The sequence below is a fragment of the Eptesicus fuscus genome, chromosome 15 (genome assembly GCF_027574615.1).
Source record: "Eptesicus fuscus isolate TK198812 chromosome 15, DD_ASM_mEF_20220401, whole genome shotgun sequence".
NCBI lineage: Eukaryota > Metazoa > Chordata > Mammalia > Chiroptera > Vespertilionidae > Eptesicus > Eptesicus fuscus.
Window position 1 is genome coordinate 16,774,301 of NC_072487.1, and position 72,089 is coordinate 16,846,389.

The window sequence follows — 72,089 nt, forward strand, 5'->3', positions numbered from 1 at the left end:
ATGGAATCACTGCCTAACCAGCCAGCAGAAAGATGACTGGGGCCCCAATATTGCTAGCAGCAGCACTCAGTGTAGAACCTCCTTGGTGGCTAGGCAGAAGAGAAACCCCACCTCTCACCTACACTTGACCGTAACAGCTTCAGGAACAGGTGGGAGCAGGGTGAGAAACACTGACATCCTGGGTGAGAAACACTGACAGCCCTCCCACGGGGAGCTGAGGAGGTGGGGCCCTGTGTCCTTGGCTGCACCAGTCTGGTTCCCATCTTTGCCGAGTTGGGAGAAGTGATTTCAGTTCAAATTCCACGGACTCTCACTGTTCTTATAAAATGTTAATAAATTTTCTTGAATATGTGTTTCTTTAGTTGCCATACATCCTTCAACCATATTGAGATTTTAAGTGATTGTTTTAAAATAATATTCAGGAGTTTTGCTGGTGAGTCGAGTTCCTCATGCTGTCATGCTGAAGTCGGTCACATCCCCCATTTTCTTTACTTCCTCTTTCTGGAACACATATTCCCTTTAATAAGATTTGTTAGAACTTGTGCTCTATTTTACATTCCCAGCTATCATATTTTCATCTCTATTTCTCGATACATCTTGTTTGTTTTTTTTCTCGAGTTCCTAATCCAACTGTTATGTTCTGAATAATTCTAGATTTCTAATTTTATTGATATTTTAAATTCAAATTTTCATCAGTAGTATTTAATTTAACATTAAAAAATCTTTTTTTTTTGAGAAGGGAGAGTGAGAGAAACATCAATGTGAGAATGTAACAACCATTGGCTACCTCCTGCACACCCCCTACCAGGAATCAAGTCGGCAACCTTTTCAACGGGCAACCTTTCAGTGCTCAGGATGACTCACCCAGCTGAGCCACACTGGCTAGGGCCCATTTAGTTCTTTCAAAAATCCACCTAGTCCTGGCCAGTAGCTCAGTGGTTAGAGCATCAGCCCAAGCACCTAAGGGTTGCAGGTTCAATTACTGGCCAAGGGCATGTACGTGGGTTGCAGGTTTAATCCTGGGCCCTCGTCGGGGTGCATTCAGGAGGCAACCAATCAATGTGTCTCTCTCACATTGATGTTTCTCTCTCTGCCCCTTCTCTAATAATCAATGGAAAAAATATCCTTGCATGAGGATTAACAACAAAAAATCTGCCTAGTATTTTAAGGTAGTCTCATTGTTTATTTTTTCTTCCTGTGGCTTTGTTCTGAATCATTTCTCAAATATGTGTTTTATAGTATATATCTGATCCATTTTTAAATTCTACAGGATTTTGATTGTTTGCTATTAATGACTTAAATTGTATGAAATGCTCTTTCTGTGTATATTGTTTTTAATCTTAATTCAAACAGGGAGGCTGTCACCTTACTTTTCAGGGGTTACATGAAGGTAACTTTGAACTGGAATAATTTTTTGCAACTCATTCAATTAATGGATAAAGGCATCCAAAGCTGATGGCTGCTAATATCCAAGAGATGAGACATTATGTCCCTCCTATGGAAGAACATGCCACCTCCTCTAAAGTAGTCTTAAAAAAGGTCTAGATTCAATTTATCAAGTTAGAAGAAATACAGAGGACAGAGGATTGTTAAATTACACTATGGGGATGCAGTTACAAGAATCCAGTTTGTCCTTGAGAGTTAAATATAACTCTCAAGGACAAACTGGATTTAACTCTCAAGGACAAACTGGATTTCTTTCACCAAATAAACTGTTAGAAGAAGAGACAGAACGTGAAAGGTAAAAGGTAAGGAGGAGGAGGAGAAAGGGAAAGTCAGTAAGAGGGTGAGGGAACAGAGATGAAAAGAAAATACATATCAACCACTTGCAATGTATGACCTGTAAGTGAATCCTGTTTCAAATAAACAATGTGTAAAAAATGTCATTTATGAAACATCTTAACTTCTGAATATCTACTACATATTTGGTGACATTAAGGAATTTTTATTCATTTTTTTAATAATGGTTTTGTGATTATCTTAAAAATATCGTTTAGAATTAACACTGAAATACTCATGGATTGAATTATGTGATATGAGAAATGCTTCAAAATAACATGGGAGGAGGCTAGGGGGTGGGAGTTTAGAGGACACATTGGCTGAGATAATTCTTGAAGCTGGGTAATTTGTATATATTTAGAAATGGCTTTCCTATTACTACTTTAGCCTTGTAATCTTGATTCTTATTGGGGGGGAGGGGACATTTGTAAACTAGAGTGAGGTCAAAAGGGGCAGTTTATGAATGCGTCATCACATTCCAATGTGTGGACTTTTTAAGCCTGAATCATCTATAAAACTGAGGGCATAGTTTGAAAACACTGACAATTTCCTTTTAATCTTCCCTAACTGAAATCATCAAATGCTTTTGTTTTTTTTATTTTATAAAAATGTGCTCTCCAACAAATACCTATGAAATCAGGCACATTTTTCAGTTGCCTAGTATAAACAACTCCAGGAAATACTGAGGCTAATTTGCAAAACATTCTTAGGTCTCAAATGTAACCTTGCAATACCAGCCTTCTCCACTCTTTTGGTTAACACCATGCATAAACTATTCTGATGGTCCATCCTCAAAATCAGGAAAAGAATAAGTAGCTCATAATACCAATACAGATTTGTAAGTAAATGTAAATATACGGATCAGTAACTGGTCACTCTTCCAAGGACTTAAGTCACTAAGCTAGAACTTTTCTATTATGCCCACAATCCACTAGGGCAGTGGTCAGCAAACTCATTAGTCAACAGAGCCAAATATCAACAGTACAACGACTGAAATTTCTTTTGAGAGCCAAATTTTTTAAACTTAAACTATATAGGTAGGTACATTGTTATTAACTTAATTAGGGTACTCCTAAGCTGGCCTTTGCTAAAAACTCAAGGGGCCAAAGAGCCACATGTGGCTCGCGAGCTGCAGTTTGCCGACCATTGCACTAGGGAAACTTCCAAATGCTCAAACTGATCACAATGTTAATTTTGTAAAAAAAAAAAAAAAAAGTGAGGAGCATACCAAGAATAAATGGTCAAAGTTCTCAAAAATGAGGTCTAAGGAAAACTAGATTGGCCCTGTATAAGCAATGAATGATGGGTAACAGAAAACAAGTACAGTCCATTTGTGAAGTCTGGAAATGAGGTTGCTAGAAAAGGCTACTGGATTAACCCTTTGCACTCGCTTGCTTTTTTCTCGATTCCTTTATTCTAATGCTAACCGTGTTGAGCGACATCCGAGTGCAAAAGGTTAAGAAAAGTTTCTAAAAGTGGGGGAGAACAGTACTTTCTGGAGGCAGCAAGAAAAATGCCCACAGGTTTTTACCTTCACACCTTTAGACATCTAAGAATGAAGGAAAGTAAGGGGTGGTATATTTTACAGGGGAGTGAAAACAATTACTGGCTGGAGCCAGAGAATCCTGGGTTCAGATCCACTAGGTCCTTTGTGGGTCTCTAATGTGCAAGTAGAGTTAAAACCACTGCATTAGAGAATCCGAGACATAATCACATGTAACCCAGACAGCTCAATATTAATGCTGGAGGGTAACTGGTTTATTTCACTGTTTACAGTCAGTAGCTTATAATCTTGAAGGCAGTCTCACAGACACAAACACACTGACTGTACATACTCTCTGAATGGACAAAAGCTACATCATTCAAGGACCCTGTATAATAGACCACAGTGAAAATTAATGATCCTGAGGAAGAAAGATCTGCCTGTGATAGAAAAGAAAACCCATTCCTTTAAAGTTAATAATAAAATGTTAATTTAAAAAATACCTGGCACACTATAATGTGTGTATGTAGTCTCTTCGATAGTTAAGATATCTCAGTGTTAACTGCCCAGCTCTTTTCAAGATGTTTGCAAACCCAAGTATCTTGATGACTGTTCAAGTCATTAATCATCTTTTTTTTTTTTTTTTACAAAATAAAGATGGAACTCAAAAAGAACTCATTACCATCTTAATTTTTGCTTCATTAGCAGAAACAATGTGTTTAACAGCTGGATTTTTCTCAGTAACTTTTTATTTTTAAAACAACTATACTCTTTGATTATATTCATGTAGAAAAAAATGTGAAGACAGAAAATAAAGGAAATTAAAGTGGCCCAATATACGCCCAAAGTATAATAAAAGATTATATGTCTTCCTAGTCTTTTTTGCACATTTATGTAGAATTCTAAAACAAAATCAGTACTGTAAAATGCTCACATGTCCTTTTCCCCCCATTTTATATTATACAGCAACCAATTCTTTAGGACATTAAATATTATATAAAAACATGGTCTTCAGTTGGCTCCTTCATAATCTAATTAGAGCTAAACCATAATTTATCTTTAATTTTTGGATATTCAGATGGTTTTGAATCTTTGCTATTAAAACTGACACTATATAAAACATCCTTCTTTACACATAATTCTTTGCAGTTATCATTCACTACCATATTTCTAATTTTTTAAAGATAAATTTTTAAAGATAAAAGGAGCAGAGTAACCAGCAAAAAGGGTGTTAAGTATTTTTAAGCCTTTTGGTACATTTACCAAACCGCTCTCCAGAAAGACTGTACACATTCACAGTGCCACCAACAAACAGTCCGAGTCCCATTCTGTCTTCATATTCGTTGGCAACATAAGAAACTGCACCTCCCACTCATTACTGTTATGAATTTAATGGGGGAAGGGCGAATGGTATCTTCTTGTCTTTTTTCCTAAAGGGTAGGAATTTCCCACATGTTTCCTGGCCATTTGCTTCCCTGTTTTTTGGAGCAGTCCATGTCTTTCGGAAGGCATCGCTCACACTGGCATGGTCTTAGCACATGTTCTTCCTCAGCGGGCAAGGGCACGAAAGCTTTTCCACATTTCAAATTGAGCAGGAATTCCCCCAAGTGACTAGAATTAGAAAGCCTTATCTTCTGGGAAGCCATGCTGTATTTTAATGTCTTGGTAATAAAACAGAGAACTGGGCCATATTCTGAAAGGAAAAAAGTAGGCACAGATTATAATTAACCAAGCACTTACTGGTTTTTATGCATGATTTTACTGGAATGCTGTAAAAAACGGTATTTTGATTTTAGAGAGCAAACTCATGAGACATACACTTTTAATAAACTCTCCAGGAAATTTGCATGTTCACCCAAGGAGCTCCTAACCAATTCCTTACGCTCCCTTCCTGTGAGGTTCATGATGCTTTACCTCAGAGGACTGCTCGGATTCTCACTATCTCCACCCCTTACGTATGCACTAGGACACATTTACACATCAGCCCCAGCCTGGATTTTTGTTTATGCAACCTCCATTTTGCATCTTATCCCACTGAAAAAAATCATTCAAATTTTAATATTTTACTATCTCCAAAGAGAGTAGGCTCTTCTTCATGAGAGCAAGTCTAATTGTATCTTTGCAAACCACGATTTGACATACAGCGGGCGCTCAGTATTTCTGAAACGAATTAGTGAATGATACACATTTCAGTGCTAAGAGAGCTGAGAAGAAGGAATTATTGTACGGTGATCCTTAGAGCTATAGAATGAAGGCCACGATTCTTCACTTTATAACTCTTTAGGTTACATATCCCTTTGAGAATCTGATGAAAGCTACACACAGCCTCTTTAACCCTTTGCACTCGCTTGCTTTTTTCTCGATTCCTTTATTCTACTCGGGATTTAATTTTTTAAATACCCCCGATTTTACAAAGCGCGGCAGTAGAATAAAAAACTGGAGTTTCTTTTCATACAAACTTATTTATTTGGATTTTTTTCATATTTCAAATTATTGATACACTCAAAGAGTAATTTTAATCTCTAACCGTGTCGAAGGGGGTGTGTAAGAGGCAGCTGATCAATGATTCTCTCTCATCATTGTTATTTCTCTCTTTCTCCCTCTCCCTTCCTCTCTTGAAATCACTAAAAATAAATAAAAAAATAAAAAGTTACCAACCTGCAACCCACCCGATGTTTATCACTAATGACTCTTAGATACAACACGAAGAGTAAGCAGATACTCCCCGGCACCATCTTGTTACTGCTCTGTCACTTTTAGCTTTAAAGGCTGCAACCACTCTGCATGGATCTGCCAAAGAAAAAACAGCTTCCTTGGCTACGTAGGCCACGTGCAGAGCAAGTGCCATCCGTCTTCTGAAGTGGGACTTAAGAGATACGCTGCAGGGCAGAACCGTGTCCAGAATCTGGCACAGTAGATGATAAAACTCTCCCCACCTCAACTTCCAATGGTCTCGCATTACCAGCCAGCTCTAACTACCCAGTATCACAAATGGTTACTATGGAAGGAAACGGAATGAAAACTTGCAGAAAACGTCTAGGCTAATATAAAACACAGGAGGGGATGCCCCAAGGGTGAGATGCACGTAAGAGGAAAGGCAGCTGAGGATGTGAAAGTGTCTGCTTGCAGATGGCTCGGGATACTTACCTTCAGGTTATGGAGGGTTTCTGACCATTCCATGGAACCTATCTGTGGTATGGTCGTGAGAAGCAAACTTTTGGCTTTATTGGCATTTTCTTTCAGGGTCTTTAAAACCCGGTCCACCGAAACCTAGAGAAACAACAGCACAGGATGTTTCCAGCAATTAAAAAAAAAATCACACTGCCTTCTGTGGAACATTTCCCTAAGTTCCTTCCTGATCTGTGAAGTCAGTTGATTCTAGTTTCAACCCCGAGGCGCCCCACCACCCCCAAGCCCAAGTTTTGCATTTATCGAGATGGTCTTGGTCCCACGGGGGAGGTCTTGGAGAAAACAAACACCTCCGAAAAGTGCCGTGTGCAACGTGAGTGCTAAGAAACTCTCTCCAGAGGTGCAATGTGTTAGCAGCTCTGGAAAGCTGTGGCTTTCTCCCCAGGTCCACAGAACGGGTCCCAGTCACAAAACTGCTGCTACACTGGATAACCAACGAGTCCGAAAAGAAACATTTCTCTTGAGAGAAGTCTTCCAGCTAATAAAGAAAAATGATGAAATCAGAGTGTCATTATTTTAATAGCTCCCAATGAATTAATGGATGGGCTGCTAACCTCTCTCTCTCTCTCTCTCTCTCTCTCTCTCTCTCTCACACACACACACACACACACACACAAAACCCAAACCACAAAAAAAACCCAAACCAAATAAACAACCCACTCTTCTGATGGAAAACTAAACGCTACGTAGGATACCTGAATCTGAGTAAGTCTAGATCCAGCTACCGATTTACATAAAATACAGAGGACAGAGAATCTGGTTAAACTACCCTGAGGAGATGATTTCAACAATTCAGACTGTGGGAAAGTACAGATCAAAAATCACTTGGTTTCTTTTTAGAAAACTTGGAAGAGAGCATCTGAAATAGATGAGATAGCTGGAAACACGAACTCTGCCTGGGAACGGTAAGGCATTCTGGTTGGAATGTGACAAGGACAAGGTGGCTACGTTAGGTATCCCCTCACATGCTGATGGACAGAGCTATGGATCAGGGTAAGATGAAATACGAGTGGCTAGAAGTTGGTATGATAATGGTTGACATCGGATTCACAGAAACCCATAGGATTGTCTGCTTTTGTCTGTCACTAAAATTGCTTCATAAGGAAAGGGCGGAAAAAGCTGTGACTATACACTGGCTGGTTAGAGGAACAGTACTTGTCACACTTCACTCCACTTAGAAGAAACCCAAGATTCAGGGCACAGCGATTCCAGCTTTCAGTTGGTTTCCCGGAGTATGAAGTCCAGACCCCTCCCACAAACACCAGGATGTGGTTAGACAGGACGATCAGTCCCACAGCAGAGGGAGTCCCATTACTGTGGGAACCCAGAGCGGTGACCGGCTGGGTGCCCGTCAGGCCCGCGTACGGGCACAGTTATCGTGGATCCTTGAAATGCAGGGTCATAAAGCGTGCAAGAGCTTTACCTTACGTTTACTCGTGTCCTCACACTTCCTGTGACTGGTATTTCTATGTAGACTGACTTCTGTTCTCTTTGTTCCTGCTGGTGGGCTCCACCCAAAATGCCTCCCTATTAACCTCCTCATGTTCAACTCTAACCCTCTGTTGGAGGACCAGCTCAATTCTCAAGTTTCCTTCACAAATTTGTTGTAGTCTTTCTACCCCCACCCCCATCACTGCTACTACCTGGTGACCAACCTCCTGGGAGCCAGCATTAAACTAGTTGCTCTACACATTCCATTTGGCTTAATTCTCCCAGTCGTCTAGCCAGATCAGAAGTGTAACTGAACAACTCACGCCCCGCACCCCGAAGCCCTGGCTCCATCCCACAGAAGAGTAACTTGTTAAGTAACAGGCCAGGTATCACAAGTAATTAGAGGAACAGAAACCTGAAGGTGACTTGGCAACCTAAAACCGTTTGATCATGCCAGGCTGGTACACTTGGTTTGAAGCACAGCACACACGGCTGGCTGGCCGAGATGATGCTGTGTCACGTCTTCGTGTGGCACTTAACATTATTTGCCTTCGTGACTTAGCACTCACAGAAACCTAGTTTCATTACTTTTAACTGAAGTAGTTCCAACTGACTGCTTTCCAAACCTCACGGGGTTGACTGAAGGAAAGCACCGTTAGCGCCGCAGACAGATACGTTCCTAGATCAAGCAGAAAGCCACCGGCAGGCCATAATGCGTCCTCAGCAGTGGCAGACACTGAAGTCTTCTATTCAATGGGAGCAGCTTCCTAACACCGCGAGGCCGAGCAGTTCCCTTCGAAGAGCAAAGCTGCCAAGTCAGGGATTGTGCCGCAGCAGGATGTACAAATCTCTTACATTAAAGAGCATCCTCGTAGTTAATTACACTGAAGGGTCAGGGTAAGGCATCACGCAAAGCACAGAACCTGTGTTCATCTGTGGCCGAAAACCCATGTAAATGAACAGACAGCAAGAATATCCCTGTTTTACATGAAACGGGGTGGTGAAACAAGCAGCTCTGAGGTGGGGGGAAGGCCCCCCTGCAGAAGACGTCACCTGTCCTAAATGTGCTCAGAGCAGCCACCCCTACACTTTTTTCTTACTTCATAATTCCTTGACTGGCTTGGTCAGTGTGGCTCACAGGGTTAGCATCAACCCATGAACCAGGAGGACATGGTTCAATTCCCGGTCAGGGCACGTGCCAGGGTTGCAGGCCTGATCCCCAGTGGGGTGCGTGCAAGGAGGCAGCTGATCGATGATTCTCTCTCATCATTGATGCTTCTGTCTCTCCCTCTCCCTTCATCTTTGAAATCAATAAACACACATGACTGTAGTTCTGTCCCTTTCTCTATTTTATTTTTATTTTTAAAAATATATATTTTATTGATTTTTTACAGAGGGGAAGGAAGAGAGATAGAGAGTCAGAAACATCGATCAGCTGCCTCCTGGGGATGTGCCCTCAACCAAGGTACATGCCCTTGACCGGAATCGAACCTGGGACCCTTCAGTCCGCAGGCTGACGCTCTCTATCCACCGAGCCAAACTGGTTTCGGCCCTTTCTCTATTTTAAATTAAACAAATGATCCAGTTTCTTCAAGAGAAATGCAAGGGATGAAAAGAGAGAGGAAAATAGTAGGTTAAAAGAGACCCTGAATAGTTGAAAATTATGAGACAAGAGGGAAAAAGTGAACAATCTAAATATTTGAGTATATTAAGAAATTAATATCAATATTTTTTGTACAATAATGGTCCTGTTGTCTTTTTACTATTTTATTTTTTATAAAAGAGGCCTCAGCCAGGCTGGTATGGCTTAGTGGTTGAGTGTTGACCCATGAACCAAGAGGTCACTGGTTTAATTCCTGGACAGGGCACATGCCTAGGTTGTGGGTTTGATCCCTGAGGTGGGGGGACATGCAAGAGGCAACCAATCAATGTTTCTCTCTCTCTATCCCTCCCCCTTCCTCTCTCTAAAATCAATATATACACATAAATATCACTCCACCATGTACTACACACACACACACACACACACACACACACACCAGGGGTGGGGGTGGGGTGTGTCCCTCAGCCCAGCCTGCACCCTCTCCAATCTGGGACCTCTCGAGGATCGGGCCTCAACGGGCAGTCGGAAATCCCTCTCACAATCCAGGACTGCTGGCTCCCGACCACTTGCCTGCCTACCTGCCTGATTGCCCCTAACCACTTCTGCTGGCCAGCCTGATCACCCCCTAACCACTTCCCTGCCAGCCTGATTGAGGCCTAACTGCTCCCCTGCCGGCCTGATTGCCCCAACTGTCCTCCTCTGCTGGCCTGGTCACCCCCAACTGCCCTCCCCTGCAGGCCTGGGTCCCCCTCAACTGCCCTCCCCATGCAGGCCTGGTCATCCACAACTGCCCTCCTCTGCCAGCCTGGTCACCCCTAACTGCTCTCCCCTGCTGGCCATCTTTTGTCCACATGGTTCAGCCATCTTGTGTTGGAGTGATGGTCAATTTGCCTATTACCTCTTTATTATATAGGATATATTTTAAAAGGCCGTTATAAAAACTATTTACTTATGAAGGCAGGGAAGAGAGAAGTGGGTAGGGGCATATGTATGACACAAAGTGGGCCATGGCCGATAGCTGGAAGGCTGGGTGACGGCTCACTGGGGTTTATTAAACTAGACTCTCTACTTTCGAAGATGTTCAAAGTTTTCCACAATGAAAGTATTTGTCCTGGAAGCCTGACCTCAACAGTCCGGCTGGACCATGCCATTTTTATTACCTAAAACCCCTCACTGACTTCCCATCTGAAACACAGTCTCCACGGCCCTGCTTCCGTCTTGCTCCCTCCCCTCCTCTCCACCGAAGCATGCCCACCTTTCCCATTACATAAGGAAGCTTCCCCGACTGCAACTATTTGGCTGAGTCAACCAGATTCACACGTCTGTATCTCACCTGAGCTTTCTCACATCCGTTTGCTTAATCTCTAACCACCGCCTCCCCGCTCCGTGAAAAACCCAATGCTGGCTCCTTACCAACCATTTTTGTTTGCTGCCCTAGTCCCACACCAAGCACGGTATCCAGTCTGGGTCAGGTAAACAGACAGCTATGAATAGAGCCCACTTACCAGAAAGATATTAAGCAACAGTAAGTTTTTTCCCTTTGAAAAAAAAGAGAGCACAAACAGCACAGCACAAGGAAATTACAACCAAGACCTTTATCCTTAAAACAAGGCCCAAATCTCAGGATGATTCCCACCATGTACTGTTCACTGCTAATCCTTGGGTAAAAGTGTGTTTTTTCTTTGCTATGAAGATTTTGGTCCTTACTTTCCAAAGAAAACTATAGAAAATATCCGGCAATACTTAACCGGCAATGTATTAAAAGTTGACTTTAAAACCTGGCAGAAAGGTACTTTCTGGAATGAATGCAATAGAAACACACAGTTGAGATCCTTTCTTACTGGGGCTCATGGCACCTGGCAAGTCAGGCCATACGTGCTCTGGAGAGAATTCCACTTACCACTTCCTCGTGCTCCTTCCAGCAATCATAATCTGTTGCCATGGCGATACTTGCATAGCAAAGTCCAGCCTCCTTAGCAAGAACCACCTCTGGAACTGTGGTCATGTTGATAACATCCGCCCCCCAGGTGCGAAACATGATGCTTTCTGCCCGTGAACTGAAACGCGGTCCCTCGATCGTGAGCACGGTCCCTTTTGAGTGGTACCGGAGTCCTAGCTTCTTAGCGGTCTCTATCAGGACCTAGAAGAGAAGGAACCACAAACGCAAAACATGCAAACCCAAGTCCAGCTTACTATTTTATTCTCCCCTGAAATGTAAAACGCTGATTCATTAAAGATCTTTATTATATAAAAGCCTAGTAGCTGCAGACCCTCAGAGAGAACAGTTTCCCAGACCCTCAACCACGCACACATCCTGTGTCCCCGGCCCCTGCACATACAGCTCACAGCTACGAGAGAGAACAGTGAGCTTTTCCTAAGCACCAGGAATGTGTGCCCATGTTTTAATCGCACGTACTTCTTCACAGCTCGAAGAGGCTAAGCTGGGCTGTGAGCAAGGACTTGAGACTGAGCTTTTATAACCTCCAGGCTCAGCACAGGCGGCTCCTCATCACATCTCCTCAGAGAGATGTGCGGACAACCGTTTCCAAGCTCCTGAGAAATTCATTCTCTCTGCTCTTTTGTGAAAAGTCTGAAGACTTCTGTAAAAGCTTTTTTTGGGGGGTTAGAAAGTAATGACCCCATAATCTCTTCTGCCTGTTGCCTCTCCTGGGACACACAGTAAAAACAGAATGGGCCCATGCTGGTTATTTGCTGTCCAGATAGACTTATCTTAGCCTGTGCTTCAACATTCCTTTTTAATAATAATAATAAAAAAAAAATTAGTCTTTTAAACTTAACTGTTAATTAAGGGCTGCTGAAAATTCACTTAACCTTTGCCGTAGTTTTCTCAGCTGTAGAATGGGATAATAATACTGTATATAACTCAAGAGATAGTGTGAGGATTAAATTAAGGCTATAATACAGCACAGAACTGTGTCAGAGACATTGTAAACATATAAATGCTAACTGGTCTTCTTTCTATCAGAAGCACAGCAGGTCCTTGAACAACGTTGTTTCATTGTAACATTGAAGAGGAAAAATGATCGATTCCCAACGGGCCACTGTCTGTGTGGAGTTTGTTTGCTCTCTCCCTCTCTGCGTGAGTTTTCTCTAGGGACTCAGGTTTCCTCCTACAGCCCAAGGATGTGAGGTAAGGTTTTATCTACATCGTCCCAGTGTGAGTGTGAGTGCCTGTGAGTGCACCCTGCAGTAAAAGGGCATCCAGTCCAGGGTGGGCCCCGCCTGGTGCCCTGAGCTGCCCAGATAAGCTCCAGCCACCTATGATCCTGATCGAGAATAAATTTGTTGGAAAATAACTATCTTACTTGTTTTTATTCACCTTCCTTAAATGTATGTATAGCTCACATTTATTTCATTGTTTAATATTAGAAGGGTTTTAGGATCTTTATATTTAGACTAGAGGCCTGGTGCATGAAAATTCATGCACTGGAGTGGGAGTCCCTCAGCCCGGCCTGCCCCCTCTCACAGTCCGGAAGCTCTCAGGGGCGGGAGGCGACCCGGCGATCAGGGGAAGGCGATGCCCCCATCACACCTCTGCTGCTGCCACTGCTGGCAGCACAAGCCTTGGCCGGCCCTGGTTACCTGAGCCTCGGGCAGCTGGGGACTGAGGGACTCCGGAGGCAGGAGCGTGGAGCAGCCGCGCGCCTGCCACCCTGGTGGGGCTGAGAGGACTGAGCGCCACCATCTTGTGGCTGTGAGCGCCGCCACCATTGAGGGCATGGCAGTCAATCAGCATATTCCCTCCTTATTGGCTGTGGGCACCACCATCTTTGTGATGGCATGATGGTCAATTAGCATATTCCCTCTTTATTAGTAGGAAGTTTGGTGATGTTTCTGTCACTAGAAATATGCCACAAGGACTTAACTCTTGTCTATCTCAGCCTAAGGTAAAATTGGTTTTGTTATATATCATTTTGCATAAAGTCACAGCTTCCAAGAACCTATGGACAAGGTTAAGTGAGGATTTATTGTACTGGCAGCTTCTATAGGTTCACCAAATAATTGGCAAAGGTTCCTGAGATACCATCCTATATAATAAAAAGCTAATATGCAAACTGTCCCCTCGACCAGGAATTCCGCCCAGGGGCAGGGCCGGCCTGCCAACCGCCCACAGCCCCTAACCCTGGGCTGGTCCGGCCTGATCCCACCTGTGCACGAATTTGTGCACTGGGCCTCGTGTGTGTGTGTGTGTGTGTGTGTGTGTGTGTGTGTATCAGTGACTCAAGGTCAATAGAAGGCTCCAATCTAGGGAAAATCTTGCCTGCTCATGTCTGAACCACATAAGTAAATTAATCTATTTCCTTGAAAAACAACTCATGCTATGCTATAACAATGGGAGAAAAAATTTTAACAAGAGCCTTGGTAATTCCAAATTTAGAACCATGACAAGCTACAGACAATGAATAGTTGATGCTACCTCATGTTTAGTTATTCTATACGTGCTAAAAATAAGACTATGCGTAACCAAACCTTTTCCCCAAAGAGTAAAGGTTATAAATGCAAGGGCCTAAATCATGCCTCCCCTCCTTTTTTCAAATTTAATATATAACCAGCCCTGGCCAGGTGGCTCAGTTGGCTGGAGTGTCATCTCATACATGAATAAGGCTGTGGGTTCAATCCCCAGTCCAGGCACGTATGGGAGGGAACTAATCAATGTTTCTCTGTCACATTGATGTCTCTCTCTCTGTCTCTCCTTCCCCCTCTCCCTCTCTAATCAATAAAAACATATCCTTGGGTGAGGATTTAAAAAAGTTATATAACAAGCACTGTCCTGTCTTCATTAAATGTCTTTTAAAATCCCAAATAACTGAGCTGTCGGTCTCTGCCAACCTAGAGTGCTTCTAGAGATCAGTGAAGGAAGATCATAGCTACCAACGGCTGAGGCAACAGGTCCTCCCATCACCCTGGGAGGTGGGGGCCATGATGGGAGGAGGAGGAAGCAGCGGCTCCTGGATGTGGACTGGGGCCTCTCTGCTTGAACCACCACTTTGCACCAACACCTTTAAGGTGTCAGAAACACAAAAGACAAGCTGAGAGATTTCTGGGTCTGAGGCTAAGCTGCTCTCATTTCCATGTTTCGAGTTATCATAACGGAACTTCTGAATCAATCATCTTTGACTGTAAATATTAGCAATATCAGATCACCAGCCAAAATACATTTCATGAGTCAATACTCTCAGAGTGTATATCAGATCACCTCCTAAAATGATTAGAAGTGACACCAATTTTGGAATAGGTAAAATTTGCAGAGAACAAAATGATATTATTCTTCCACCCATGCCCCATGACACAGTTCACCTTTCCAAGGGAAACACTCTATTTGCACATAAATATTCTCATATTCATCTCTCTACATATTTATACACATTTTAACACAAATGGGAGGATTATGTCCAACAAGGGAGGCCACGTTCTATTACTGGCAAATTTCACCCGCCACCACATTTACATGTGCTCTGTACGCATCACTAGCACTTCCGCTGCCCACTTCTACCCCTAATACCGTATGTTACTATTTTCTGCCTGGGGAAAGATCTTCAATCTCCTACACTCTCTCCCTAGTCTACCATATTTCTTCCCAAACTGCCCCCATTTTGACATTGTCAAGAATTTTATACACATCTAGTTTCTGCTGGAGAGCAAATTTATTGTGTGGGCAGATCCATGTTTCAGAGGGAAGACTGGCAGCCTTCTGATATATTCTGCTGATAACTACCCAGAAACATATACATCTAAATACATCATACATACACACTGAACCTGCCACTTTTTTAAACAAGTAAAACATGTATTTTCACAGAACTCAGAGAGAATGCACACGGGTACACCTCAAATGGCTCCCCGCAACCCCTTACCGTGAATTTTAGATTCTGTTGTTTGTGGGTTTTTTTAGAGTGGGGTGAGGTTAAGATGCTGTTGCTGATGACTACACGGAAACTGGTTTTACAATATAAAAGCTATGACAATCTCTCCCTTCCTCTCTGCTATGACAACTCTGCTTTCCATATGCAGGTGTTAAAATTAGCTGAATGACTAACATGTGTAGGTATTTATACTCTGTATATCAATTTAAAAGTTGATCTCACTAGCTAGTACATCACTGGCAATGCTTCTAATCTGTTGTGTTGCACCTGACTTCCAAACTTGGATTATATGAAAAATACCATGCGTGGAGCAAGAGACGGACTTTTGAATTATGGTAGCCATTTTTGTTCTCTGAGGGCTAAGGCCTCATGCCGACTTCTGTGGGGCTGCCCGCTCTGTTCTGAGATTTTACTCTAATCTCAGAGAGAAGGCTGGAGAGTAAAGCCAAACTCAGCTCAAACGTAAATGATGACAACGTGAAAATGTATAGAACAGCAATAATAATAATTTAATTCATAAATGCAGTTACCAGTCATTGGACATTTTTATACTAATACTAGAGGCCCGTGCATGGGATTCGTGCACTGGGGGGGGGCATGTCCTGTGGGGACCGGTCAGCCGAGCAGTGCTTCCACTGTGGAGTGCATTGATCACCAGGGGGAAGCTCCTGCATTGAGCCTCTTCCCCCTGGTGGTCAGTGCGTGTCATAGTGACTGGTTGACTGGTCATTCTGCTGTTTGGTTGCTGGGCTTTTATTATATAGGATACATTTCTAGGTATTAACTCTTTTATCCCTCACACAGTCCTACAACGTATATGTAATCATTACCTTCATTTTACAAATGAGGAAACTGAAGCTCAGAGGTGTTCAGTAACTTTTCCAATGACACGCAGCTATTACGCTGAAGAGCAGAGACTGAATCCCAAGTAAACCGGTTCCAGACTATATACTCTTAACTAATATGCTAGTCTACACTAAATTATTTAAAAAGTATCCTGACAGCAAAATCAAAACTTATAAAAAAGGTAGATTGCTACTTTGAGTGATTCAGCTTACAAATGACTGACAGTAGTGAAAGCATTATTAGCAAAGGGAAACAACTTTCACAAAACCTCGCATAGGACGTAAACTTGAGAGGAAGAGGGACCATGTGCTTATTAGCCAACTAGAGACCCAGGTGAATTTTGTGCGGGGCGGGGAAGGGGTAAGGGGAGGGACGGGGTGTCCCCTCAGCCCGGCCTGCACCCTCTCCAAACTGGAACCCCTCGGCGGATGTCCGGATTGCCCCTCGCAACCTGGGACTGCTGGCTCCTAACCACTAGCCTGCCTGATCGCCCCTAACCCCTCTGCCTGCCTGCCTGATCACCCCTGACTGCTCCCCTGCCGGCCTCATCACCCTAACCGCCTCTGCCTTGGCCTTGCACCTGGGACCTGGGCTTCCCTCCCTCTGGCCAGCTGCAGGGGCAGGCAACTTTTCTCCCTCTCCCGGGCCACAGCTGTTGGCGCTGGCACCCGGGACCGCGGGGCGGGCGGCTTTTTCCCCTCTCCCGGGCCACAGCTGCTGGTGCTGGAGGGTGGGCGGCTTCACTTGGGCCCGGCTTTGTCAAGAAGGACGTCCGGATGGTTAACTCTAGATGCCAACCCAAGCCCTTACAATTTATTTTGGTGTACTTTCCAGACAGATTACAAACCTCTCTCGTTTTGGGGCAGAACGGCTCAGCCATTGGGATATGGCACACTCCTCTGGCACAGGAGTGATTCCCATCATAGAAGGTCTGAGGCCTCATGGCGGTCCTACAAAACAAAGTGAGAAGGTTTTGTTTCAAAGAAGGCCAACTTTCCTTGGCCAGGTGGCTCCGTTGGTTGAGTGTCCTCCCCTGCACCAAAAAGTTTTGGATTCCATTCCCCAGTCAGGGTGCATATGGGAGGCAAACAATCGATGTTTCTCTGTCACAGCGATGTGTTTCTTTTCTCTCTCTCCTTTCCTCTCTAAAATCAATAAAAACAGTGGATTCCAAAATCAGTGGCGACGTAAGTGGAAGCTACACTGACACACTCCCAGGACGAAACAGGAATTACAACAAAAATACAGAAAATCTGGAGAGAACCCTGATAATCAAGGACAGAAAGTGGAGACTGGCCCTCACTGGTTTGGCTCAGTAGATGGAGCACTGGCCTGCGGCTTGAAGGGTCCCAGGTTTGATTCCGGTCAAGGGCACATTCCTGGGTTGTGGGCTCAATCCCTAGTGTGGGGCATGAGGGAGGCAGCCAATCAATGATTCTATCTCATCTTTGATGTTTCTGACTCTCTCTCCCTCTCCCTTCCTCTCTGAAATCAATAAAAATCTATTTAAAAAAGAAAGAAAGCAGAGACCACAGAGAGACTGATAGGAAGTGCAGAGGCACAAAAGGAGGGCTGGCCGGGCTCCCATAGACAGCAGCTAAAGTTCTAGAGGGTTATCACAGCTGTGGGGGATTCCCGAGAACTCTGGGGCCTAAAGCCCAAGCTGGGCTCCCTTTCACAGAGCACTAGAACTGAGAAAGGTGCTCACATAACATTTGGCTATGAAAAGAAGCAGGACTGCTGTCTGCCAGCAAGAGATGACTGGAAATGCCAGCATACTCATAAAGGGTCAACGCACAAAATTTTGGGGGCACCCACTCACCTTGGCAGAGTGGACTGGAGTTATGTGAGCAGAAGCCAGGGTTGGGGGCTCTAGGGTTAGACCTCAGAAGATAGACACCCTGGTTTCCTGTGCTGAGTCATTCCCTCACGCTGCAGAGGACATCTTTCTCCAGTGTACCTTTGGGATCCAGGTGGTTTTTGCCTGGGAAAGGCAGTTGCCCCACCCTATCGGAAAACCCCTTACCCCTTCCTGTGGAGTTTCCAAGACCCATTAAGAGACTAAGAATAACAATCAACCTTCAGGCAGAAGTAACTGCCCCACCCTGTTGGAAAACCTCTCACCCCACAGTATGGTCTATAGCCAGAGGCTAACCAAGACTGAATACAATCAGAATGCAGGCAGACGTGGGAGTCTGGAGGCTTTGAGTCTTTGCCTAATCTAATTTGGGGCCCAGGGCTAGGAAAAGCAGACCTTGGTGCACATCTTGGTCCTTTCCAAAGGCCCCCAGCCCCAGCATAGGGAGCCACAAGTTGTGGATTGCTGATAGCTGCAAACAGGGTTCTCAGGGGCAGTTAGAAACAGTGTCTGACACTGTCTTGCATTACAGATTCGGAGGCATAGCAGATCTATCTAATACACAGACACAAACCCAAATAGGCAGCCAAAATGGGGAGACAAAAAAACACACACACACACACACACACACACACACACACACACACACACACACACAAACAAGCCCCAAATGAAAAAACAAGAGAATTCTCCAGAAGAAAAGCTAAATGAAATAGAAATAAGACATTTATCAGACATAAGTTCAGAATAATGATGGCAAAGATGCTCAACAGCATGAGAAAAAATATAGTAACTATGAAGAATAACATAACACTAATAAAGAACACAGTGGGAGGAACACGCAGCAGATTACGGGAACTGAGGATCAGATCAGTGAATTAGAAGACAGGAAGACAGGATAGAAAAAAATCACTCAATCAAAGAACCAAAAAAACAAAACAAAACAAACAAAACAAAACAAAACAAAACAAAAAAACAGGACAGCTGGGAGTAGAGGGATCATACCTCAACATCTTACCTTATAATAGACAAGTATGCAAATTGACCGCACCTTCGCTACGCCCAAGCCACGCCCACCAACCACGCCCACCAGGAAACCATTGCAGGGACGCTGGGTGTGGCGGAGCCCAAGGCCGGGAAAGCCGCCTGAGGCTTTCCCGGCCTTGGGCGCCAGCGGGGTGCCTGCGCCAATCGCAGGAGACCACTGGGGGTCGGCTCCAGCGATTGGTAGCAGGGACGTTGGGTGCGGCCGAGCCCAAGGCCACTGCCCAGGGCCAAGCCCCGACCCTGAAAGAAGGCAGAAGGTGGTGGCCACAGCCAAGGCCTGGGTCCCTGGTGCCGGCAGAAAACTGGTGCAGGCAGCCAGGTGAATGAAGGTCTATTGCACGAATCTTTGTGCAAACGGGCTACTAGTAATAAATAAAGGCCATATATGACAAACCTACAGCCAACATCATACTCAATGGGCAAAAATTAAAACCATTTCCACTAAGAACAGGAACAAGATAGGGGTATCCCCCTTTCACCACTCTTATTCAACATAACACAAGAAGTGCTAGAGAAAGTGATCAGACAAGAAGAAAACATAAATGGCATCCAAATTAGACAGAAGAAATTAAAACCCTCATTATTTGTAGATGACATGATATTATACATAGAAAATCCTAAAAGCTCCACTAAAAAAATACTAGATTTAATCAATGATTTTGGCAATGTAGCAGGATACAAAGTTAACACTCAGAAATCAATGGCATTTTTATACATCAATAATGAATTCTCAGGAAGAGAAAGAAAACAAACTATCCTATTTACTATAGAAACCAAAAAGACTTGTACTCCAAAAACTACAGGACATTGAAAAAAAGAGATAGAGGAAGATATAAAGAAATGGAAGATTATACCATGTTTATGGATTGATAGAATTAACATCATTAAAATGTCCATACTTCCCAAAGCAATCTATAGATTCAATGCAATCCCTATTAAATTACCAATGGCATATTTCACAGATCTAAAATAAATACTCCAAAAACTTTTATGGAACCAAAAAATCCCAAAATGGCCATAGCAATCTTAAGAAAGAACAAAGTTGGAGGGATCACAATACCAGATATCAAGTTATATTACTAAGCCACTGTAATCAAAACGGCCTGCTACTGGTACAAGAACAGGCATATGGATCAATGGAACATTACAGAGACCCCAGAAATCGACCCAAGCCATTACACTCAATTAATATTTGACAAAGGAATCAAGAGCATACAATGGAGTCAAGACAGTCTCTTCAGTAAATGGCATTGGGAAAATTGGACTAGACCACCAACTTATAACATACACTAGAATAAACTTAAAATGGATAACTTAAAAGTAAGACGTGAAACAATAAAAGCCCTAGGAGAAACCATAGGCAGCAAAATCTCAGACATCTCTCGTAGCAATGTGTTTATGGATACATCTCTTAGGGCAAAAGAAACTAAGGAGAAAATAAACAAATGGGACTACATCAAAATAAAAATTTTCTGCACAGCAAAAAGAAACTATCAACAAAACAAATAGGGAGCCCACTGTATGGGAGAACATATTTGCCAATGATACATCTGATAAAGGTTAATATCCAAAATATAAAAAGAACTCATACAACTTAACCAAAGGAAGACAAACAATCCTATTAAAAAATGGGCAAAGGACCTAAATAGACACTTCTCCAAAGTGGACATACAGATGGCCAAGAGACATAAGAAAAAATCCTCGAAGTCATTGATCATCAGAGAGATGCAAATTAAAATGACAAATTAAAACACCTGTCAGAATGGTTACCATCAACAAATGACAAGTACTGGCAAAGTTGTGGAGAAAAGGGAACCCTAGTACACTGCTGGTGGGAATGCAGATTGGTGCAGCTACTATAAAAAACAGTATGGAGTTTCCTAAAAAAATTAAATATGGAACTGCCATTTGACCCAGTGATCCCACTTCTAGGAATATATCCTATGAAACCCAAAACACCAATCAGGAAGAAAGTATGCACCCCATGTTCATAGCAGCGCATTTTATAATAGCTCAGATCTGGAAACAGGCCAAGTGCCTATCAGTAGATGAGTGGATAAAAAAGCTGTAGTACATTTACACCAAGAAGGGACCTGGAGAATATTATGCTAAGCAAAATAAGCCACTCAGAGAAAGATAAGTATCACATGATCTCACTCATATGTGAAATCGAATGAACAAAATAAACTGATTACCAAAATGAATCCAGAGACATAGAAGCATGGAACAGACTGCTGAATCTCAGAGGGAAGGCAGGGGTGTGTGGGTGTGCGGGAAGAGATGAACCAAAGAACTTATATGCATAACCCGGGGACACAAACAATAGGACAAAGGGCTGGGGTGGGGAGCATGGGTGGGCTATAAGGGGTTAATGGGAGAAAAAAGGGAACATACGTAAGACTTTCAACAATAAAGATTCTTTAAAAATAATAAAGGAAAATCAATAAAAACACATTAAAAATAATTTTAAAAGGCCATCTCTCCATTATCTGGGGCTGGTGAAATCAACTCTATATAGATCAACATCTTGGTCCTCACTCCAGAATCAATAGCTCTGGATAAGCTGAAGGCAAATGGCAAAAATGCAGCTTCAGGATGGTGTTTGGCTTCCCTGGCTGTGGGCTGGTGGCAGCGTACTTTCCAACAGATGCCTGTGATCTGGTGGCTCTGGGCTGGTGGCAGCGTACTTTCCAACAGAGGCCTGTGATCTGGTGGCTGTGACCAGATAAGCACACTGTTTTTGCAGATACAGCTCAATTCTGGGCTCAGGAGGGCAGATCAAACACTTTATTCCCAATCACTGTCCATGGAGAGGACCGAATACTGAGCCCCACTGATATCCATCACCTCGATTCAACAATTCCCAAAATTTGGTCCAATCTGCTTTATCTGTTAGCATTTCCCTGGTGGCAAATCCCAGACTTTCGTCATTCACCCCTACTTCAGATGGACCAAAATACGTGGACTATTTCCACTGCAATGTCATTACCACATTAATAAAAATAACATTAATTCTTCAGTATCAGCTAATACACAGACCATACGCAAATGTCCCTGTTGTCCTTAAAAATGTCCTTTTTGAAAAAAAAACCCAGTTGCTTTGTTAGTTTCGGGCTCATAAAAACCTTCATCTTGCATTTGATTGTCATTTACTGAACCCTGACACTAGTAGTCCAAAGCCACCTCGCTCAAAGAGGAGGCCTCAGTGCAGTGGAGGAATGAAGACCTGTCAGTGTTCTATTTTATTTTATTTTAAAAAACATATTTTTATTGATTTTGGAGGAGAGGGGAGAGGGAGAGACAGAACCATCAATGAGGAGAGAGAAGCACTGTCAGCGGTTTAAGGGAAAGGCTAACTTAACCCCAAAGCAATGCCAGATGGGTTGAACAAAAGGTCAAGTGATTGCTCCAGCCCGTTGGATCAGGGGTTTTTCTCTTTTTGTAAAACCGACCAATAAAAATGGTGCCACTTATTCCAGCTCTGACTTGGCTCCAGCCTTCAATGACTCAAGTTTTAGTAACATCGCTACTTACAACTGTGATTAAAACCTTCAGCTGCTATACGCCACTAGATACCCATGCGATAACACCCTCATCTCATCTACCTCTCTCCTCTTCTCTATCTCCATCCCTTCTTCACCTAACCACGCCTCTCTTTGTTCTGAACTTTTACCGTAAGATATAATGCGTATTATTCATGCTTCATGTTATGCTATAAATATGTGATACTTACTGACTACAGTTTTAATTCTCTCAAGTGGACCATTTTACATTTTTCTCTTTCAACAAAAGCTCCCCAACTACTAGCTATACAGCTTTTAGCAAATTGGAAAATGGAGAATCAAGAAGATATGGCAATCATAAAACACAGTGTTTAGCCACCCACTTATAAGGACTTTATGAGGACTAAGTCAACCATGAACTCCAGATATCCCACAGCAGCTCGGAAATGAGGTCTGGGCTAGGGACAGAATCAGAAACCAGTACCAAGGACAAGCTGTGGCTGAGGATGGGGGTATCCGAACACCCTACCTTGAAAGGGGCAAGTGAAACAGGTAACCCCAGGAAGAAACAGAGACTCTAAAACCAGTATTTATCCTGGTTTTGGGACTGACTATTATGTCGAGATCCAGGAAAGGAAGGTACAGATGAGAAACACCTCTTACATAGCCTGCCCACTTATTCTTTGTATGACTGACTTAGGTGACAACACATTCAGTGAAAGGCTTAAGTTAAATCACTCTGAACGGCAGTACTCCTGTACAGTATAAAATGATGAGACACGATCAATGATGAGTAACACTGAGAAATGGGGCTCAGTCACAGCTGCGGTGAGGGACACTACTCAAGGGAAATGCTAGAGTGCAAAGGAGTGAAATTTTAAGAGCTCCGACGCTCCCTCTGAGGGTTTTTAATGAGCGAAATGAGTTTTAAAAACTGAGCAAAATGCCCGAAGTGAACTTATCAGGTAGGTCCCACACAGTGGGGACAGTCACCTGATGGAGCCGGTACTAACAGGGGATCCGCCCACTGAATGCCCATTTCCAGCCCAAACAGCTCTTCCAGCCGAGAGGTTCGCGCTCATCCTGAGTGTTTCTCAGTGATATGGAGAATACATGAGAAATGCCATTTTATGCCTGATGTGATCTTGTTACTAAATCTGTGCGTGGTTTTAAAAACATTACTTGTGTTCTTTCTTCATAAGGCACGTAACAGCCACACCTGCACCGAACCCTCCAGCAGTTACATCCCAATAGACTCTGATGTAATAACATCTCTATTTTAGATGGCAGATGTTTGCATTTAGGGGTCAGTAATCATTGGTGCAAAGAGCTATTGCCACTATTGCCTTGAGAAGGACCAAGCACCTGGCACACAGTATTCACTCAAACCACATTAGAGATGGACGCAGGTGTAGCAGAAGCAAGCATTTGGAGTAGGTCAATGGGAGGTAGTTTCCAGAAGGAAGAAACTATGTCTGCAACAGTGCCCGGGAGGGCACTGTTCCCTGATAAGGGGACCCTTGGGGGAATCTGTTCTTCCTTCCATCAAGAGACAGAACTGCCCTAGCTGGTTTGGCTCAGTGGATAGAGCGTCGGCCTGCGGACTGAAAGGTCCCGGGTTCGATTCCGGTCAAGGGCATGTACCTTGGTTGCGGGCACATCCCCAGTAGGGGGTATGCAGGAGGCAGCTGGTCGATGTTTCTCTCTCATCGATGTTTCTAGCTCTCTATCCCTCTCCCTCTTCTGTAAAAAATTAATAAAATATATATTTAAAAAAAAAAAAAAAAGAGACAGAACTGAAATCTATTCCTGAGCCCATGGTTCAGTGCACCTCAGCCTCAGACAATGTCAAACTGGCTGGACCTGGCGGGAGACTGTGTTCCAGCTGCAGCTGAGAAGAATGAGAAGGATCACACTCCTCCCGGAAGTAACCCAGACCAAGGACAAGAGAGTTTAGGAGTGGTGGCTGCCCTACTGACTTGTGAAAGGGGCAAAGTGGCATGTGGTGGCAGGTGGAGCGCATCCCCCCATCCCCCAAAGATATCTACATCCTAATGCCCAGAACCTGTGAATATGTTATTTTACATAGCAAAGGGGAACGAAGGCTACAGATGGAATTAAGGTTGCTAACCAGCTGACAATAAAATGGAAAAACTATCCTGGATTAACTGAATGGGCTCAATGTCATCACTAGAGTCCATACCCGTGGCAGAAGGAGGCAGAAGAGTCAATGTCAGAGTGATGAGATGCAAGAAGGACTCAACCCACCATGGCATTGAAGATGGAAGGGGCCACAAGCCAAGGAATGCAGGTGGCAAAGAGCAAGGAAGCATTCTCCCTGAGCCTCCAGAAAGGAATGCATCTCTGCTGACATCCAGTCAGTGAGACCTATGTTAGACTCCTACAGAATAAGATAATCCGTTTGTATTCTCTAAGTCACTACGTTTGAGGTAATTTGTGACAGCAGCAATAGGAAACTAATACACATGCTTATCTGGCTTAAGATATAGTTAATTCAGTTGTGGGTTATAATAAAAACAGATGACGAAGGTCTGCCCCCAATTCTTGCTTTAATCGGTACCCTCCCCGCTGAGAGAGGTGACTCCTAATTTCACCTCCCTGTTAGCATGGGACATCCACTGGAAACCGGACTTGAATGACTTGACTGATATGAGTGGTTTTACTGTCCATTCCCCAGCTCTGTGCCTCTAAAATGAGCAATCAACACCACCCACCTTCTACGGTGCGTGTGGAGACTGAGAGCACATGAAGCAAGTGCTCAGCACTTGTAACTACTGTTACAGTCTGGGCCCTGTCAAGGGTACCCCACAAACTGCTCAAAGTTGTCACACATGAATGTGTGCTCAGAAAAGTTAGTGTACAAACGAAAAACTGCCCATGGAAGAGACAGAATGATGCTGTGTCCTGGTGAGTGAAATGAGTTCAAGACTCAGAAGGGAACAGGGGCACTTTCACACAGAGGGGAGAGAAAGCCCAGAGAAAGACAGACTGGCGGGGCTGTTTCTGGATCGCGGCTCTTAAATTGACTCTGTTGTCACAAGTAGGTCAATGTGCAGGAGCGAGCGTAAGTCAATGAATTTACCAGCAGAGCCGGGCCAACGGCCGGCTGCTCAGCAGACTGGTTTTGGGGAACTGATTCTAGCTAAGACACTTAAAGGATACTCAAACAGGGATGCCCATTGGCAGGCAAGTTCAGTTTTTAGAAACCAAGTAAAATAAGAAAACTTTTCAACCCCCCTTGACTTTGAAGCCTGAGAGCTGATGGAAAGGGGGGCTCTCAGTAAAAAATGAGTATTTGATAATCATCGTCATCATCATAAGTGATAATATTCACCCCAGAATTTCCTGTTAGCAGGAGACATTAACAGTAAACTGTTTCATATTCACACGTTCTTTCCTTTGCCACTTGAGAGACTCATCACTGATCAGACAGGTATCAGCGTGAAAGGGTTGTTAGGTTGAGAAGCGAATTGTTCAAGGTGGGAGACATGTGAGAACCAAGATAGGAGATACGTGGCCACTGCCCAAATAGTTCCTCTGGTTTCTTGAGAAACACGTGCACAAAGGAACTCATGCAGAGATACTGGTTGTAACATTTTTAATTACTATTTATTGTATAATAACGAAAACACTGGTTTACCCAGTATTTATGGCAGTCTAGGGAAGTCTCCAAGATACTAAGTTAAGCACATTGTGCGACAGTCCATATTGTATAACCTATATGTTTGTTACTGTACATTTCCTTTCCTTTTTGTTAAGTTTTCATTTACATTTCATGGGTTTTTTTTAAAGTGTTTATAGGTTAAACAATACATTAGACAGGTACTGTATATAAGAAAGGCTAAACAGGGAATCATCTGGGGGTTTGGAACAGATTAATTCAATTTACATGAGTTTTAATGGGAAAATAATGTTTCAGTTTTCAAACAGCCTTTCAGAATGAATGAAGTTTGAGAACCGAGGTTCCATGTACGTGATCAAGTTTGATAGAAAATTCTCACCAAATTGCCCTTCATGTAGCAAGGCAGCTGCCAGAAACATAGGGAGAGTTTTGCTTTCCATCACTATCTCCCTATACTATTTACATTTTACTTTCTCACAAATATGTATTACTCTTAAGACACTTTAAAAACACAGATAAAGGGTTGGATAGCATGTTAGTCAGAACACCAAAGACAACTAAAAAATTTTTTTTAAGTACATAAATGGGTCAAGATGACAAGAAAAAGTTTAGGCCAAGTCAACAACTGGTTAGAACAAAAGGATTATTTATACCCAAGGCCAGTGGTCGGCAAACTCATTAGTCAACAGAGCCAAATATGAACAGTACAACGATTGAAATTTCTTTTGAGACCCAAATTTTTTAAACTTACACTTCTTCTAATGCCACTTCTTCAAAATAGACTCGCCCAGGCCGTGGTGTTTTGTGGAAGAGCCACACTCAAGGGGCCAAAGAGCCGCATGTGGCTCGCGAGCCGCAGTTTGCCGACCACGGCTCTAGGCAATCTGCATTAACTTCAAGACGGACAGGAGGAAGCAGGAGCCTCCTACGTTTCTAGGTGTGTATGTGTGTGGGTGCGCACGCACGCATTTATGGACAGCGCCGTCAAGAGCATGTACATAAGTGAAGGTCAAATCCTAGAAGATTCAGGTCAGGGAGTCAGGGTACAAAGGGCACTTAGGGAAGGGAAAGGAGCGGAAAACTACAGTGGGGAAAGGAGGTTTGGCATGAACAGCAATAAATTAAGAAATGGAATGAGTCTGTTCTATTAACCAGAAGGAATTGAAAGATTATGAATTTGGACCAACATCGTTAAAGATCCTCCCACTTCCTGCTAAAGACGGCCCCTTACTGTTCATGGTGCCACAGGAAAGAAGAGAAACCAATTGATATTTATATCCCAATGAGGCAATACTGCTTAATAAACAGATAACATAGGTTTCCCTTCATATTGCCTATTTTCCATCAGGGCTTGATAAATAGAGCAGTAGTACAAGAATAAAATCCTGGCTCTGACACAGATGGAGAGTAACCATCCCCTGGGCCTCAGTTTTCTCACCTGTATAAGGGGATAATAAGGGCTGCACGAGGGATGCCCCGTAGTGTTGTGATAATCAGCACCAAGAACATACTAGGGACTCTAACAGCACGTACTAGTGTCAGTTCTGTTTTCACGGTGAAGTGTCACGGACACCGCTCCAGGTCACCACATGAAGCTCTAACAAATCCCAGTTACAGCTGCACGGCACCCCACAGGATAGCCGCTGACCACTGCCACAGGCTGCTCGCTCCGTTAGCAGTACACACACATCCTGGTGCAAGCAGGCGGCTAGGAAAATGCGCTGTTTTGTGCTTTTTTCGTCGGACTGCGACGTGCAAAAGGGAAGGCTGGTTAGAAAGGCATGAGCATTTTAAATGTTAATGAGTCAGATGATTAGAAAAGCTCTAACCATCACCACCGCAATAGGTATACGCATGCTAATTATCCAGGGCCTAGCAACACCTGACAGGTGGCAAGAGCTCAATATTCCCCTTCACTTCAGAATGAAAGAATGTCTTCACGCTCAGAAGAGCAGATGTCATCAGAGTAATACACACTAGTATTTCACTGGGCAGAGGAAAATGAGCAGGGATCCGAAGTACAAAAGCAATGGAAGAGACGGCCACAAAGGTGACATTTTAAAGTACCCGTCAAAGATCATCGGCATCAATGACCAAAGGAACTAGGACGAAATTACAAAAAATTCCAGGAAGAGCTGAGTGAGGTATTCTATATGAAGAATTAGGGAAATCCCCCTCCCCCGCCCCCGCCAATACAGTTAATGCCAAAATCTGGTGTTAGCAGGTGGTTATCACTGCTGTTACCCCAATGATCAGATTCGAGGGGAAGCCCCCACAGGAGGCAGCAGACGGCGGGCCGCATGGTTTTCGGAACCCTTCCGCCTGCATCTTTGTTTCTAGTATAGTTTTGGGGACCAGTATGGGAACTAGCTTTGAAGGGATTTTCAGTGAAGAGTTGAGTGACCGAGGAGAGAGCGGGTGGGACTCCAGGCAGGCACAGCAGTGCTCGGAGACTGAGTGGATGAAGGGTGACAGCTCCCAGCAGTGACCTTGGGGTGCAGGTCAGGGCCAGGCTCACCAACGCAGCAATTCACCAAGTAAAGAATGGGGGGCTTGGGAGAAGAAGGAGTGTGGGGTTAGAGGGCGATCAAGGGGACTAATTTAATCTTTATTACAAAGTCTGAGGTGTCTCTGGGACCTTGTCCTGCAGCCAGTATGGCTCCAGAGGGAAAGGGCGGGGCTGGAAGTCCGTGTGTGAGCGATGGCTGAGGTCATCGGCTTTGGAGAAAAACCGGAATTCAAACCCCACAGGTCCCACTTACTAGCAAATGGCCAGTATTTCTGAGCTGAAGTTTCTTCAACCATAAACCGGGGAAATCACCCTTGTGTGCGGCCAACAGGATGGATCTGTGGCCCCTCCTAGGAATTCCAAACCGGGGAGCTCACCAGCATTTCTATCCACAGCGAGGCTATCCCGGGGAGAGGTAAGAGAACAGGGAGAGGCTGCCCCCCCGCTGCCCGGACAGCTGTCAGCAGGACCGGGGTGCAAGGGGGACAGGGCAAGGACGAAGGAAGCTTGCTTTCTTCCTTGTGAAGAGGTACCTTCTCAACCAAGAGTGAAAGAGGCGGGCGGGAAGCTGCGAGACCAGGAAGGGTTTAAGCAGCAGCTGACGGGAATGCTCAGCAAAGGCTCCCTGCGAACTTGACCAGGAACTCCCATTTCCACTGCGAAAGCCCACCCTGCCCAAGAGGCGGGGAGTGATGATGTCACTGGTCTCAGGGTGTCCCTGAACTTCCCAGCCGGGCTTTATAGGGTGGAAACAATCACTCCAGATGCGAGACTTGGGAGGGGAAGCCCCAGGCCGTGTCTTTGGGAGGGGGAATAACCTGACGTAATCCCTCGGCACTGTGTACAGCGGGACTTTCCTGATGAGTAAGTGTGCCCCGGCAGCACGCTCACCCCAGCCCCTCGCTGCTTTCTGGGGCGGGCCAGTATGTGAAACCTCTGCATTCACAGGTGAGAAAACGATCTGGGAGCATACAGTGTGCAGTTAGTTTCCCACGTAAGTAACAAATGAATCCCACGTCAGCCTTTTCCTTCTAATGCCATCTATAATGCTTGAGGAACCCGGATCATTGTGAATATGGAGTTTTATACTCTGCTATTTTAAACAGCCATAGTACAGTCCTGGCCAGGTGGCTGTTGGTTGGAGCATCATCCTGCACACCAAAAGGTTGTAGGTTCGATTCCCGTGTGTGAGCGATGGCTGAGGTCATCGGCTTTGGAGAAAAACCGGAATTCAAACCCCACAGGTCCCACTTACTAGCAAATGGCCAGTATTTCTGAGCTGAAGTTTCTTCAACCATAAACCGGGGAAATCACCCTTGTGTGCGGCCAATCAGGGCACATACCTGGGTTGCGGGTTCGATCCCTGGTTGGGGTGTGTATGGGAGGCAACCAATGGATGTTTCTCTCTCTCTCTCTCTCTCTCTCTCTCTCTCTCTCTCTCTTCTCCCTCCTTCCTCTTCCTAAATTAATAAACATATCCTTGGGTGAAGATTAAAAATCAAACCAACTTCATAATACAACCATTTTCTTAAACCATTATCTCCAAACACTTGTACTTTGCCAGCCATAGAGACTTTGATGATGTCCCCTAAACACAGACTCCAGCTCCCTCTCCCTTGGTGTGATCACATTCATTCAATCACTCGAAAAATACAGGCCACAGTGTTGTGGATGTTAGGGATAAAGCGGCAAACAGGAGGGTCTTTCCCGCAGATGGTGTATATTCTACTAGAGGCCCGATGCACAAAATTTGTGCAAGAGTAGGCCTTCCTTCCCCCGGCTGCCGGCTTCCTTCCCTCTGGCACCCGGGACCCAGGCTTCCCTCGCATCCCCGGCTTCATCGGAAGGACGTCCAGTCTTATTAGCATATTATGCTTTTATTATTATAGATTATTATACACAGGGGAAGACAGACAATACATATATAGTGTCAGGTGCTCAAAAATGATAGGAGAAATGACAGGGGATGGGAGGAGCGTGTAATGATCTTAGCCTACCCCTGTTCCGTATTAGGTTGAACCACATGAAACTGCCAATCTCCAACCACTTCTCATTTACAGAATGCTCCATTTCCTACGGGTCTATCCTGAGAGCCTCATTTCATAGGGGGACAATCGAGAATCCTTCTGAAGGACGACAAATTATAATGAATCCCCGAAAGGCAGCAGACACACAGAGCTGGCTGACCCTACCTTCCTCCCATAACAGAAGACGGAGGAGAGGCTCTGGGTATAGCCAAGTTCAGAGGTAACGAGGGGAGGAGCAGGATGACTGTGGGTGGTCTAGGTGACGGAATGCGGGGCTCTGGTAGGAACCACCAAATAGTTCACACCCCTTGGCACTTCTCCCCACCGCTCTGGATCAGGGTGCAGAGCGCAGTCACCTGTCTCCATCCAGAGCACCCGGGGAGGTGGTTATTTCCACCAGGAATGGGGGGAGGGGGGGCATGCAGGAATCCCCATCAGACTCCCACTTTCCCTTGTGATTTCTTCAACTATTTCTAAAGGCAGAAGCAGCCCAGGATCTTGGCGGCCTATTACTGCTTAATTTTGGGGGTAAAGAAACAGTATATCTTACTTGTGTAAAAAACGAACAATCCCTAGCTCCTGAGCCAACTGTGGACTGACAACCGGAGAAGACAACCAGACATTGTGTGCCTCCTGACAGGAGGCGGGGGTTTCTGCCAAGAACTCGAACCTGGTTCTGATCAGGCCTCCAGAGCTAACCACTGGTTTCCGGTAACGACAGGAGACGAGAAGACGCCAAATGACACTTAGGGATGCAAACAGTAAAATCCAGCTCGTGGGGGACTCCCCAGGACGAGAGAGGAGGCCAGGGGATGGGGACCTCCTGACAAAGAAGCTTATCACTCAGTACACTCGTGTGTAACCAGCGGCCTCCTCTGCCCCCCTTATTAACAAATCAACTAGCAAAAGAAGGTTTGTGAGACAAGAGGAACAAAGAGAACATTGCCTGGGCACTTAATACTAAGGAAATATTAAGTAACTTTTTCTTTTTTAAAGAGTCCTTATCTTTTAAATTTACAAATTGCAGTGAACTGATAAATGTTGAAATGATGATTATTCTATTTGGTATACGTGTAAGAACTCCCACAATAAAAAGCTTAAAACAAGTCTGTGGACCCCGGCTGGCGTGGCTCAGTGGTTGAGTGTCAACCTATGAACCAGGAGGTCACGGTTCGATCCTTAGTCAGGGCATTTGCCCAGGTTGTGGGCTTGATCCCCAGTGTCAGGCGTACAGGAGGCAGCCAATCAATGATTCTCTCTCATTACTGATGGTTCTCTCTCTCTCTCTCTCTCTCTCCCCCTTCCTCTCTGAAATCAATAAAATATATTTAAAAAACAACAACAAAAGTCTGTGGGTCTGCCCCACCTTCCCCCCAAGTTCCCACACACTGCCCATTTGAGCGGGGAACGGTCTTCCAGGCGCCTGCCGCGGCGATGAGGATGGCATACCTGTCGATGAACTGGTCAATAATGACGATATCACCGGGCTGAATCTCCTCCCTCAAGGAACCGCAAGCTGTGGTCACTATGACATGAGTACAGCCCTCCTCCTTCAGGGCCCAGATGTTCGCCTGATAGTTGACTTTGGAAGGCATGATGGTATGCTGCCTCCCATGCCTGCGGGAAGAAGAGCGAATGTGGTCGGTGAGTGAGCAGCACATTTTCGTTGTGTCAGAAGAGAAAACCCATCTACAGTCCTATCCACCAAAGCGCGCATTCATTGGCAGAGGGGGAAAAAGGCTGGGCAGTGACCAGCCAACTCTAAGTCTAAACCATTCGGTGTTAAAGCGCAGTTCAGAATCTGTGTCCTTATTTTCCTATCAAGAGCAGGTACTGACTGACTTAGAATTCCCTCTCCAGGAAGCTGAGTTGTGTCTACCCTGTGGGACACCAGGCCTCCCAATCAGAGGCATCTGGTCTGTGATCCCCGACACAGAAAACAAGAGGTGCCCATGGAGAAAGACTCCGAATAGAAATAAAAGCTCAAGTTTCCAGGGGAAGCTCTCCATTCCTTCTGCCCGGCCACCCAAATAAGTTAACAAAGCCTTTAAAACATTAGAAGGTTTCGTCTGACAACCGATCACTTCACACATGACCCATGTGGCCTCCTCCATTCCTATGCTGAATTCCTAACCGCTAGGACCAGCAGGATGCAACCATATTTGGAGGTAGGGTCTTCAACATGGTAATTAAGTTAAAATGAGGTCATTGGGGTGGGCCCTAATTTAATATAAATGGCACCCCTCCAAGAAGAGAACACCTGGAGAGATGCGCAGAGAGCATGTGTGAAGATGCAGGGACAAGATGGTCATCGACAAGCGAAGAGGGTCATCGACAAGCCAGAGAGGCTTCCAGCAGACCCTGCCCTCCCCCTCAATCCTGCGGACACCTTGCAGGTGGACTCGAGACTTGATGTCAACCAATGGGATACAGCAGAGCTGCTGGGAGTCCCTCCCACAGTCAGGCTTCACCCTGACAGCAGAGACCCGCCAGCGGGCCTGGCAGGGGAGGGCTGCCAGCACAGGAACTGCCCGTGCAGAGGGTCACGTGGCAGAGAATGTGCACAGCCTCGAGGAGCTGAATTCTGCCAACGGCCACGTGAACCGGAATGACGATCTGGGACTCCGGGTGAGAACAAGCCCTGGTGTGACCCAGAGCAGCAGACTGAGCTGAGCTGTGCCCACATGGCTGACACCCCAAAACTAGGAGGCTATTTTAAGAAACTATGTGCTGTTTTAAGCTGCTAAATGTGTGGTTAATTATTATGCAGCAACAGAAAACGGTGTAATTTCTAACCATGTGACAAAAATGATCTTTCTCCCTCTATAACCCGGAACCCTGCAAGACTTACTGAGATAACAAGGGCGCAGAAACCACAGGGAAACCACTTCAGAGACCCAAAACCCACTCCCCGAAAACACAGAACCATAGTAATGGTCACTGAATGAAACAGTTTTCCTTTATCTTATTAACTAGGGAAAAAAGAAGACAGAACAGAAGGAAACATTTTCACTTGCAGAGCTTCAACTTGAGTCAAATTCATCTCATCACTCACTGGATTGCTCAAACTCTCCCCACCACAGGAGGGCCTGGGTGAGAGATGAGTCAGTTTAACTGGCCCAGAACACCGTAAGCGGTAAATGAAGGTGACTGAAATGCGTTGGCTCCACCAGCACATAAAACTCTTTCCAGGCATCAGGACTCTTTCCAGGTTTTAAGCTAAATTTACATTCTCCTTCAGCAGTAACATTCCAAAAACTTAAAAAATATCTTACCTTGCAAGGAGGACGCAGTCAACATTCTTTATCTTCCCCAAAATCAAGGCATCAGAAGGCTGCACACAGCGAATAATGGTTACAACTCAGTGATTTGAAAACATAGACAAACAACCAAAAAGCTGCCAGTTCAACGGTCCCACCATGATCCGTCCCATGGAAACTTGGGAGTTGGACCATACACTTGACAGGAGAGTCTAGATTTGATGACCAAATCACCCAGTAAATATTTACGGAGGCCTTGACGGGCAGAGATGCACAGGGATGTGAAGGCTGCCTCAGGCGCCTGCTGGGTCCCGTTTAGTGAGACCTATTTGGAGCAGGCACCCCAGCGGACTCGGACGGCAGGCTGATCAAACACAGCTGTGCTGGCATCTCGCCGAAACCATTTTGGCTCAGTGGATAGAGCATCTGCCTTCGGACTGAAAGGTCCCAGGTTCGATTCCGGTCAAGGGCATGTACCTTGGTTGCGGGCACATCCTCAGTAGGAGGTGTGCAAGAGGCAGCTGATGGATGTTTCTCTCTCATCGATGTTTCTAACTCTCTATCCCTCTCTCTTCCTCTCTGTAAAAAAATCAATAAAATTTATAAAAAAAAACCCACACAAAACAAATACAGCTGTGCTGGCATCTGTCAGGTGTGAGAGTGCCGGGGGTGGGGTGGGGTGGGGGGTGGAATTAAGAACTGAGCACTGGAACTGTTTGCTCTGTTAATCAACCAGAAGATGGCCAGGGGTGGCCTGAGGGAATGGAGAGAGAGGTTTTGAGAACCTAGGGCAGTGGTCGGCAAACTCATTAGTCAACAGAGCCGAACATCAAGAGTACAACGACTGAAATTTCTTTTGAGAGCCGAAAACCGACTTCTGCGCAGGGGCCACGAAGTTTCAATCGCACTGGACATGTGCGCCCGCACGTGATATTCTGTGGAAGAGCCACACTCAAGGGGGCAAAGAGCCGCATGTGGCTCGCGAGCCGCAGTTTGCCGACCACTGACCTAGGGGCTCAAGAAAACAGAAGGCTAAGAAGTGAGCCACGCTTACAGCAGGACTCGGCGGACCTGAGGTCAACCTAGGGACTCGCTGAAAAAGAGGGTGTGGTGGGGGCTGTCGGATGCAGGGACCCTCAGAGTCCGATGGGAAGCTGCCGTGCTTGGAAGCAGCCCGGGGAAACAGCCTCCTTTAAATAGGAAAGGAGGGTCTTCCGGTATTCCCAGTCACACAATCTTGTTACGAATCCCCCAAAATCCCCCTTTGGGCCGGGGCTTACTTTGAATGCTGCTTCCTCCCATGGTCTTCCCCCTAAATTAGTGTGACACGACCCGTCTTCACCAGATTAGAAGCTGATTTAAATGTTTTAAACGCAGAGAACTGAAGGGTACAGGTGCTATGTCTAAAATGAGTATGTGGCTTCTAGGAATATAAATTGAGAAGTAATTTGCACACGTTCAGCAGCAGTACTTTTAATATAAGAAAGTCCGGGGCGCCCTTCGAGGCACGGTCTCCGCTGGTACAACCCACGGACCGGACTCCTGGCCCCTCTTGGCCGGAGGCAGGCAGCCCCGTGCTGACAAGACAACAGCAATTAAAAAAAAAATTATTTTAAACTTAAAAAAATCAAGCCAGCTGGTATGTCTCCATTAACTGGGTACTAACCTTGCCAAATGGAGTATCCACATATTTCTCGGTTCTTCCTTCTAAGATTTCTGGATCATCCAGGCCTGTTCCACCAACAATTCCAATCTAAGGGAGGCAACAAAAAGGTGCCATAGTTCACCAGTTTCCATCAGAAACAAGATTAGAAGCAAATCCGTTTCCTCACATGCTCTTCTCCATTCCTGCTAGTTATTTCTTAAAAGCTACAGCTACAGACGAACAGTCATTCAACACACATTTGAAATAAGCCAAACGTAGGTCACCTTTTTGGACTTTATCACATTTACTGCTGATAATGTGAATAACAAATTAGCACAGAAAGGTACTCTATGTAGCTTAAGCAGGAAATCAATCCTAAAAATAGACAACTGCGGTCGCAGAAAGTACTCTATAACCAATTTTTTATTCTCTACTAAGTGGACTATGGAATAAAGAATGTTCAAAAGACTGCTGGGATGGAAAATATTCTGTATGGTCACTTCATAATGATTTCTCCTCATCACTCCATTAGATAAAGAAACACGAGAGATTTTCTTTCCCGAGCCACTAAAATAGGAGCTGTAGGGGACCACAGATAGAACAGTCTAGAATAGCATGAAAAATCACAGCCTCATGTATATTTATGAAATCCACAAATGTCATTCATATATACGTGTAAATAAATGAGTAATTCAAAGGTAATTCTAATTTTTTTAAAATTCCAGTGTCGTGCCCTAATTGGTTTGGCTCAGTGAATAGAGCGTTGGCCTGCGGACTCAAGGGTCCCAGGTTCGATTCCGGTCAAGGGCATGTACCTTGGTTGCGGGCACATCCCCAGTGGGAGGTGTGCAGGAGGCAGCTGGTTGATGTTTCTCTCTCATCGATGTTTCTTACTCTAGATCCCTCTCCCTTCCTCTCTGTAAAAAATCAATAAAATATATTTTAAAAAATAAAATAAAATTCCAGTGTCGTATTGCATTTTCCAGAGTCTAACAGTCCTTGAGACCAATCTAATTTGATCATTAAGATACACAAACAAGAACAATTTCAAAGATAAATACAGTATCAGCGGGCCAGCTAGCAAAAAATTAGATAAATGAAGTCGTTAGGAAGGTAGCTCTCGGGCTGCTACTTCCTAAAGGAGAAAGAGTATTTAAATTGTCAGCAACAGGCGAGAGAGATGACACTTGACTAAGAAACCCAATGGAAAATGACCTGAGCACTCTTTTCCAATGTTTTAAATCTATTGTCACTTGAGTAAAATCTCCACTAAGTGGGAGAAAGTAGCTCCTTGGTGGCGGGGGGGGGGGGGGGGGGGGAGGGAGAAATCGTGAGTTAAGGATTAACTGAACATCCGAATAATTTTCAGATGTTGTTAACAAGCTGATTTAAATTACTGTCGGGGGAAAGGTTACCTTTCTGGCCCCCTGTTTCCTGGAGAAAAAAAAAGTCAACAAAACATAAAATAAGGGCAATTTGGTGAGATTTTGCTGAAGAACTGCCTGATACATGATTTGGAACTCTGCCTCCCCACAACTTCCTCAAGTGGCTAAACCAGTTTTTTAAAAAAATGTTTTTATTGACTTTTAGAGAGAGAGGAAGGGAGAGGGATAGACTGAAACATCGATGAGAGAGAAACACCACCGACTGGCTCCTGCACGCCCCTTTCCGGGGATCAGCCCGCCACCGGACGTGTGCCCTGACCCCTGACCCCTGACCGGGAATCAAACCGGGACCTCCTGGTTCATAGGTCAACGCTCAACCGCTGAGCAACCACTCGGGCTAACCCAGTTTTTGAAGTTGGTGCCACCTTGTGGTCCGTTACTGAAACCACAGTGGAGTCTAACCACACCATTTACAGGTTTAAAATCACAGTTGTCACATTTACAGGTTTCAAATCAACAGAAATGTTCACTTCAATTGTACATTTAAATCATGCCAGTTCAATAGTAAAAAAAAATTTTTTTAAATCACACTGTTTTATGCAATCCTAACCCTTCATCTGGCTGGCTTCTCCATGCTATCATTCATGTCAAGTACCTCTGAAGGACCACACATCATAGGGGACTAACGTGTCGTCACCCCAAACCACAGAACTGAACTGCTGACTCAAATTACTCTCAGTCTACCAACTCTTCAGGGATTCTATCACTGATGAAAACTTCCATTTTGCAAAAACAAACAACCCCCCACCCAACACACAAAAACAAACCAACAAACAAACAACACCCCAAACAAAAAGCTTATGACCACTTTGACTTGGCTGTTTCTGGATGATCTCTGGGCCATAGCATCTCACATTCTAGACTCTCAGACTCATATGGGCAAAATGAACCTGACTGTTTTTGAAACCTTGTTCTCAGTTTAGGCAAGCTAGCCCAGCATTGCGGAAGCTCGTACGAAATGGCAATGGGGATCCTTTGAGCCCACCCTCAGCACCCCCAAGCTTCAGTCCCACTATCCTGACAACCCTGCATTAGGTAGCTGGTACCTCGGCCCTCAGCAAGGAGCAGGTAGTACTGGGCATGGAAGCAAGGGCTGCTACTGCTAGCCAGAAAGCCCAGGATGTGGTCTCTGGTCCTGGAATATCTGCAGGAGTGTCCATCCATTCACCCCACTGGCTCCGACTGCTCATGGAAACACTTATCTTGCCAGGGACACAGAACAAATACAGCAATTGAGTACTGGCCACTCCAGGGAACCGAATTTCTAACATTTCCTGCAGCTGCAGACTGAGGCCAGCAGTGCCAAGATTTGGCAATGTCGCCACCTGCTGGCTCCACGCAAAGTGCCACTAGGATGAAACTCCCAAGCAGGGATGGCATAATTCTGCAACTTTTAAATTCAACGCAGCATCTGCCTTGGTAATGCTTTGGTTTAAAAAAAAAAAAAAAAAAGGAACTGTGTCTGAGCACTTACATGTCATAGGCACTATAGTAGGCGCGTCAGTGGCCTATCTCTCTTGATTTTCACAACTGTCCTACGGAACAGACCCTGTAGTATTACACCCATTTTACAAAATTGAAAAGAGGCAGAGAGAGAAGATGGCGCCCGACCCGGCAGGAAGGGAGGGAGGGAGAGCGTGTGAGAGAGTGAGGGAGCGATAGAGGTGTGTGTGTGTGTGTGTGTGTGTGTGTGTGTGAGTGAAATAGGGACAGTTAGACCCTGCAGTTCTTCCCGGGGGCTGTCTTAGACGGCAAAACCCCGCGGCCGCTGCAAACACTCCGGGGAGGACACCGGCGGCACAGAGACCACGCCATCTTGAAGAACAGAACTGCTTGAGACTAGGATCCTAGCCTCGCCAACACCCAGTCTGGTCTCAGAAGCAAACCGGGACCCTACAGCCGCTCTGGTAGAAGACCTGCCACCCCAGCTGCAGACCCAGGGACACGAGGACCTCAGGCACCTGGCCGCAGATTTCTGTGAGTCACAAAGCCAATCCCCCTCCCCCGCCGCCCCCGCGGCAGCGACATAGAAACTACCAGACCCCAGCTGCACAATAAGGCTTTCTGCAAGCACAAAGCAGTGACGACTCTGCCTGACTTTGAGCCTTGGTGTCGGACACGCGAAGTTTTTTTTTTTTTTTCTTTGCTAAGCATCTTGGGGTTTCTCCTCTTTTTTTTTTTTTTTTAAATTTCTTTATTGATTAAGGCGTCACATATTTGTCCTCATCCCCCATTCCCATCCCACACCCCTCCCCACGGATGCCCCAACCCCCTGTTGAACTTAACCATTGGTTAGGCTCATATGCATGCACACAAGTCCTTTGGTTGATCTCTCCCCCCTCCCCCCACCCTCCCCTATCCTCCCTCTGAGGCCCAATAGTCCGATCGATGCCTCCTTGTTTCTGGTTCTGTTCTTGTTCATCAGTCTATGTTGTTCATCATTTCCCCTAGATGAGCGAGATCATGTGTCACTAGAGATATACTTACAAGAACTGAATGTGAGACGAGCAATAATAGTTATGCTGACAGGCAAATGAATCAGTCTGTAGTGAGTTTCTTTCTGGACCAACAGTTCTTTTGAGACCCAATATCAATGTCCACCAGTTCCTTATGTGTACATGTCGGCACTGACCCCTCAGCTCTGGATGGTGGACAAATGGTGGTAATGCAGGTCCGACTCCCTCTGGTTTGGTCTCGGCCGGACCCAGGGGCATGGCTTCACCCGGACTCAGGGGCACGTGGCCTCACCCGGACCCAGGTGCGCGCGGCCTCACCCGGACCCGGGACCCAGCCTCACTCAGATCCAGGGGCACACAGCCTCACCCGGACCCGGGATCCAGCTTCACCCGGACCCAGGGGCGCGTGGCTTCACCCGGACCTAAGTGCGCGCGGTTTCACCCGGACCCGGGACCCAGCCTCACCCGGATCCAGGGGCACACAGCCTCACCCGGACCCGGGATCCAGCTTCACCCGGACCCAGGGGTGCGTGGCCTCACCCTGGCCCAGTACCCAGCCTCACCCGGATCCAGGGGCACACGGCCTCACCCGGACCCGGGATCCAGCTTCACCCGGACCCAGGGGCACGTGGCCTCACCCGGACCCAGGGGCGCGTGGCCTCTCCTAGACCCAGGGTCACGGACACGGGAAGTTTGTTTCCTGCGACTCATCTCCGCGCCCAGGCAGGGAGACTGAGCTGAATTTGAGCCTAGCTGCTCATCCCTAGGGAGGTAGTTTTCTGTGACCAGATCCCGTGCCCACATGGGGCAGGGAGACAGCGCAGAACTTAAACCTGGACTTGCAAACTTGGGGAATTTGTTTCCCGTGACTAGTCTCCATGCCCAGGCAGGGAGGCAGGCCTGAATTTGAGCACAGGTGCACAACCTCGGGGAGAAAGTTTTCTGCAACCAGATCCTGCACCCACGCAGGGAGACAGCACTGCATTTGAGCTTGGGGGTGCAACCCGGGGAGTTTTTGTTACCCATGACCAGACCCTGCACCTTAGCAGAGAGGCTGAGCTGAATTTGAACCTGGATGTGCGGACTCAGGGAGTTTGTTTTCCACAGTGCACACCCACGTGACCAGACCCCACACCCACACTAAGTGGCAGTGTCACCTGACTTTGATTCAGGGCAAGTGCACACAGAAGGCTGTTTACTGCCAACACAGTGCGACTGTGCAACCCGGTCTCCCAAGCAGATCGGGGACCCTGAATCTCCACGCAAGAGGCAGCAATGAGCACCAGTGACTAGACTCTGTTCCTCATTACGTGCGCCTGGGATCCCTGATTCCCAGTACATTCACACTAAGAGCCAGTGACTCCAATTCTTGGAGCATGTGCACACAGGGACCCTGATTCTCAGTGCGAGGTAGCACCAAGCAACAGAGACTCTGATACTCGATTCTCGGCATGGACACAGGGAGCCTCTGACTCCTGACACGCAATAGGGGACTTTGATTTTTGGCATACACCAGTGGGTTCTCTGTTTCAATGTGGCACAGGCAAGGTCCCTGATTCTAGGTGCACACACGAGGCCACACTAAGCACCTGTGACTCTGACCCAAGGCGAGCGAGGCTCCCACCAACCCACAGCAACCGCACATCTTGGTGTCAGAGCTCTTCAGTGACACTTGGGGGGTGCAAAACTCCCACTGCACACGGCCCAGGCCCCTGCAACTCGACATTTGAACCTTCTGGAGAGAGAGAAAAAAGATGGCGACCGGCAGGAAGGTAGGGAGAGAGAGAGTGTGAGTGAGGAACCCATAGAGGAGAGTGTAGACGTGTGTGGTGTGTGTGTGTGTGTATGAGCTAGGGTCAGTTAGATTCTGCACGTCTTCCAAGGGGCTGCCTAACCGGGCAGTCCTAGACGGCGGAGCCCCGCGCACAAAGCAGACACTTCTCGGCGGCTGGTGCGGACGTGGAGACCACGCCATCTTGAGAAACAGAGCTTCCTGAGAGTCGGATCCTGGCTTCTGACACAAACCAGGACCCTGCAGCCACTGGGGACAGAGAAATGCTATCACAGCTTCAGACCAACAAACAACAAGAATCCAGACTTCCTCGCAGATTTCCGTGAGTCAAAGAGCCTATCCCCCTCCTCGCAGGCGCCATAGTAACTGATAGACCCGCCCCTCGCCCAAGCTGCAGAGCTTTGCATAGGGACGCGCTCCCCCTTAGGGAATTTGGCACTGGGGACAGAAGCAGCTCCCCTTCGGGGAAATCTGTCAGTGCGCACAGAGGGCTCCCCTTCAGGGAATTTGGGGGAATTTGGCTTGCGGGTCACAGCTCCCCTTCGGGGAATCTTAAGAGCGTGCACAGAGGGGCTTCCCTTTGGGGAATTTGGCGCGCAGGACGGACTCCGCCCCCCTTCGGGGAATCTGGGAGAGTGCACGGAGGCAGCTCAACTTCAGGAATTTGAGAGTGTGCGCCCTAGCCGGTTTGGCTCAGTAGAGAGAGCACACACAGGACGCAGCTCCACTTCAGGGAATTTGGCCGGACACAGCTGCCTGGGATCCCTGACTCAGCGCATTCACACTAAGAGCTAGTGACCCCAATTGTTGGTGCATGCACACACAGGGACCCTGATTCTCAACGAGAAACCACACAAGGCAACAGAGACTCTGACACTCGATTCTTGGTGCAGCCACAGGGAAACTCTGACTCCTGGCACATGCTAAGGATCTCATTTTCGGCACATACCAACAGTGTGGTGCAGACAGGGCCCCTGATTCTAAGTGTGCACACGAGACCACATGGAACACTGAGGACACTGACCCTGGGCAAGTCTGGTTCCCACCAACCAAAGGCAGCCACACGTCCTAGGGTCAGAGCACTTCAGTGAAACTCGGGTGGAGCGAAGTCCCCACAGCACACGGCCCAGGTCCATGCAAACGGAAGCTTGAGCTTTCTGGTGATAGCCAGAATGGGGAAACGAAATAACTCACAGAGGAAAGAAAATGTGGAGTCGCCAAGAAAGGAAATTAGTGAAACTGAAGCTTGCAACATGACCGAAAAGGAGTTCAGAGTAATGGTCGTGGAATTTATACATCGGATGGATGAGAAAATCAACAACTTATGCAAGAATCAGGAAGAAATGAAAAGTGATATAGCTACAATCAAAAACACCATGGAAAGTTTCAACAGTAGACTACAAGAAGCAGAGGACCGAATTAGTGAGTTAGAAGATCAGGTACAGAAACAAGCTCAATCTGAACAGGAATTGGAGAAAAGAATTAAAAAGCAGGAGGAAAGCCTAAGGGAGCTTCAGGACAACATGAAATGAAGTAACAGGCGTATAATAGGGCTGCCAGAAGGACAAGAAGAGCAGCAGGGATTAGAAAATCTATTTGAAGAAATAATGACAGAAAACTTCCCGGATATGGGAAAGATAAAAGTTACGCAAGTACAGAGAGTCCCAAGCAGGATCAACCCCAAAAGACCCACACCAAGACATGTCATAATTTCAATGGCAAATATAAATGAACCTTCTGGTGATAGTCAGAATGGGGACATAACGAAGCAATACCCAGAGGAAAGAAAAGGAGGAATTGCCAAGAAAGGAAATAAGTGAAATGGAAGCATGCAACATGACAGAAAAAGAATTCAGAGTAATGGTCATACAGTCCATACACCGATGGACAAGAAAATCAACAACCTATGCAAAAATCAGGAAGTAATGAAAAATGATATAGCTACAATAAAAAACACCATGGAAGGCTTCAACAGTAGACTCAAAGAAGCAGAGGACCAAATCAGTGAGTTAGAAGATCAGGTACAGAAAGAAGTCCAATCTGAACAGCAACTAGAGAAAAAAATTAAAAAGCAGGAGGAGAGCCTAAGGGAGCTTTGGGACAATGCAAAACGAAATAACATATGTATAATAGGGCTGCCAGAAGGACAAGAAGAGCAGCAAGAAGGATTAGAAAATTTAGTTGAAGAAATAATGACAGAAAACTTCCCTGATATGGGGAAGAAAAAAGTTACTCAAGTACAGAGAGTCCCAAGCAAGATGAATCCCAAAAGATCCACACCAAGACACGCCATAATTACAATTGCAAATGTTATCAACAAAGAGAGAATCTTAAAGGCGGCAAGAGAGAGACAGAGAGTTACTTACAAAGGATCCCACATCAGATTATGAAATGATTTCTCAACAGAAACACATCAAGCTAGAAGGGAATAGAAGGAGATATACAAAGTGATGCAAAGCAAGGGACTGAATACAAGAATACTCTATCCAGCAAGACTATCAATCAAAACTGAAGGGGAAATCAGGAGCTTCCAAGACAAAAAAAAGGCTAAGGGAGTTTATCACTACCAAGCCAGCAATGAAAGAAATGCTAAAGGGAATGCTGTAAAAAGAAGAAACAAAAAGGCAAGAAGGATCACAGACTCAAAAAATAAATATGGCTACAAACAAGTACCTTTCAATAATAACTTTAAATGTAAACAGACTAAGTGCTCCAATCAAAAGACATCGAGTGGCTGGATGGATAAAAAAACATGACCCATATATATGCTGTCTACAAGAGACCCACCTCAGAACAAGGGACTCACACAGACTGAAAGTGAAGGGATAGAAAAATATCTTTCAGGCAAATGGAAATGAAAAAAAAAAAAAGCTGGGGTAGCAATACTTATATCTGACAAAATAGACCTCAAAGTGAAGGCCATAACAAGAGATAAGGAAGGCCACTTTATAATACTAAAGGGATTGATACAACAAGAGGATATAACCCTGATAAACATATATGCACCCAATGCAGGAGCACCCAAATACATAAAAAAATCTCCTGGAAGATATCAAGAGAGAGAAAGACAACAATACAATCATAGTAGGGGACTTGAATGCACCACTGACATCACTGGATAAATCCTCTAGACAAAAAAAAAATCAGCAAAGAAACAACAATCCTAAATGACTCACTAGACCAGATAGACTTAATTGACATCTTCAGAACATTTCACCCCAAAGCTGTGGAATATACATTCTTCTCAAGTACACATGGGACATTTTAAAAAATAGACCACATACTGGGTCACAAGCAAAGTCTCCCCAAATTAAAGAAGATTGAAATCATACCAAACATCTTTTCAGACCACAATGGCATAATCCTATCTAATAAAAGAGTAATATGCAAATTGACTATCACTCTAAGACATAAGATGGCCACCTGCAGTGGTCATAGATGGCTACCCCCATGTGGACACAAGATGGGCATCACAAGATGGCCTGCAGGAAGGGCAGTTGTGGGCAGTAAGGGGTGACCAGGCCAGCAGAGGAGGGCAGTTGGAGGTGACCAGGCCAGCAGAAGAGGGCAGTTGGGGGGGACCCAGGCCTGCAGGGGAGGGCATGGGGGGAGCAGGCCTGCAGGAGAGGGCAGTTCGGGGGACCAGGCCAGCAGGGGAGGGCAGTTGTGGGCAATCAGGCAAGCAGGTGAGGGCAGTTAGTGGTGACCAGGCCAGCAGAGGAGGGCAGTTGGGGTGGGGGGACCAGGACAGCAGGGGAGAGCAGTTGGGTGGGGACCAGGCCTGCAGGGGAGGCCAGTTCGGGGGGACCCAGGCCTGCAGGGGAGGGCAGTTGTGGGAGACCAGGCATGCAGGGTAGGGCAATTGGGGGCCCCCAGGCCTGCAGGGGAGGGCAGTTGTGGGCAATCAGGCCAGCAGGGAGGGCAGTTAGGGGTGACCGGGCCAGCAGAGGAGGGTAGTTAGGGGTGACCAGGCCGGCAGTGGAGGGCAGTTAGGGGCAATCGGGCTGGCCGGGGAGCAGTTAGGCATCAACCAGGCTGGCAGAGGAGTGGTTAGGGGTAATCAGGCTGGCAGGCAGAAGTGGTTAGGGGCAATCAGGCAGAGGCAGGAAAGCGATTGGGAGCCAGCAGTCCTGGTGGGATCAGGCCTAAATGGGCGGTCGGACATCCCTCAAGGGGTCCCAGATTTGAGAGGATGCAGGCTGGGCTGAGGGACACCCCTCCCCCCCGTGCATGAATTTCGTGCACCAGGCCTCTAGTATTAGAAATAAACTACAATAAAATAATCCAAAACACTCAAACACTTGGAAGCTGAATAGCAAGTTATTAAATATTGATTGGGTTACCAATGAGATCAAAGAAGAAATTAAAAACATTCTAGAAACTAATGACAATAAAAACACAACAATCCAAAACCTATGGGACACAATGAAAGCAGTCCTGAAAGGGAAGTTTATAGCTATACAGGCCTACCTCAAAAAACAAGAAAAAATGGTAGTAAATCATCTAACACTACAACTCAAAGAATTAGAAAGAGAACAACAAGAAAAGCCCAGAGTGAACAGAAGGAAGGAGATAATAAAGAGCCGAAATATATGACATAGAGACCAAAAAAACAATACAAAAGATCAATGAAACCAAGAGCTGGTTCTTTGAAAGGATAAACAAGATTGATGAACCTCTGGACAGACTCACCAAGAAACAAAGAGAGAGGACTCAAATAAACAAAATTAGAAATGATAGAGGCGAAATAACAACAGATCCCACAGAAATACAAAGGATTGTTAAAAAATATTATGAACAACTCTATTCCAACAAACTAGACAACCTGGAGGAAATGGACATATTCCTAGAAAAATACAGCCTTCCAAAACTCAATCAGGAAGATTCTAAAAATCTCAACAGGCCAATAACTATGGGAGAAAATGAAGCAGTCATCAAAACCTTCCAGCAAACAAAGCCCAGGGCCAGACGGCTTCAAAGGAGAGTTATACCAAACATTCAAGGAAGAACTGAAACCTGTCCTCCTCAGACTATTCCAAAATGTTCAAGAGGAAGGAACGCTTCCAAGCTCATTCTATGAAGGCAGCATCACCCTAATACCCAAACCAGGTAAAGACAACACAATGAAAGAGAATTTCAGGCCAATATCCCTCATGAACATAGATGCCAAAATCCTCAACAAAATTCTAGCAAATTGGTTCCAGCAGTACATCAGAAAGATCATACAACATGACCAAGCAGGATTTATCCCAGGGATGCAAGGATGGTACAACATCCACAAATCAATAAACGTGATACATCACATAAACAAATTGAGGGAGAAAAATCACATAGTCATATCAATTGATGCAGAAAAAGCATATGACAAAATCCAACACCCTTTCTTGATAAAAACTCTCAGCAAGGTGGGAATAGAAGGATCATACCTCAACATCATAAAAGCCATATATGACAAACCCACAGCCAGCATCACACTCAACGGACAAAAACTAAAGCCATTTCCCCTAAGAACAGGAACAAGAAAGGGATGCTCTCTCTCACCACTCCTGTTCAACATAGTAAAGAAGTACTAGCCATTGCTATCAGACAAGAAGAAGAAATAAAAGGCATCCAAATTGGAAAAGAAGAAGTAAAAGTGTCCTTATTTGCAGATGACATGATACTATACATAGAAAACCCTAAAGACTCCATCAAAAAATTATTAGACTTAATAAATGTATTCGGCAATGTAGCAGGATACAAAATTAATGCCAAGAAATCTATGGCATTTCTATACACCAATAGTGAACTTACAGAAAGAGAGACTAAAAAAGCAATCCCATTTACCATCATACCAAAAAAATTAAGATACCTAAGAATAAACTTAACTAAAGAGGTAAAAGACATATATGCAAAAAACTACAGGACACTGAAAAAAGAGATAGAGGAAGATATAAACAGATGGAAGAACATACCATATTCATGGATTGGTAGAATCAACATCATCAAAATGTCCATACTACTCAAAGCAATCTACAGATTCAATGCACTCCCCATTAAAATACCAACGGCATATTTCACAGACCTAGAACGAACTCTCCAAAAATTCATCTGGAATAAAAAAAGACCCCAAATAGCTGCAGCAATCCTGAGAAAGAAGAACAAAGTAGGTGGGATCTCAATACCAGATATCAAGCTGTATTACAAAGCCACTGTTCTCAAAACAGCCTGGTACTGGCACAAGAACAGACATATAAATCAATGGAATAGAATAGAGAACCCAGATATCAACCCAAACCACTATGCTCAATTAATATTTGACAAAGGAGGCATGAACATACAATGGAATCAAGACAGTCTCTTCAATAAATGGTGTTGGGAAAATTAGAGAGATACATGCAAAAAAAATGAAACTAGACCACCAACTTACACCATACACAAAAATAAACTCAAAATGGATAAAGGACTTAAACATAAGACGGGAAACCATAAAAATCCTAGAGGAATGAACAGGCAGCAAAATCTCAGACATACACCGAAGGAACTTCTTCACTGATACTGCCCCTAGGGCAATGGAAAATAAAGAGAAAATAAACAAATGGGACTACATAAAAATAAAAAGCTTTTTTAAAGCAAAAGAAACCATCAACAAAACAACAAGAAAGCCCACTACATGGGAGAACATATTTGCCAATGTTATCACTGATAAGGGTTTAATCTCCAACATTTACAGGGAACTCATACAACTCAACAAAAGGAAGATAAACAATCCAATCAAGAAATGGGCAACAGACCTAAATAGAAACTTTTCGAAAGAAGACAGAAGGAAGGCCAAGAGACACATGAAAACATGCTCAAAGTCACTAATTATCCGAGAGATGCAAATCAAAACGACAATGCGGTACCATCTCACACCTGCCAGAATGGCTATCATCAACAAATCAACAAACGACAAGTGCTGGTGAGGATGCGGAGAAAAAGGAACCCTCGTGCACTGCTGGTGGGAATGCAGACTGGTGCAGCCACTGTGGAGAACAAACAGTATGGAGTTTCCTCAAAAAACTAAAAATGGAACTCCCATTTAACCCAGTAATACCACTTCTAGGAATATATCCCAAGAAGCTAGAAACATCAATCAGAAAGGATATATGCACCCCTATGTTCATAGCAGCACAATCTACCATTGCTAAGATTTGGAAACAGCCTAAGTGCCCATCAGCAGATGAGTGGATTAAAAAACTGTGGTACATCTACACAATGGAATACTACACTGCACTAAAAAAGAAGGAATTCCTACCATTTGCAACAACATGGATGGAACTGGAGAGCATTATGCTAAGTGAAATAAGCCAGTCAGAGGAAGATAAATATCACATGATTGCACTCATCTATGGGAAATAATGAACAACATAAACTAATGATCAAAAACAGATCCAGAGACAGGGAAGCATCGATTAGACTGTCAAACCTCAGAGGGAAGGTAGGGGAGGGTGGGAGTAAGGGGGAGAGATCAACCAAAGGACTTGTATGCATGCATATAAGCCTAACCGGTGGACACAGACAAGAGGGGGGTGAGGACAGGAGTGTTTGTGTTGGGGAAGGTAATGGGGGATGAGGACAAATATGTAATACCTTAACCAATAAAGAAATTAAAATGCAAAAAAAATAATAATAAAATAAAAAAAAATAAAAGTTTTGCAAAAAAAAAAAAAAAAAAAGAAAAGAGAAAGCATAAAAAGGAAGAGACTTATCCAAGAGCTAATCACAAGGAGCCAAACTGGAATAGTAACCCAGGCCTTTCATGCTTGACCAATAAGTTGTGCTACCTCCCAATACCCCCTGGGAATCTTTATAACACCATACCCTAGTAGAAAAGTTTTCTCTCCATCTTATGAGAAAACTGATGCACAGAGAGGTCAAGTTCTGGCCGAAGGTCACAGAGCCAGCTTAGAAACAGTGACGCTGGGCATCTAAGTGAACTCCCTGGGAGGGCTGGGGGTGGGACAGCTCCCCATCCATGACCTCATCCACACTCAGGAAGCAAGGACAAGATCTTACTAGGCCTCCTGGGCCAGAAGCATCAGCCCCCATCCAGGCAATCCCAGGCTGCCTAGGAAATGTGTCCCAGCACTGAGATGGAATTTGGGACCCAATTCTGCCCAGCCAGGACTTCATTACACAAGATAAAACTCTGAAGAGGGACCCCTGATCAATCAAGATCATTGCCAGATTTCAATAGCTTAGTGCCATCCCACACTCTCCCACTGACACACCACCAGGCCAATCTTCGTAAGAGAGGATTTGACTTTCTGAGACTAGGAAAGCATTTTGTTGAAATGCTGGCTTACTTGGGCAGAATGGCTACTTCCAGCAATGTTGAAAGGGCTTGTACGAACCCCTCCCCTCTCTGTCCCCTGGTGCCTGGACCCAGGAGATTTCACATACCCACCTTGGTTTCACATTGAACCACATCACACTGAGGCCAGGACATACTACCCAAGGAACCCAGTCCTCCAGGATGGCATTCTCAAAACACCACAACCCCGAGCAGCTGAGACCAGCTCCTGCCAAGCGGTGGGCTGCCTCTGAGTGTTCAAGCTCTCGAAGCAAGAGAGCCGGGCAGTACTCCCTGACCTGAGGGCTTCAGTCCTTCAGCTCTGGTCGCCACTGACAAGTCTGGCAAGTGCAGCAGACAGAGCCCTTCTTATTGAGCCAAACTGGCTTGGAGGCCTCCCAGGGCCTTGCAAAAGCCCGGAAGTCCAGTTGTGTGAGGAGAAAGTGGCTAAATGTCTGTCTGGGAGGCCTGTTCAAAACCCGAGATCATGTCCACAGAGATAGCTGGTGGCTCCATCCCTGACAAGGTAACCCATCTGTAAGCCACCCCTGTGGGTGACGGTTATGGGCTCAACTGTGTCCCCCAAATCTATACCGTGAAGTCCTAACCCCTGATACCTCAGAATGTGACTATTTTTAGAAATAAGCTCGTTGAAGAGGTAACGTTGAATGAGGTCTCTGGTGGGCAGGGGGGTATCCATTATGACTGGTGACCTTGTAAGAGACTAGGACACAGACACGCAGAAGGAAGACCATACAGTCACAGCAAGACAATGGCATCTGCCAGCCAAGGAGAGAGGCCTCAGATGAATCAACCTGCTGACACCTTGATCTTGAATGTCCAGCCTCCAGCACTGCTTAAGCCATCCGGTCTGTGGCACTTTGCTATGGCAGCCCTAGCAAACAAATAAGCACCACTACGTTCAGAACATCCTTGGTTTTTACTTAACCAACGTCCCCGTGCCAAGTCAAGATATAATTCTAATGGGCAGACATCCCTCCTGAAACGGTCCATTATGTTTTGAGGATTTTCTGGGAAGCTTACTGTACTCTCTGAAGCTCACCTTCCCTTGAGGACGGCAGGATCCCTCCCAGCGTGCCCCCTGGGTCAGCTGCTAGATACTAGACTCACCGGGGAGCCTTCAATACCAAAGCCCAGACCACAGACTCCAGGGATGCTGATGAATTGGCCAAGGCACCGTCTGTTTTCTTAAAGCTCCGCAGGTGGATCTAACACGCAGCCAGAACCGAGCACCTGCTCTGGGACCCAGATCGTGAAATTCTAAAATCAGGGCTCGCTGAGTGTCACAGGCTGAAGAATGGCCCCTGAGAAAGATCCTACCTGCCCCGTCCCAATTCCCAGAAGCTGCCATCATTATTTGATGTGATTAAAGATTATCCTGGATTATCTGGGCGGGCCCTAAATGCAATCACAAGGGTCCTTATAAGATGATCACACGAGGAAGAGGGCGATGTGATGACGGAGGCAGAGGGAGAAAAGGGAAGTGAGGCAGGTCAAGGGGCAAGGAACGCCAGTGACCTCTGGATGCTGGAAAAGGCAGTGAAACAGATTCCTCCTTCGGTGCTCCCAGAGGACTCGCCTTGCCCTACTGACACCTGGATGTGAACTGTAAGAGAGCACATTTGCATTGTTTTAAGCCATCCAGTTTGTGGTCATCCTTAAAGCAGCCACAGGAAACCAATACACTAAGAATCACCGGAAGAGCTTGTTAAGAAGCAGATGCTCAGCCTTTTCAAAGCTCCCTGGGGCAGTGGTTGTCACACCTTAGTGGGCATTTTGAATAGACTTAAGGCTCTTCTAAACCCAGATCCTGGGCCCCGCCCCCTAGAGCTCCAGATTCAGCAGGACTGGGGTGGGGCCCAAGAACCTGCATTTCTACCATATCCCCAAGTGGGTGCAGATGCACTGAGTCCCTTGAGAACCACGGCTTTGGAAGCGTCGGTAGCACAAACTATAATACCATGATTACAATCACAGTTACCTATCTAGGGTCCACTGCACACGGTTCCTCACCTGTACCTACAGGCACACCTTTTTAAAAATATATATATTTTATTGATTTTTTTACAGAAAGGAAGAGAGAGGGATAGAGAGTTAGAAACATCGATGAGAGAGAAACATCAATGAGCTGCCTCCTGCACACCTCCTACTGGGGATGTGCCCGCAACCAAGGCACATGCCCTTGACCGGAATCAAACCTGGGACCCTTCAGTCCGCAGGCTGACGCTCTATCCACTGAGCCAAACCGGTCAGGGCACAGACACACCTTTTTAAAAAAATATTTTTATTTGTTTCAGAGAAGAAGGGAGAGGTAGAGAGAAAGAGAGAGATAAAAGCATCAATATGAGATTGATTGGCTGATTGGCTGCCTCCTGCACGCCCCCTACTGGGGATTGAGTCCACAACCCAGGCATTTGCCCTTGGCCAGAATGGAACCCTTCAGTCTACAGGCCGAGGCGACATCCACCAAACCAAACCAGCTGGGGCCACACCTCTTTTCTACTGTGCTTCATTTTACTGCACTTCACAGATATTGTAGGTTTATTGCGGTTTTTTTGTTTTGTTTGTTTTTTGTTTTTTAACAAATGGAAGGTAAGACCCTCCACCAGCAAACAGATTACAACTTGGTTTATTGTGGGGGTCTGGAACCAAACCCCGCAATATCTCTGAGGGTTGCCAGAATAAGGGAAGGTAAGAAATCCGTAGAATTATGAGAACCAAATGAAAATACAGCATTAATATCTGTCACTGTCCCGTACACCTTCCCCCCTGTGGCAAAAACAAACAGAATCCAAATGACCTTCCTCAAAGCAACAACAACAACAACAACAACAACAAAGCCCCTTCTCCGGCTTTCGGTGTGAACAGGACACAGACTGTCCTCAGGCAGACTGTCTCCGGGACTTAGCCCAGGTCCCCAAACCGAGTGTGCACCGGGCTCCTGGGGGTGCCTGGCACCGGGGACACTTCTGGCCGCCGCACGCCTTGGAGGAGCGCTCCTGGCATTCCGTGGGGAGGAGCCAAGAAGTGCTCTACGCCCTGCGGTGCTCAGGGCGGTCCGACAAAGACGGGACTGTCCTGACCACAATGCCCCCGAGTCCCTGGGCACAAAACACAGGCTCATGGGTCACCTCCAACTGGGGCATGTGGGTGGTCCCCCAGTGTCCGAGTCATTTCAAGACCTTGGATCTGAAGGCCTTGGCCAGCCACAGACAGCCAAGAGGTGAGCGTAAGAAGCCCATTCTCCAGTCTCAATTCCATTCCCCTTAAGGCCATTTTGTTAACAGCTCACTAACCCACCTAGAGTGGGACCATATCCCCTCCCTGTCATAGCAACCATGACAAACAGGACTTATTTTTAATCCCCCAGAGCAAAAGCTGGGCAGCTGCCTGGGGGACCCACACACACCCATTGAGGGAGGCCTCCAGAACGCCCTGGCTGGGGGCCAAAGACCAGCCCCCTGCATGGTCTAGCACACCACCTGCCCACGGCTGATGCTGGAGGTCCTTTCAGACACGGCTGTTATTAGTCCCAGGGGCGAGCGTCCAGTGGGCACAGGGAGGCAGCCGACTTCCTGCACTCTACAACCCCTCTCCCTTAAAGCTGCAGGATCTCTTTAGTCACACAATAAAACAGGGCACAGAGACCACAGGTGGGACTCAGTAACGTCTCACAACATCTAGTTGGTGGAATGTCAGGCTCTGGGCCCAATTCTGTTACTATCCAGGTCAGTGGCCGGCAAACCACGGCTCGCAAACCACATGCGGCTCTTTGGCCCCTTGAGTGTGGCTCGGCGTTAGAACCACTTCTTCAAAATAGACTTGCCCAGGCCGAAAACCGACTTCTGCGCAGGGGCCACGAAGTTTCAATCCCACTGTACGTGTGCGCCCGCACGTGGTATTTTGTGGAAGAGCCACACTCAAGGGGCCATAGAGCCGCATGTGGCTCGCGAGCCGCGGTTTGCAGACCACTGATCTAGGTCCGACTGTATAATGCTGGGCACCTTAGCTGACCTTTCTGGGCCTCAGCTTCCTATGCACAAAAAGGGGTTGGTGTGGCTCTTGGATCTTCAGGAACCTTCCAGCTCTACATTCCATGATCTGGGGGCAGGATATGGTTTTTTATCAGCCTACTTTGCTCTGGACACTAGCTTCTCATGTTGTCTGCACAGGATGTTGCCTCAGCAGCCTGGGGAATTTGGTGTTGGCATCATGGATTCTCAACAGCAAAGGGTGACCCTTCTAACCTCAAAGACAGAAAGCAGCAGGCAGGCCTAGCACGATGCGTACTTCTTAAGTTTATATTCAGCAGCTCGCCAAGGCCAAAAATATACATCATTCAATATTACATCAGGCTCTCACCACAAGTACCCACTCTGCACTCAAATGCACTGCACCAATTTTACAGGGAGGCTGTGTGGCCAGGAGAATGCTGAACCAGGTTAACATGAGATTGTTTTAAATACCATCCCTCTCTGTTTTTAACCTTTTGCACTCGGATGTCGAGTGTGACTCGACACGGTTAGCATCGGTAGCAGCTCGTATGTCGAGCCACACTCGACACGTAGTTTCACCGCGGGGGGGTGGGGAGGGGGATTTTTGTCTATTTTTCCAGTATCTTTTCTTGTTTTCATTAGCATGAAAGGACAAGTAAAATGTAAATGCCGTCTCAACTGATGCCACCACCTAAGCTTCACCAATGGCATCTTCAAAGGCTATTTGTTTCTAAGACACATCAGTCACGTGAAAAAGGTTAGACCAGTACACTAACTTCCAGGGGTAGATTATTATCCACTAACTTAGAGCAACGTTTAGATGGAAAGCTCCATATAATCACACCTCACCCTAACAAAAAACACAAAGATTGTGCTGTTTGTTCTAACAGAAAAATCAAAGGAGGAAGAAGAGAGACGATTTATATTTGCGAAACATGTGAATGTAAACCGGGTCTTCATGTGGGTGAATGTTTCAAAAAATATCACACCATGAAAAATTATCGAGATTAAAATTACTCTTTGAATGTATCAATAATTTGAAATATAAAAAAATCCAAATAAGTAAGTTTGTATGAAAAGAAACTCCAGTTTTTTATTCTGCTGCCACGCTTTGTGTAAAATCTGGGGTATTTAAAAAATTAAATCCCGAGTAGAATAAAGGAATCGAGAAAAAAAGCAAGCGAGTGCAAAGGGTTAATATTTCTCAGTGTATTCCTGAAGGGAAAGATTTCCTGCCTGCCCACTGAAAGCGGTGGCCACGACACCTATCATTAGTGAATTGTTGGGGAAAAGATATTCAAAATGAATCTCTGCTCCCCCACTTAAATACACTACCATTGAACAAGTTTCCACACCCCAGCAAACCCTGCGGTAAACCCCCACTTTACAGAGGGGCACCTAAGGAACTCGCTTAGCACATGAGCTTCCTTAAAACTCTTTCTGCCTCCCCCCCCCCCCCTTACTGGTAAGGGAGGCGTGTTCCGCAGATATTTTTGAATGCAATATTCTTTTCAAAATGACCAAAGGAGTTACAAATCTAAGTGTGACTGCCACACTCCCCACCCCACTCCCTGTCATAACTGCCTCGTGAAAAGCTGCACGGGCCTAATAAACGAATCATCGCTGTGACTGATTACACGGAGACAGCAGAGATTTGCCTTCTCCCCGAGAGAAGTGAACACAAAGCGAGGAACCCAGAGATACCTGGGTAAAGGAGGCGGGCCTCCTCCCTACCCCATAGGCCAAGAATTTCTCAAGTTATCTGACTTCCTAGCCAATCATAAACAGAGAAGAGATCTTAAGTTTTATCAATTTTTCTTTATGCACTGTAACTCTACACTCTCCCAGGACACCAGCCAGGCCAGAGGAGTTTAAGCCCCTGGGAAGCTGGGGGGGGGGGGGGGGGGGGGGAAGAGGGGGCTCAGAACTCGTACTCTCCTCTGGCTAAGGATCCCACCGCACAAAGGTCTCCTGTACAGAGGAGACCTGTACAAGTGCTAGAGCACAAGGCAACCGATCTCTGACTTTCATGATCACAAACAAAGCAGTTCAAAGCCAGAGGCCTCCAAAGAGGGAGCTGCCTGTACTCCAGGTCGGCGCTGCAGAAGTCAGAATGCCTGAAGCAACGAGCTGCAGGGGACACTTCAGGGCAAGGCCTACGTTTGGAAGAAAAAAAAAAAAAAAGCCGGAAGCTTGTAAAAGAGCAAACACGCAGTTCTCCCACGTGGGCCGCGGGCAGAAAGCGGAATCAGAGCGGAAGCACGAGGAGACGGGCTCAGAGCTGCAGGCACACTGCTAGCCCCAGCCGAGCGCATCTCCGGGAAAAGCAGGACCACTCGGGAAAGGCTGGCGCGCGGCGGAGCTCTGCCCACAGCCCCTCTCCAAAGGGCTTGCCCACACCCTGCACGGTGAGGGTGCAGCCGAGACCAAAGGTGGAGGGGGCGAGCTTGCAAGCTTTCCCTCCCGCCCGCTCCCCGCCCCTGGGCGAACCCGTCCTGGTGCAGTGCCCTAGACCTTTCCCGCCTCGGCGGGGGCGCACTGGCAGGGCACCCACGCAGGGCGCACGCCCCCGATGCGCGGTCCCCCCGGGCGGGAGCGAGAGCGCAGCGGGCAGGGGCGGACTGTAGCCGCCAGGACGGCTAATCTCACCTTCACGGCTGTGGGGGTGGCACCTGAGGCCATGTCTGCGCCGGGAGGAGGCTTCGGGATGGGCACGCCGTGGGGGAGAGACGCGCAGCCGGATCGAGCGCGCGGCGCGGGACCGAGCAATGCGGGTCCGGAGTGGCTCTGACTCCTCCTCTTCCTCCCCGGGACAGCTGGATTGGCTGCTGGCGTGGGCTCTCCCCCGCCGCCCCCCTCCTCAAATCGTGGTTCCCGCGTCCCGCCCCGGGTGCAGACTTTTCCGGTTCTCCGTGGGTTTGGGTGTTTCCCCATCCCCGAGGTAACTAACGGGTTTATAACAACGATACTAGTGGAGACCGTTTGTTGAGCGCTTGATTGGTGCCAGACTCTGCTGTGCACTTGAATCAGCCGCGTTAACTTTCCCAAGAACCCCACAGGGAAGAGCAGCACCCCGCTCTGCCAAGTATTGCTGGCTCATCTGTGAAAGCAGGCTGGCCTGCGTGCAGCTCTCGCGGGAGAGAGGATCAGCAGCAGAGGGAGCGGACTGCGGCTTACTCATCTCCAGTTTGGGGGGAGGCTCTTACTAGGCTGAGACCGCGCCTCACTCAGCCTGACTTGACAGGGCCAGCACCGTCTTTAACCCCTCCCACGGGGCAGCATCCAGTCCACCTAGATTCAGACTCCAGGCTCCTGTCTTCATCATTTCACATTGGCTGGTCACCGCCAACACACACACACACACACACACATATGATCCTCCTGGATCACAGATACAAAGGTACATTTGGCCACTTTGTCAGTGGATGAGAGTCTGGCATTGGAAGCTGAGGGGAAAAGTTAAAAGTTCTATGAACAAGCAGCCACTCTGGATAGAGCAGAACATTGTCAAAAAATATCTTAAGAGGGCAATAAGAAAATTAATAGTCATAATAATAAAATTTAAAAATTGCTGCCCCTTTAAATTCCCAGGTAGGCATAAAATCCTCAGAGATGTGTGAATTGGTGTACATTCAGGTTTAAAAGCCTCCATGCCATCACTGGGTAGTAAATTTACAGTGCAGAGACAAGGGAGTTGGACAAGTAGGACTTGAGGAGGGGAGTCAGGATCAGATGAACGGCTGCCAAATGTACTCCTGAGCCTGTCTCAGGGTCATTGGCTTCAAGGGGAAGAAGGTTTTTGTAGGTTCGAGATGCCCAGTTACAAGCAATAAACAACTTCAGGTTTGGTAATTTATAGTTCACATGGCAAGACTCCACAGTTTTTATAAAACATTTACAGAGTGATTTACATAAATATTTGGTTTTCTATCATGATACTTCATTGCCCTTTGGGTTGGCACACCCTGGAGCTGTTCCTTTAACTTGGTTGAGTGCCTTGACTCATTAGTGGTGACCACACTATTTTTGACAACAATTATCAGGTAATCAGATTTCTTAAGAAATAAGCTTAGGGAGGATTTTCAATGATTTGTATTCTGCTTTGGACAAGCTTAAAGAATGCCATAAAAGGAGTCTTTATGATTAGCTAGTTATAAATTAAGAGAGAGTTCAATGGTTCTTGCAGCTATTCATGGTGCAAAAGTAATAATTTTCCTCATGGGAAGGATAGATAGAGTTAGGAAGTATCTGGGTATAATAGCAGCTGCTATTATGGAAGTCCTTGCATTCCCTTGCTGGCCTGACAGTAGTAAACTATGGGAAAAATTATTTGCTATATTTTGGAAAACATAGATAATTTTGTAAGTATAAATAATTCTCTTTCAAAAAATATTTGAGTTCTTGGAAATGTTTTGCTTATAAGTGTTGTAAATCTGTCCTGTCAGAAATTTGAAATGATTAAAATATTTTTCATTTTTTCATTTAAGCATTGAAAAATGCTTAAAATATTTAATTGAATATAATTACAAAAGAGAACTGAGGGAAATAATCCTGTTCAATAGAGAAATATTAATCCAATCATCAATGAAAAAGTTATGATATTTCTCATCATACCCAATTTAAAATAGAATAGAAAATTTTGTGAGTTGGAATTAAATATTTAAGGAAAACTTGTTTTTAATTTTGTGACCTTAATAAATTGAACACTAACTTTAAACTAAATAGCTTTTAAACACTTCTTAATACACACAGAAACCTCAACTTTGGAATATTAAACATAAAAACAAAATATTCACATTGATTACTCCGCCGAGAGAGGAAACATGCCAGACTGAAGAGCATGAGCAACAGTCTGCAGGTGAGTAAAAGAGATAGTAGATACCTCCTTCATGAAGTTTGGATGAAGAAGGAGGAGACGTTGGAACATGATAAGAAAAAATAGAAAGTCAATGTTTTTAATAGATTTGTAAGCACAGAGTGAAGTTCACACAACAGGAGAACTGGGAGATACTAATAGAGTGAGAAGGCTAATGAGGCAGGATCCCAGAGGAATGGCATCAGAAGCACTGGTAGGGACGTGGTCATATATCAGGGGACAGAGACATGGGTCTGGAAGAAAGGAGGTAAGAATGGGGCTCTAGATAAATTTAAGGTAGGTGTTGTGGCCCTAGCTGGTTTGGCTCAGTGGATAGAGCTTCGGCCTGCAGACTGAAGGGTCCCGGATTTGATTCTGGTCAAGGGCACATGCCCGGGTTGCGGGCTCGATCCCCAGTGGGGGTTGTGCAGGACATAGTCGGCCAATGATTCTCTCTCATCATTGATGTTTCTCTCTCTCTCTCTCTCTCTCTCTCTCTCTCTCTCTCTCTCTCTCTCCCTCTCTCTCTCTCTCCCTCTCCCTTTCCCTCTCTGAAATCAATACAAATATATATAAAGAGTAGGTGTTGTGAACCTATAGGACATCTCTCCTGATGGCCCAGTTTTCTCCACAAAGTGGGGATTGCATAATGGGTTTGAGGAGACATGGTAAATTTTGAGATGGTTGTGGAGCCATGTCAGATTACGGATATGGATTTGAAATGGTACCCATCTGCAAGAGTATACAATAGTGGGGAAGGAAGAAATTCTACCCTTCTAGGTTCTTTTGGCTGGTCTAATAATTAAATCTACATGAGACATATTAACAAGATAAAATAACCAAATTTAATTACTTGCATATACTGTATATGGGAACTCCATGTATATGAGAAGTTCAGAGACAGAAAGGTAAAATAAGGTATATATAACATCCTGAGCTAAGGAGTGTGATATAGAGAAGAGGAGGACCATTCGTAGTTTGATAAGAAAAGCAGATGTTCAGGAATTAGATGTTTGCCCTGCCATAGAGATAGGTTATAAAAAGTTATCTCTGGGGAAACCAAGATGGTGGCATAAGGTATACACCTGTACGTGCTGCCTCTCACAACCACACCAAAACTACAACTAAAAGACAAAACAACTATTACCCAGAACCATGGGAAAGCTGGCTGAGTGGAAGTTCTACAACTAGAAGGAAAGAAAAAAGCGCATTGAGACTGTGTAAGACCTGCAGAGTCATGGAAAAGCAGAGGTACGGAGGCGCGCGTGGAGAGGGCTGGCAACTGAGGACGCGGTTGTCTTTTTCAAGCGGGAGGGAGACACAAGCTCCTGAATGCTCTGAACTCCAGTTTCTGGCGAGACTCTGGGGACCCAGACTTCTACAGGGAGAAACTGGACTGTCTGGCATCGGGTCGGAAAGTGAGGGTGGCTTTCTTGCAGAGGTGCTCACAGGAATCATTGTTTACTGCACTGGGGCGCGGGACACAGGATGTGGAAACAGAAACGCGGAGACCAGAGAGGGCTGACTGGCAGCCATCACTGTTTGCCACACCCTAGTGATTCCCTGAGACCCCGCCCCACCCAATTTACAAACCCACTGGAGCTGTGTGCAGCGGCTTTTGCATATGAATGGCATGCCCTTTCGCAGCTTAACCTAACAAATTTGCAGCTGGGTCAGACAGCTCCAAAACTTCCAAACCCCAAACAAAGAGGAGAAGTTTGCAGATCTCACTGTAGTTCCTGCTGGGTGGCCTCAGATAGTAGCTGACTTGCACCTCCTTGAAGATCCAGGAGCCAGTGTACCTAGTGGTCAGTGTGAGATGACACCAGATTTCAGTTCTTCACATCCATAAGCGACACACTCAAGAGGCAGACTCAGTGAGCACCAAAGTCCCACTGAAGCAAGTCCTGCCCCATAAGTGTGTCTCCAGCACAGCAGTTCTTCCATTATAGACACAGCTGATCCTCACAGCCAATTGGCCTGGAGATCAATTCCTCCCAGTGATACCAACAACAATCAAGGCTTGCACCCAGCCCACAAAGGGGTGCACCAAGAGTGTCCTCCTCAGGTGATTGGGGAGGCTGAGCCACTGGGCCCTATAGGTCACCAACAACACAAAGCCACTCCATCAACACAGGGAAGCAGTCAAAATGCAGAGACAAAGAAACATGTCAGGAATGAAAGAAATGGAGGAAAGCAAACTACTGGATATAGAGTTCAAAACCACAGTTATAAGGTTTTTCAAGAATCTTCAAGAAACTTAGTGAGACCTCCGAGGAACTTAGTGAGACCTTCAAGGATCTTAATGAGAATGCCAAAAAATGGAAAAGGACCAGTCAGAAATTAAGCATACACTTTGTCTGAAATAAAGAATAATATACAGAAATCCAACAGTAGACTAGAGGACCCCAAGAATCAAACCAAAGATTTGAAATATGAGGAAGCAAAAAACACCAAACCAGAAAAACAAAAAGAAAAAAGAATAAAAAATATGAAGATAGTATAAGGAGCCTCTGGGACAACTTCAAGCGTACCAACATCCGAATTATGGGGGTGCCAGAAGATGAGAGAGAGCAAGATACTGAAAACCTATTTGAAGAAATAATGACAGAAAACTTCCCCACCTGGTGAAAGAAAAAGTCCAGGAAGTGCACAGAACCCCAAACAAAAGGAATCCAAAGAGGACCACACCAAGACACATCATAATTAAAATGCCAAGGGCAAAAGACAAAGAGAGAATCTTGAAAGCAGCAAGAGAAAAACAGTTAGTTACCTACAAGGGAGTACCCATACGACTGTCAGCTGATTTCTCAACAGAAACTATGCAGGCCAGACGGGAGTGGCAAGAAATATTCAAAGTGATGAACAGCAAGAACCTACAACCAAGATTACTCTACCCAGCAAAGCTATCATTCAGAACTGAAGGTCAGATAAAGAGCTTCACAGACAAGAAAGAGCTAAAGGAGTTCATCACCGCCAAACCAGTATTATATGAAATGCTGAAGGGTATTCTTTAAGAAGAGGAAGAAGAAGAAAAAGGTAAAGATAAAAATTATGAACAACAAAATGACACCAAATACATATCTATCAACAAGTGAATCTAAAAAGCAAGTGAATAAAAAATCTGATGAACAGAATAAACTGGTGAATATAATACAATCAGGGACATAGAAAGGGAGTGGACTGAAAATTCTCGGGGGGAAGGGGGCGTGAGTGGTGCGGGAAGAGATTGGACAAAAATCTTACAACTATGGATGAGGACAGTGGCAGCGGGTAAGGGCATGGTGGGGGGGGCGGGTCAGGTGGAGGGGAGCTATGGGGGGAGGGGAAAGAGGAACATCTGTAATAATCTGAACAATAAAGATTTATTTTTTTTAAAAAAAGTTATCTCTGGTAATAACTCATTATGGGCCAGGCCCCTGATTTAAAATTTCTAGGTAGTTAAGGTAGGGACAGAAGTTTCTCTTGAGCCCACAGGGTCTCTATTGCCATCAGCTCAAAAGAATCCACATGCCCTCAACTCTGGAATATTAAACATAAAAACAAAATACATTAATTATTCCACCAAGAGGGGAAACTCTTCTTGGGGAGATTTGCTCTGAACCCCTTAATATTTTCCCTGATTAGTCTGTAGAGATTGACTAATTAGTTAGGGGGTCAAGGAACAAAGGTGTTGAGGAGGTGAGTGTATATTATCAACCATGGGAGTCCAGCCTTACAGGGAACAAACACGCCAGGAAGGAGCTGAGTGATGGGTGAAAGTGAAGGACTGAGGAGGTGGAAGTCTCCGGGAAATCTAAGAGCAGTGATGGCGAGTGAAGGGGTGTGAAAGATGGAAGGGGAGAAGGGCCTGGAGGGCGACAATAAAGCTCAAGGTTTTAGAAGAATTGCAAACCCAAGTTATGGCAAGATCCAGGAGGTGAACAACTGGATTAGATCATCAGATAGGGTGAAAACTGTTTTTTTGTTGTTGTTTTTCCTGTGTGTTTTCCGCATTCAGGGATGGAGGGAAAGAGAACAGTGGCCACTCAGGATCCATTTGCTGGAGAGCCTGGCAATCAAAGCCACAGGATGGTCAGAGACGACACAGAGAGGTAGAGCCCTCACAATAGTCACAGTTTTATAGAGGTCATGGAAGCAACTGTTTGGAACTGGCAGCGAGGAACCAGGAGAATGCCACCGTCCACCACGGTCCCATGTGAGGCCTGTCAGCCTCCCCACGAGAAACCTGTGGAGGGAAATGGTGACTAGGTTTCAGTAAAGTCAAGGGGATAGAAGAAGTGACCTGGAAGGAGGTTGAGGTTGGAGAGGAGCTTATTAATGATTAAACAACCATTTCACAGAGTGCAGTGGAAAATCTACACTAATAAAAGAGAAATATACAAATTGACTGCCACTTTGCAATGCCCACCAGCCAATCAGGAGTGAGTATGCAAATTAACCTCATCGCCTCCATGGAGACTGACAGCAGGGAGGAGGCAGCACCCAGCATGGCCTGCTTGGCAGTTGCTGTGGTGTGGAGCATGCAGGCCCCGCAGAGAGCAGAGAACCACCGTGAGCAGGCCTAAGCCATCAGTAGGACATCCCCAAGGGCTCCTGGATTGGAGAGGGTGCAGGTCAGGTTGAGGGACACCCCCCTCCCCCGGTGCATGAATTTCGTGCACCGGGCCTCTAGTGTGTTTATAAAATGCTGAGGGAAAATGGAAGAGAGGAGATCTTAATCAAACTGGAAAAATTGAGAAAGAACTTCCAGAGCAGGTGATCAGGGTCCTGAAAGATAGATCCCAGCCAGCTACATAAACGAGGGAGGGAGGAGGAGAGGAGAGTTAAGTGTCAAGTTTTAGACTGAGGCCTAATATCTCATGGAGATAAGGCACCTCTATGGTATTGCCCTATGATCCAAGTGGCTGGATTGAAGAGGAGGTCTGAAGTATTGGCGATTGCTGAGGCAGCTTCTGACCAAACTGTGAAAATATTTCTAAACCATGAAAATATCTCTAAACTGTGAAAATATCTCTTGCTGGCCAATAGGAGCAGAGGTCAGAAAAAGGACGTGTGGTGTGCTGAGTTATATAGGCCTCCCCAGAGATCTTGCACCAGATGCAACATTTTATTCTGGATCATCTGACAATAATTGCCAGAATTAAGTTAAAACGTTAAATACAAATCTTGCTCCAAAAGGAAGATACTCCTATTAAACTCATTTAGCCCTTTATTTAGAAGCTTTACGCTTATAATGGACTTAAGATCAAGAAGCAGCAAGTTGTCCCCTTCAGACCGGAAGACGGGATGGCATCCTGTTCCCTGTGCCTGCCCCCTTTCTCCTTCTCTACCTCTCTCTCCTTGCCTGTTCTCCCCTTCCATTCCTTCTCCCTCTCTTCAAGCTCAGACTATTATTAAGCCTTGGCATCAAAGATTTGGTACAACCAAATTGATGGATTCTGGGGACACTAGAATAGATTTTCATGTGATTTTGCCTTGAAATTCTTCCTTTTTCTTTCCTTGTCACAGTGGTCCGTTTTGTGTCCCAGTCATCTTGCATAGAGCATGGTTAAGGTGTATAGTATGGCTTATATTCACTTATTGAATGAAAAAAAACACATTCATTGTTTTTAGTTTCAGCAAAAGAAAGACAGGAACGCTAAGAAACCTGAACAGCAGGGGGCAGCAAATGTTTGCCCTTTTTGTTTTTCAACCAAGTCAACATTGTCTAATGCTTGAGTCATATTGGCTTCATATGAGAGCGAAGAAAAAAAAGAGAGAGAAGAGATGAGTGTTATAATGGAGAGGTCAACTCTAAAAGGCAAGTGGCTTCTAGGACAATGCGTGTGGTTTTTCTTAGTTCTTTCCTCAAGGACCCCAAACTGTTTATGTAGAACATACCAGTGGCCAGCAGATGGCAGCACTTTTCAAGGGTCAGGAATATAGCACAATGTTGCGGGCGGGGGGGCGGGAATAAAGCATATTAGGGCATGAAATCTTTATTTAAAAAAACTACTGAAGTAAAATCAATTTTAAGTAGGAGAATCAATCCTTTTAGGTCTCAAATATCTTGATGAAAGTAAGGTGGAATTTTAACCATTGGTACAAAGGTACGTTGTTCATTTTGAAGCAAGGTGATAACTAAAATGTTTTAAAATATCAAGTTTGAGACCTACAAAAAGGAGCTGTAATTGATGGAAATCATTTGGATTCTGCTGTGTACTTTAAGAATGTATCTTTATCAGATTTCTCAATGATCAATTCACAGGCGTTAGCCAGGAGAAAGGCATCTGCACAGACACAGTGCTTTCGGATTACTGATTAATCGCACTGAATGGCTTCCTGCGTTGTCCTTGGCTACCTTAGTTAAGTGTCAACAGAGTAACTCAGCCTCTCTTAGGTATTATCAGGTCTTCACCTTTTCTAAACATTGAACTGCTTTAGTTGGATATTTATAACCAGGTTAAAGCAGGAACAATGTCTCCTGTTTGAGTACTTTAACTGCAAAGGAAAATGCAGACCCACTGGTTTCTGAGTGACACTTGCCCTGAAACTTCAAACGGGCCTGAGAAACTTCCCTCTGGGTGAAGGGGCAGAGGCCCGTCTAACACTGATGCCTTTTTCAGGCACCCTCCATCCTTAGCCGGGAGATAAATAATAACTGCTTGAGTGGGAATTACAAGCATTCTGTGGCATTTCTGCGTATAATGAAAAGTCCCCTGCCTTTGGCTGTTTGATTTCCCACGTGAAACCCAACATGGGTTTTGCTACAATAACAAAGAGCGCTAGAAAAAACAGAAGGGCCTGTTTGCTTAAATTGCTGCTTGCACGGAAAGAAACTCCCTCACGGGGTTATCACTGGGTCAGGCTGCCCTCGGTTTTCACCAGGCCTGCATCGGGGGCAGAAGAATTCAGATGGCTAGGTGGGTTTCGGCTCTTAGAAGACCATTTTTTAAGTAAAGTTTTGCCTTTCTGGCAAAAGTCTCCGAGCCCTTCTATTTGACTAGCAACTGATACCGAAGAGTTGTCAACTAGAGGAAATGACCCTTAGATTTAATTTTATCTCCAAAGAATAATGTCTTCAATCCTTATGGGCCAGGGACCCCAAAATAAGGTCCTTTTGCTCAGTGTCACTCACACCAACAGAACGAGACTGTCTTTGGTAAGGCTGAGCAGAAACTTCATTCTTAGATCAAAGAATGCAGAGGGATGAGCTTATGCTCTACAGATACCTTTGCCCCGATCTGAGGAAGTCAGAAGTCCTCAGGATTGGTGGGAGGTCTGTGGGTTCAGGAGTATGGCTTTCCAAGAAAAAAGTAGAGACTTTGCATTGTGGGGAACATGCACAGTTCCTAAACATGCTTGGAACATGCCTGGCCATACATCACATGTCTCATTTTAATGTTACGTCTCCACTGGGCATGATCTTTAGCATGCTAGTGCGTGGAAGTTCCTCAAAGGTCACTCGGGAAAGTGGGGTGCCATCCTGTATCTTTTTAGTGCAAGCCCCTTTCTTAGCCGAGGTCCTTGGGTCTCTTATCTGGTCCTTGCTGGCAAGCTTAGCTCGCTCTGGAATGTCCATCCTTTCCTGTTGAGCCTGTTTTGTCAGGGGATATGTTGGGAGGATGAGAGAAGACAAGAAGTTGGTGGCATACCACTGTGACAATAACACAGCTCCACAGGGGAGGAAATGTGTTCTGGAAGCACGGGCTCTGACGCTTCTGTTTGGTGTTGAATCTTGTTACATGCTGCTACAGTTTCCTCAGCTGTGAAATGAATATGAGAGAGTGCAGGGTTGGTGTGAAAGTTCAAGTTCATACTTGTGCAGCACGAGGCACATAGTAAGTATTACATGTGCTAACGGTGAGGATGCACCAGGCACTGCATTAGGGCCTGAGAATACAGAGATTGGCGAGATACTGCCCCGGCTTTGGGGGAGCTTAGAATATTTTAGGTAAATAAAAAAGAACAAAGTATTACAGGTGTAATAGGGAAGTTGTATAGAGTTTGGGGGATGGCGTACACAGGACAGTGTGGTGAGTATGGCCTGGGGTGAGGGATGTCTTGAGGAAAGGCCCTTGAGTTGAATCATGAAATATGACTATATATGTTTGTCCTACCGAACTCAATGGGTTCTCTGTTCAAGAAGGAGACATTGTTGTGGCCAGGTAGCTTTATTTACTTATCACACTCAAAGGGGATAGGGGCTTCCTATCCAAAGCTCTGCCTCTCCAAAGGGAGCCTTAGCCATTGCTTATATCACTATTTGGCAATTACGTTTTGATTTCTTCTTTGCAGTTGGATACTTTTGTCCATTGAGTTCCTGTCTGCTCAACCTGGTTACAGCTGAATCTGGCAAGAAGTTAAAAGCGGGGGAGGGGCAAGAAGGGGCTTGTCAACAGGTGACAGAAGGCGGGGCTGGGGAGCCAGAACCTGAAGGCCGGGAAGTGAGAGCCAGGGTGATGCTTCTCCAGCGCTGCGCGTTATCCCGACTGTGAGCAGAGCTCAGGTAGGTGTGTAGGTGGCAGTGTGCGTGGTGAAGTCCTACAGGTGGGTGAACATCAGAGTCCAAAGCGGGGCCCGTGGACTGAATTTGGAAATTTGATGGGTGTTGTTCAGCTCATTCAGCAATTCTAAAAAAAAAAACCAAGGCATCCACATTGTAAAATTTAGGAGGTTTTACATGGAAAAATCTGGGTTTCTAGGCTTTCTAGAAAATTTGGGTGGTCTTGCAATAAGACTGTTTTCATCCCCCGCACAGCACCACAGCACGGCGTGTACTGCCAGGCTGTCCCAGACCCCTCCCCCTCCAGTCCATCAGCGTGTGTGACTCTGGTCTTTATACAACGCACCGCCGAGTTCTGGCTTTATTCTAGGGGGCACACAGAGCGTTGACGTGTTTCAAGGAGGAGATTCTACTGTGGTCTCATTTGCATTTTTGTGTGGAGAATGGCTTGAGGGAAAAGATGCAAAATTGTCTTCAGCTTTTAACAGACGTCTTATCATAAGTGACTGGACACTCACCAGGGCCATTAAATATCATTGGCTTTTACTGTAAGATTTTATTAGAAAATCGAATCCATTCTTTGAAAATTGTGACCTTTAATTGGGTTATGGAAGAGTGATCAATCTTCTAGGCATCTCTGTGTTACTTTTAAAGGTTTGCAGGTGGTCTAGGGTTTTAAGAGGAGAACTCAGTCTAGGTGGGCAGCTCCTTTAAGGACTGATAATGAAGTAAAATCAGATCTTAACACACCGGGAAAGGGCTTAAAGGGGATGCGTATATTTCAACAGAAGAAGGGGCTGTTACAAAACAAAAGTTGCTGAGAGGCAACCAAGTATTTCTGGTGGAGTGGGTTTTGCTACCTAAAACCTGCTCTTACTGGTAGAGACAGCCCCCCATCTTCAGACTTCCCAGGGAAAGGGCACATGACTTAAATTGGGGTGGTAGGTACAGATAAATGGAGGGTTTTTCTGGCTTGTGGTTCAGGCCCCTGACAGATTAGCAGATGCAAAGCTGGAACAGCTGTGCTGGGTTCAGAACCACACCAGGACACAGGCCAGTTCGGTGTCATGGGCTGGAGAGAAGAAAGAGAAGAGACTGCTGCTGAGCTATGCCCACCTCTGAGAAAGCAAGTTTCAGCTTCTGTGTTACACCTACAATTTGTTGAACAAATGTGGAGAACCGGCTATGTGCATAGTTCTAGCCAATGCTCTGCTTTTAAGGGGTCTATTGCTATTGTAAATATTTGTAGAAAGGGTACATTGAAATAAGACACAGATGTTGGCCTTCAAGGAGCTTATAGTCTAGTGGAGGAAATCAACCTGTGCACACAGAACTGCAGTTCAGAGAAGAGTCACACGGAGTGTACCTCAGGGGCAGAGTAGGGGCGCTCCTGGCCCAGAAGAAGCCATGAATTCTGATTTGTGGGCTCAAACAATCAGTCTTTGGAAAGAAGCAAATGAGAGTATATTTCCCCCCAAACTTTTCTGTGGGAATGCCCTAGGAATAATTTTTTGGGGACAAAAGCATAATAGAACCTTGAGCTAGACACAGCCAATGGGAGGTGAATATATTCTAACCCTGCACTTTATGTAGAGATTAAATCCTAGCAAAAGTCCCATAGCGTTGAGAAGTAAACTCCCTTTCCCAGAAGGCAGCAGACACTTCCATGTATTTCACTTCATGACCACTTCAATGAAAATCAAAACCACTGACTGGAAAAAAAAAAAAAGTAAGCTGTGAAAATTGAGGTCTGTGAGATCTTTCCTGTACCTTTGTTCAAATTAAGTGTTACAAACTTCACACGGAATCAAACTTTATTTACAAAACATCCTCTACCTCAATGAATCTTTCTTTTTTTTTATATATATTTTATTGACTTTTTTACAGAGAGGAAAGGAGAGGGACAGAGAGCTAGAAACATCGATGAGAGAGAAACATCGATCAGCTGCCTCTTGCACACCCCCTACCGGGGATGTGCCCACAACCAATGTACATGCCCTTGACCGGAATCGAACCTGGGACCTTTCAGTCCGCAGGCTGATGCTCTATCCACTGAGCCAAACTGGTTTCGGCTGAATCTTTCTTTAAATCCTTTCTAAGTTGATTGACTTTCTTAAAAATAAATTTAAAATACCATGGGTTTTTTGTTTTGTTTTTTTTTTATTTTTCAATTACAGTTTACTTTCAATATTATTTTGTATTAGTTTCAGGTTTACAGCATAGTGATTAGAATCTAACCGTTAGACAATCATTTAATTTACACACTGTCCCCTTGATATTTTCAATTTCCATCTAGAACCATACATAGTTATCTCAATATTATTAACTTTTTTGTTGTTATTATTGTTTGTTAATCCTCGTCCGAGGGTGTTTTTCCATTGATTTTTTATTTTTTTAAATTTCTTTTAGAGAGAGTGGAAGGGAGGGTGAGAGACAGAGAGAAACATGGATGTGAGAGAGACACATCGACTGGTTGCCTCCCGCACTTGCCCTGACCAGGGCTGGGGATTGAGCCTGCAACCGAGGTACATGCCCTTGACGGGAATCAAACCAGGGACCCTTCAGTCCGCAAGCCGATGCTCTATCCACTGAGCCAAACCGGCTAGGGCTGACTGTTTTGTTTGTTTTAAGGGAAGTCTCAACTGGCATCAAATAATATGCCATGTATATGATAAATAAATTTTCTCCCTCAACATAGCAGTGCCTCTTTAAATATATCAAGTTTATTATACTATATATTATATATAAATATTAAAAATATATGTATATATATATCTCACTCAACATAGCATAGATCATGTAATTTTGTGTTTGCACTTTGTAGAAAAAAATCCCATTAGAAGAATCTTAAAATGTTTTGCAAATGTGCCTTGGAGTAGATTTTAACCATTGTCCTTTCCTCATCTGGCCACTAAAAAAAAGCAAGATTGAGAGTTGAAATGACTTACGCAAAGTTGACAAGATTAGCAAGGCTTAGCCCTGACTCTGGCTGCGGACATCATGCTGTCCAGAGACCACATGGTCTAACTCAGTGGTTAGACCACATGGTCTAACTCCAATGGTCTTAGGCTCTGCAGCAGCGGTTCTCAACCTGTCGTGGCCCACAGGTTGAGAACCGCTAGCAGGGTCGCCTAAGGCCATCAGAAAACACAGATAATTACATTACGAATCATAACAGTAGAAAAATTACAGTTATGAAGTAGCAACGAAAATAATTTTATGGTTGGGGGTCACCACAACATGAGGAACTGTATTAAAGGGTCGCAGCATTAGAAAGGTTGAGAACCACTGGTCTGTCTAACTGCTGGTCACTGTGGATAAGGCATTTCTGGCCCCTCGCCTCTAAAGGAATTAGCTTGGTAGTCAGTAAAGCAGGGAGGATAAATTAGTGACTTCCTCCTACCTACTGAATAATTTGCTCAACATCTTGTACACTATCCAGATCACCCAGATAAAAATCTAAGGGAAAAACCCAGCAAAGTCCAAATAGTCATTAGTATTTCCAGAGAATGAAAGCAATTTCTAACGCAAAGGTAGTTCAACAAGCTTGTTTTAGCTGAAAATTAATCTTTATGCATTTGCTGTTTCATTCTACCTCAGGTCGCTTTCATTATTGCTGAAATATTTAAATCTTAATCTATTTTTAAAAAAAAGAGTCCTGGCTGGTTTGGCTCAGTGGATAGAGCATAGGCCATCAGACTGAAGGGTCCTGGGTTCGATTCCGGTCATGGGCATGTGCCCGGTTGTGGGCTCGATCTCCAGTAGGGGGTGTGCAGGAGGCAGCGATCAATGATTCTCTCTCATCATTGAAGTTTCTCTCTCTCCCTCTCCCTTCCTCTCTGAAATCAATAAAAATATATTTTAAAAAATAATACTGATTCTTAGGAATGAGCTAGAGAAGAGGACTAGTTTGGGGAGATGAATCAGTATTCTAGGCCTACTGAAAATGTCAACAAATTCCTGTGCAAGAAAATCAATGGCTTGTTCCTCTAAGAGAAATCTATACTGGGTATGTGTACGGGATGACTCTCAGATACCTTTGTTGTTGAGTAAAAGCAAAAAGAATGCTATGTCATCTGGCACAAATGCCCAAGGTATAACTCCCTGCGGGCTTTTCTTTCTGAAAGGGAAATAAATACCCAATTGTTATAACATTTTTTTCCTAGCCTGTGCTTCTGCATTTATACCACAGGAAACGGGATTTCCTGTGATTTATTGGACAGGAGTCCCCTCTTATCCACAGTTTTGCTTTCTGTGGTTTCGGTTACCCCCGGTCCACCGTGATCCAAAAAGATGAAATGGAAAATTCCAGTAAATGAGGCATGTTTTGAATTGCTCACCTTTCTCTGTAGTGTGATGAAGTCTCCTGCCGCCCCTCGTAAGAGATGATTCATCCCTTCGTCCAGCGTGTGTGCACGCTGTTGATGCTCTACTTCCCATTAGCTGCTGAGTCACCATCTTGGTTACAGGTTTACGCTGTGGTATAGAAGTGCTTGTGTTCAAGTAGCCCCATGTTACTTAAAAATGGCCCTAACGCACAAGAGTAGTGATGATGGCAGTTCAGATACGGTAAAGAGAAGCCATAAATGTGCTTCCTTTAAGTGAAAGTTGATTACAGTACAATGAAACACTTTGAGAGAGAGACCATATATACATAACTATTAGAACAGTGTATTGTTATAATTGTTCTATTTTGTTATTAGTGTTATTAAATACTTACTGTGCCTAATTTGTAATTTAAACTCTACCAGAGGGATGTGTGTGTAGGAAACAACATAGTCTATATGGGGTTCGGTACTATCCAGGGTGTCAGGCATCCACTGGGGATCTTGGAACATATCTCCTGCCACTAAGGGGGCTGGAGGGGCGACTGTAGTTCTTTCTCCATGTGGAAGCTTTCACCTGCAATGCAGTGTAGTGTTCACAGAGAGCCGTGTACATGAGAACGCATGGTCATAATCTTTATCCCAGCATGCAGCACAGAGCTGACTGCTCTGCAGAGCCAGCTGTATTAA

At 45.3% G+C, this 72,089-nt stretch overlaps 1 protein-coding gene across 2 annotated transcripts; it reads right to left on the reverse strand.

Moving 5' to 3' along the window:
* Positions 1-3,239: 3,239 nt before the first annotated feature.
* Positions 3,240-56,505, reverse strand: MTAP (methylthioadenosine phosphorylase). 2 transcript variants are annotated; one of them, XM_008154085.3, is made up of 8 exons: positions 56,381-56,505; positions 35,730-35,816; positions 34,079-34,137; positions 32,253-32,420; positions 17,064-17,166; positions 11,386-11,625; positions 6,410-6,532; positions 3,240-4,955 (listed from the first exon to the last, which is right to left on the reverse strand). In XM_008154085.3, the coding sequence occupies exons 1-8, from the start codon at positions 56,411-56,413 to the stop codon at positions 4,917-4,919; spliced, it is 852 nt and encodes a 283-aa protein (XP_008152307.1). In that variant the 5' UTR covers positions 56,414-56,505; the 3' UTR covers positions 3,240-4,916. The 2 variants fall into 2 exon arrangements, with proteins under 2 accessions (XP_008152307.1, XP_054583383.1); XM_054727408.1 differs by lacking the exon at positions 35,730-35,816.
* Positions 56,506-72,089: the final 15,584 nt, after the last annotated feature.

Bases quoted from the DNA above. Each gene is read 5' to 3' on its own strand.
- MTAP (XM_008154085.3), bottom strand. From the start codon at position 56,413: ATGGCCTCAGGTGCCACCCCCACAGCCGTGAAG. The intron at 34,138-35,729 runs GTTAGTACCCAG...CGCTGTGTGCAG, and splicing joins TGGATACTCCATTTGGCAAG to CCTTCTGATGCCTTGATTTT. The intron at 11,626-17,063 runs GTTTGTAATCTG...CTTCTCTTCTAG, and splicing joins TCTGCCCCAAAACGAGAGAG to GTCCTGATAGAGACCGCTAA.